A 60948-nucleotide genomic window follows, 5' to 3' on the forward strand; every position below is an offset into this window, starting at 1 on the left:
CAGATTAAAATATCCCTAATAAATTCAGCCTCTGCTTTAACTAATCTTTCCTTGGTAATGGGAATCAATATTTTTCCTACTATGAAAACAGAATGCAAGTTTAACATGTTCAGTACATTGCTCGTTCCCTGATCTTCCTTAGTGCCTTCCTCTTTTATCTAAATCCTTTATAAAGTGTGGTGCCCAGAACTGGAGAACATTATTTAAGATGTTGCTTGACCAATGCAAAATAAAGAAAGTCAGCTCTTAATTTGGAAACTTTCTTCTTTTGATTCAGCCTATAAGGGTCTTTTGTCTTCTTTGCAGTAATATCAGACAATCGTCTCATAGTGTTTCTTATCAATTATAATCCAAGGGATTTTTTTCCCCCATAAATAATATTGCCAATACTACATATTTGATTTCTGCTTTGTCTTTGCTTCTGTTACATTTCATTCTTTGTTTTCAACCCGTTTCTCTAACTTCTTCAGATTATTTTGAAATTTAGGTGTGTGCTTTTTGGAGAATATTAGCTTTTTTCTACAACCTACTGTTGTGTCACCCACAAATTTAACAAGCACCACCATGTCATCATCCAAGTCATCCATAAAAGTATTGAACAGTTGTGGGCCCAGTGTGAAGCTTGTGAAGTCCTACTCAGCTCCTTTCAGTTTAATGTGGTTTGCTAGTGAAGAATGTTAAGTTATCCTTTGATCATTATGTATATCACATAGTAACCAGCCTTCAGTAAATGGCTATTGTCCAACTTACTACAAGTAAGCAAAGATCTGTTTGTGGGAGGAATAAAGCAGACTTTCTCTGCTGTTATCAGGGGAATGCATGTTACTAGAGGTAGTGAAGGTTTTGAACTATGCCTAAGCTGTTTCTGCAGTTCATCACTCAGCAGTCATATCTTAAAAGGATAGATTGACATGTTTTCTAAATTTCTTGTAATATTTTAATAACTTAATTTTATACTTCTCAACGTAATCAAGAAAGAAAAGCATGTGAATATTTCAGTCAGCTTGAACTGTGTTTGTTTGTTGCCCACAATTGTACGCCTGGAACGAAACTTATTTTGGTAAATCAATATGGTTTTGATTGTGCCTTATGACAAAAGAAGAAAATTACATGGAATGTACATGTTAGGAGGCAAGCGTGTTGCTGTACTGTTCAGGAATGATGCATTGCATTTCTGGAGAGATGTTGTGCTTTGCTCCCAAACCAAAGAGATTGGAAAATATGTATGTATGTTGTACTGAATAGAGCAGTGTATTTCAGCCTTTGCAACTTTAAGATGTGGCTAGGAGTTGAAGAACACATATCTTCAAGTTGTCACAGTTGAGAAACATTGATGTAGAGGTTTGTGCCTGGAAAATTGTTTTTGTTTGTTTGTATTCTGAAATGTGAACTTATTTTTCTAAACAATATATACTGAATAAACTTTATATTTATAAATGGCTTGTGTTGCTATTTTCCACGGTAAAGCAGGACACCTTAAAGATGCTCTTTGCAGGATCAACTTATACAACAGTTTCTTCTGAGAAAAATGAGCAAGAGAAATTGTTCACCAAAAATGTTTTTATTTGTCCACTGTTCTGCAGAACAGTGTTCTGGATATCAAAAGTTATTAAATCATTTATTGCAGCATTTTTAACTGTTCTTATAGAAACACTTCTGTAGCAGTTATCTACTACAAAATTCTAATATATTCTTCCGAGTTCCAATCTATACATGTCTAAAAACAGGCAACTTCAAAAAAGAAATCAAAGATCTTGTAAGTTGGAAAACAATTCATTTTCTCTGAGAAATGTACAAAGTACTAATGTAGTACAGAACAATCTGACAGGAAAAGTTTCCAGTATTTTTTTTAATTAAGGAATCTCTAATTTTTAAGAAATCATGGAGCACTCTGGCTCATAGATTGAAAGCTGTTATTTTCATTTAAGTTGAGTGACAAATAAAATATCATACAAATCTCCCATAACAACTATTTCTTTCTCTGTGTGTCAAATATGAAGCAGTTTGGGTTTTTTTACAGAATGGATGGATTGTGCAGAACTTCATGGGTGATTTAGTCGAGCCTCCCATTTGCTGGGATCGACTAAATCAGGGATCTAACCTTTTCGACGCCGCGGCCCGGTTCCGACATCAGCTGGGCGCGCCCGGTACGGCGTCAACTGGGCGCCGCCATCTTTTATGACGAAACAGCGCTTCCGGTGGCGTCACGGGCGCTGTTTCGTCATAAAAGATGGCGGCGCTCAGCGCTTCTGGTGAGCTTTTTCGGGTAGAAATGGCTTTCACCGGAAAAGCTCACGGCGCTGGCGCCGCCATCTTTTATGACGAAACAGCGCTTCCGGTGAGCTTTCAAAAAAAGATGGCGGCGCCCAGCAACCAGCGCCCGGTAAGGCTTGTTCCGCGGCCCGGTACCGGTCCGCGGACCGGCGGTTGGGGACCCTGGACTAAATCATTCCTGACAAATGGCTATCCAACTTCTGCTTGAACACCTCCAGATAGAATGGGTCTATCATTGTTCTAGCCAATCTGTTTCACTGCTTTACAGCTTATGCCTCTTTATACTCAGGTTGGTCTTTTAAAATTTAATTTGGTCTCAGCTGTCCCATTTCATCTTAGGTGGGATAATATATATTTCATCTTAGGTGGGATAATATATATATTTCATCTTAGGTGGGATAATATATATTTCATCTTAGGTGGGAACATATATATATATATACATACATACATACATACATACATACATACATACATACATACATACATACATATATATATATATATATATATATATATATATATATATATATATATATATATGGATCTTTGTTATTCGGGTTTTCTCCGCGTAAGATTGGAAGTATCTAGGCAACATTTCGATGAAGTCTCATTCATCATCTTCAGGCTTCTGTCTTCAGCTCTGTGCTTCTCAGAGTGACTCTGAGAAGCACAGAGCTGAGACAGAAGCCTGAAGATGATGAATGAGACTTCATCGAAACGCTGCCTAGATATTCCAATCTACGCGAGAGAAACTCCAATAACAAAGATCCACATACAAATACCGCGAGAACCTCAGAAAACATATATATATATTCTGAGGTTCTCGCGGTATATGTATGTGGATCTTTGGTTATTCGGGTTTTCTCCCGCGTAAGATTGGAAGTATCTGAGGCAGCGTTTCGATGAAGTCTCATTCATCATCTTCAGGCTTGTGTCTTCAGCTCTGTGCTTCTCATCACTCTGAGAAGCACAGAGCTGAAGACACAAGCCTGAAGATGATGAATGAGACTTCATCAACGTTGCCTAGATACTTCCAATTTACTGGAGAAAACCCGAATAACAAAGATCTATATATATATATATATATATATATATATATATATATATATATATATATTCTTAAGTTTTCGCGGTACTTACATGTATGGCCTTCAGCTTTGTTCAGGTATTTTCCCACGTCATAGTAGTGGTGCTTTTAAAGTTGTAGCAGCGTTTCAGCAGAATCTCATCTGCCATCATCAGGCTTCTGTATTGTGTCCGTCTATGAGTCAGACTTTTACAGAAAGTCTTTTACAGACTTTTGTAAAGACTTTTACAGAAAGTTTTACAGACCTGTAAAAGTCTGACTCACAGACGGACACAGAAGCCTGATGATGGCAGATGAATTCTGCTGAAATGCTACAACTTAAAAGCACCACTACTATGACGCGATGGGAAAATCTCCGAACAAAGCTGAAGGCTACATAAGTACCAGAATCTCAGAAAACAATATATATATATATATATATATATATATATATATATATATTTGTTTTCTTAAGTTTCGTGGTACTTACATGTATGGTGTTCGGCTTGGTTCGGGTATTTTCCCACGTCATTGTAGTTCTTTTAAAGTTGTAGCAACGTTTCAGCAGAATCTCATCTGCCATCATCAGGCTTCTGTATTGTGTCCGTCTGTGGGTCAGACTTTTACAGTGGTTTCAGATTTAAATTTGGGGCAGCCTATTGCTGTGCCAGAATGGTTTTCTTCATCCTGATTGGTTGGGAGTCTTGGTCTGTGTTTATTGGTCTCGGAGTTTGCTGTGTTCTGCTTGATGGGTGTTTCTGATATCTTCTGTCTGTTTTTGGCTCTTTTTGTATCTTGATTGGCTGGCAGCATTGTGTTACTTTAATGGAGGTCTTTAGTGCAGCTTGGCTTCGGGTAAATGGACGGCTATCATTAGTTAGGAAGCTGGGTTTCATCTGGGTGCCTGGTTGGGGTGTGTTTGAGCTGGAGGTATCAGGGGATCTGTTTGTGCCCAGGTGTTTGCCTGGCTTGTGGTGTGGAGATTTTTTGTTTGTGAGTGCAGGCTTCCAAATGATTGACAGCCTGGTGGAATCATCTCTTCTGTTCATGCTTTCTGGTCTTTTTCAATCTCTATGGCTTCTCTGATGACTCTGTGGCTAGGGTTTTCCATAGTGGCCAGGGTTTTGGTGCCATTGAAGTTGATGCTATGACCTGTAGCTTCCATGTGTTGGACTAGTGAGGAAGTGTGTTCCAGCTTTTTGACTGCATTTTTGTGTTCATCCAGGCGGGTACTTATTCTTCTATTGGTCTGTCCAATGTATGTGGCCGGGCATGATGCACAGGGGACTTCGTATATGCCTTGGTTTTCCAGGTCAATTTTATCTTTGGGGTTGCTAAGGATGGCTGCTATTTTTCTGTCTGTTTTGAAGGCAGTCCTGATGTGATGTCTGTGTAGTACCTTACTAATTTTGTCTGTAGTACCTCTTATGTAGGGCAGGACAGCTGTTCCATAGGTCTGTTCATCTTCTGGGTCTCTATTATGTTTCAGTGTGTTTTTGTGGATCAAGCTGGTGATTTTGCTTTTGTGGAAGCCGTTGGCTGTCAGTACTTTAGTCAGGGTGCATAGTTCAGCCTTAATGTGTGTCTTGTCTGCCAGGCGTTTGGTTCTGGTAATTAGTGTTTTAGCCACGGAGTTTATCTGTGCTGGGTGGTGGTGGGATTGGGCGTTGAGGTAGCGGTTGGTGTGTGTTTTCTTCTGGTATATGGTGTGTCCTAGTGTGCCATCTGTTTTTGTAGATTAGTACATCTAGGAATGGTAGTTGTTTGTTTGTTTCTGTTTCCATGGTGAACTTGAAACAAACAAACAACTACCATTCCTAGATGTACTAATCTACAAAAAACAGATGGCACACTAGGACACCATATACCAGAAGAAAACACACACCAACCGCCACCTCAACGCCCAATCCCACCACCACCCAGCACAGATAAACTCCGTGGCTAAAACACTAATTACCAGAACCAAACGCCTGGCAGACAAGACACACATTAAGGCTGAACTATGCACCCTGACTAAAGTACTGACAGCCAACGGCTTCCACAAAAGCAAAATCACCAGCTTGATCCACAAAAACACACTGAAACATAATAGAGACCCAGAAGATGAACAGACCTATGGAACAGCTGTCCTGCCCTACATAAGAGGTACTACAGACAAAATTAGTAAGGTACTACACAGACATCACATCAGGACTGCCTTCAAAACAGACAGAAAAATAGCAGCCATCCTTAGCAACCCCAAAGATAAAATTGACCTGGAAAACCAAGGCATATACGAAGTCCCCTGTGCATCATGCCCGGCCACATACATTGACAGACCAATAGAAGAATAAGTACCCGCCTGGATGAACACAAAATGCAGTCAAAAAGCTGGAACACACTTCCTCACTAGTCCAACACATGGAAGCTACAGGTCATAGCATCAACTTCAATGGCACCAAAACCCTGGCCACTATGGAAAACCCTAGCCACAGAGTCATCAGAGAAGCCATAGAGATTGAAAAAGACCAGAAAGCATGAACAGAAGAGATGATTCCACCAGGCTGTCAATCATTTGGAAGCCTGCACTCACAAACAAAAAAATCTCCACACCACAAGCCAGGCAAACACCTGGGCACAAACAGATCCCCCTGATACCTCCAGCTCAAACACACCCCAACCAGGCACCCAGATGAAACCCAGCTTCCTAACTAATGATAGCCGTCCATTTACCCGAAGCCAAGCTGCACTAAAGACCTCCATTAAAGTAACACAATGCTGCCAGCCAATCAAGATACAAAAGAGCCAAAAACAGACAGAAGATATCAGAAACACCCATCAAGCAGAACACAGCAAACTCCGAGACCAATAAACACAGACCAAGACTCCCAACCAATCAGGATGAAGAAAAACCATTCTGGCACAGCAATAGGCTGCCCCAAATTTAAATCTGAAACCACTGTAAAAGTCTGACCCACAGACGGACACAATACAGAAGCCTGATGATGGCAGATGAGATTCTGCTGAAACGTTGCTACAACTTTAAAAGAACTACAATGACGTGGGAAAATACCCGAACCAAGCGAACACCATATATATATATATATATATATATATATATATATATATATATATATATATATATATATATATATGTATGTATGTATGTATGTATGTATGTATGTATGTATATATGTATGTATGTAAACATTATGGTTATAATTCCCCTTAGTGGTGGGATGCTACCGGTTTGGACCAGTTCACCAGAACTGGTAGTAAAAAAGAAAATCTTCCTCCCACAATCAGCTGAGAGGAAGAATAAAAGCCTGGACAATCAGCTGAGAGGAGAAAGAAGAGAAAAGCGCAGGATCAGTCCTCCCTCCCACCCCTGCGCTTTTCTCTTCTTTCTCCTCTCTCAGCTGATTGGCGCTGCAGGCCTCAGGCAATCACCGAAACTGGTAGTGGAACAGGCAGGAGCCCACTGCTGCCCTGAAGTCTTCATTTGCAAGCAAAATGTGTCCAGCTTTAACTATTTCTCAGTGGACAGTAACTTCCAGTCCTCTTATTCATGACAGCTCTGTGAATCTGTTCCAATTTCTCCATGTCCCTTTTAAATTGCAATACCCAAAACTGGGTAGAGTATTCCTAGTGTGGTCTAATCAGTGAAATACCTAACGGAATTAATACCTCCTTGCAATCTAGAAGCAACGCTTTTGTGAATGCAGTGCCTAGACTGGATTTTCCTTTTCAGTTGCTGCTGGATTGCATACAGTGGTATGCTGCTGGAGCCTGCTCATATCCACTTACAGGAGGAGCTAATTGTTAAATTTTCAGGAGTTGAGACCAGAGCTGCAATCCGTTTTTAGTAACTTGCAGTGCTGCAGCAGCAGTGAAGGAGCTATTCTTATACATTCATTATTTTACTCTACATTTATTTTACACCACTGATTGCAATGCCCATATCCATCTGATTGGTTAATAGTATTCCATGCTCTTTGTACCTAAAAACATAAAACTGCTTTGCTGGATTAAGTCCCTAGCCCAGTGGCCCCCAACCTTTTGGGTGCCAGTGACTGGTTCAAAGTAACTACTTTGTCTCACTTGCCAAGTTTGAACTGCAGAGGTGCTTTGCTTATACAAAAACGTCTTCCAAATCATTTGCAAAGTGGGCACGTCTTACAGAAAATAAATCCTTGACTAGGAGCTCTTCTATCATGTAAACCAAGAAGGAGAACAGCTTGAGAAGATTGTTCTAAAGCACAACTCTTTAAATCAGCCCTAATGCTTCAGTATGGGTATTCTTAGTTGGGTCCAAGATGGACAGGAAGCAAGTACCTTGCAGAGGTCAAAACACTGTAAAAATGTGCTCATATTTGTTACACCCATGTAAGTCAAGTATTCTTGCCCAGGCTTGTGAATAATCTCTTAACCTCTCACGAATGGTATCAACTCAGCTGTAGGCAGTGAAGAGAGGAAAAAAACTGTTGAAACTGTCAGTTCTTTAAAAAAAAAATCAATGTACCAAAATAAACAATGGAGATTTGTGAGGGCAGGTGGGTTTAGAACAATCTGTAGTCTTATTTGCAAGTGTGTTGTAGTTTTTTGTTCTATTCCTTCTAGCTAACAGGTATGGTACCCGATTCCTGTCTTCAATATGGTATATCATCTACCAAAACAAACACCTCTGAGAAACTAGAACAACATTTGATTTAGTGTTCAGGTCGTAGCAGGAAGAATTGAGCAAACCATTAATCAATAAAAAGCCTTTAAAAGCAACCACAGTAGCAAGCCAGCATTTGTGCCTCTTCTTTAGTGACTATAAATAATCTATAGTTTGCCAAAGGAGTAAACTCCATTTAACTGCAAGTTACAAGAAAATGAAAGCAAAAGGTTGGCTCTGTAATAGCACTTAGCTTACTGATGCTGATGGGGAGAAATCTATTGAAGTACATAAAGTGGATCGCAATGGAATAGGTTTTAAACCACAAAGTTTGACCTATATTGAGCTTTCTAAAAGCATTCAAGGCCTTCCTTTAAGAGAAAGAGATGCAAAAATTAGATCAGCCTATGAATTTAAGTATACTCCAGATTCTACCAAAGAAGATACTGTTCCATATGAGGAAGGTTCCAGGAAAGTGAGCCTATGATTATAAATTGAGGATCTTGATACTCAATCTCTTGACGGTTGGGAAACTCCAGGGAAAATTTCATTTTTCTAAAGAAGGGTTTACAGTAACAATAAAAATAATAATAGTACAGTAATAAAATAATGTTTTTTCCCTGAGGACATGAAGTAGTAGGACATATCCAAATTGACATGATACAGATCTTTGTTTTAAAGACTCATGTTAATATGGCTATGACCAAATCTTTGTTATCAGTAATTGATTAATTCGTTCTCCCTAACTCAAATCCAGTGGATTCACAAGAATTCTATGTCAGCCTTGACAGCTGGATGCTCTCGACATGTGCTGGACTGCAAAATCCAGAATTCCTAGACATTTATGAATATTGGAAACTGCAGATGAAAGGCAACCAGTTGGGGAAAGTTATTTCATTATTTTTTTGGGCAAAAGGGATAATGGTGCTATGAGGTTGCATGGGGAATCAACTAAGGCTAATTGGTGGTATGGAATGCCCTTTTTCTAGTACAGTAGTCACAAAGAATAGATACTTTACTCTGGAAACAAATGGAACCAAACAAACAAATTCCATCTAGGAGTCTTCTAATACTGGTAAGTTCAGGGAACTAAGAGAAAACTGTTTTATATATATACTGCTTGGGCAATCCTCAATCTGATCTTCCTCCAGCAAGAGTGGCTATTAATTGCAAGAAATCTCGGTTATGACCATGGTTGCTGTGGAATTCTGGGAGTTGGTTTACATACTGAGAATGCCCAGTTGTTTTTTGAAAGTTGATTTATACTTTTTATATTTAACAATCTGAGTGGTATGAGTTCTGATTATTTGATTATAGATCAACACACATTGCTTTGAAAAGGCTAGATAGAAAAATATTCTAAATTTTGGGAGGGAAACTTTGACACTTAACCTCTGATTCTTCCAAGCAAAGGCAGATGTTGGTTGTACTGCCAGAAGAACTACATGATTCCAACAGATCTCAAGAAAGAGACCAGAGACCAGCAGTAATCTAACACCCATTGATCTCTACCAACTTAAGTCTTGAAGCAAATTCCTGCTGATGGTTTTCATGGCTTTTTTGTTGTTGTTCTTAAAAATTTATGTTAACTAGTTAGCTACTCTGGTCTTGGGAGACTCGATTTTCCAGGATCAGAAAATCTCTGAAGCTGTGTCATAAATACTCTGATAGCAAAAAGTACTCTAAGCTAAAATCTTGAAACATGACAAGTGCATGTCAACCTTTTAGCTTAGCAAGGCTCAAGAAACCTCTTGGTTTGATTGGCCAATCTTACTACAGTATAAATACTAGCCTTTTGGTACTCTGTACACAACAGAGCACTATATGTCCTCTATATATACAGCTGTGACCTCTAGCTCAATATTCATGTCCCACTTCCACAAATAGAGAATATATTGGAAACCTAAATTCAGAAATACCCATTCCATGTGTCTACATTAAATTCCTGACAGAGTTCAATCAAAGTATTTTTGATTAGTTGTAGGATACACATGTTTCAAATAAGTTTAAAAGATTCCCAATAGAAATTCCATGGAGCTTTGGCATTCAAATAATTTTGACATGTTCTAAAGAAAAATGGTGGACTTTTATAAGTAAAAAGTCATTGTCATCTCATTTGGAGTAACTCCAAATTGGTTCTATCTGATCTTACGAGTTGAACTCTGGTTTTGGTTTTTTTTCCAACATCACATGCTATAGACTGAGAATAGTCCTGTGGGCAATTGTAGCATTTAATGTATCCCTTACAGCATCAGACTGGCTTTGTAAGAAGGGGAGGAATGTACTTGCAAACAGGTGCCAATAATGCCATTCTGGCCTGCAAGAGGGGAAGAAGTAAAGGTCAGGAGGGATTACATCAAGAGAGTTCTAAACCAGGATTTGCTGAAGGCTGTAACTTGGCAAGCTGAAGGCCTGATAGGAAGCCAGAACAAAAATAAAGTCTGTCTCAATCAACGTGGTATTGACAATTTTATTGCTACGAGCCATTGGTATTATTCACTGCTTGAAAAAAGAACCCTTCCTCTATATTTGACAAACAAACATTTTATTTTTCTAAATTGTTTAGGCTGTAAAGAACATGCAGTTTTCCCCAGTTTGATCCCTCCCATACTCACAGCAACTTTCAGATTTTATGAAAGTATAATCATATTGGTTTCTACCTAATCTTTCTGTTGGCTGGAGCCTCAATATATCTTTAATGGGCATCAGGCACAGTGAGGCTGAACTACCGGTAGAATGTTGCCTGTGTGAGAGATTTCAAAAAGGGTCCTAGATGTTGAGAGAGTTCTGATACCTGACATTTTGAGAATATCAAAAAAGAAAATGGCTACCATGTGCTGGGACCAGCTCATTGGTAAAGTAGCTATCACAGTTCGGTGGGCGGCAAATTACGAAGTACAATTTACTGGAAAGCACATTAGCTACTATCTGCCACTCTTGTAGTTTTCTTCCCACAAAGATATTTAGACCATCATTCTTAGAAATAAAGATTATCTTGGAAACAGGTGTTTTGATTTTCAGGATGCTAGTTTCTGCCCTGAATTTGTTTAAAATTAAAAGAATATTATTTTAAAATAAAATATAGTGGGAAAGGCTGATAGGTGCTAAGAGAAGTATCTGTGGTTGTATTGGTGTGGGTGGAAGTCATTCTGAGGATTCCTGGAATATGATATTGAAAAGTTGCAAACACTGAATAAGTTTGCAAACAATGTGTAGACAGCATAAAAATTTGTCTTCTGTTACTGGAAGCTCATACATACTGGAGGATAGTTGACTTTTCCCAAGAATATTCCAAGAGTCTTATTTGATTTTTTGGCTTTTGTTTTTAAATGCACATTTATTTATTTAGCATATTTATTTTTTTAATGTATTCAGTAAATAGTTCCATGTTTGCTCATTACGAATGTAATTGTGATGTGCTTTTTAACATTTTCGCTATAAGCTAAATAAATAAGGCTAAATATAAATATTTAATCCAGATGACTCCAACTGGTGTTTTCAAATATCTTGGATTACGATTTCCATCATGAAAAGAAAACCTGTTTGAAATCTGCTGAGAAATTAGTTTATGCATTTGAAAAGGGAGGAAGAAGCATGTTTAAGGCAACAAGAGTTTTCCTATGCCATTAAATACAAGTACTCCATTACTAAACTGGGAAGAAGGACAGAAAGAGTACTAAGCAATTTCCAGGGGAAGCTTCTTTCTCGCTATCCACGGAAGTCATTCATGCATAAAAGTGACACTATATAGGCAATCAGATAACAGATAATCAGAGTTGGAAGGGTCCTTATAGGTCATCTAGTCCAACCCCCTGCCCAAGTGGGAGACCCTACACCATTTCTGACAAATGGCAATCCAAACTCTTCTTGAAGGTCTCAACTGACTCAATTCTCAACTTATGACTGGTTGCTGAGTTACTATTCAAAGTTAATGATGGGCCTCTAATGATAAACCTACCCAAGGATACTTACAATCCAGTTCTGAAGTTCTGATGCCATTTACTTATGGTTTTTGGCAAAGGATGGATACATTTTACTACAATGGTGGTTACTTTATGATCGCCGCAAAATGGATTGTAAAATCGGGTTGGTTATGTGGGTGACCCGCTTTACGACGATCAAGACTGACAACTATGATGGCTCCTTTATAATTATAAGTTGAGGGCTATTGTATCTCAGCTTGACCTGCTGTGATGATAAGAAAACTATCGGGAGAGGAGTTTTTACAGTAATATTTTAAAATGGTAATATTTTAAAACATATTTAAAACAGTAGCATTTTAAAACGTACGACAAAAGTTTTAAAACAGATATACAGCATGCGTATGAGTTCTAACTCACTATTCACTAAGAACTGTGTCTGTGGTATATCTGATCCAGTTATATTCTCTCACTATTAAAAAAAAAAAACAGTTACAGGACCACTTTGCTATATTGATCAATAGGCTAAAAGAGGAGGGGATTTTTTTAAAAAAAAAAATTCTACTATTTACTTGCTTGCTTGCTTGGCTTGTTTGCTGCCCACCTCACCTAGAGGTGACTCTGGGTGGCTCATAAACATTGAAGTTATAAATAATATAACTGTAATAATTTGAAATTAAAAATGGGAAGGAAGGGGAGCAGGATGCATACGGGGTGTGTGGGGGTGTGTGGGTATGTGGGTGTGAGGTGCTGTAATTCATCAGCCACCTCCAGTGTGATTCATCCCCATGGAGGGTGGGGGCAGGCCAACTGGCAGAGCCAAGTCATCAGGTCCTTATGGAAGGTCAGAAGGGTGGGTGGGAATCTCTCCTTAGAGGCCCAATGTTCTAAAGCAGAGGTCTCCAACCTTGGCAACTTTAAGACTTGTGGACTTCAACTCCCAGAATTCTCCAGCCAGCAGAGCTGGCTGGAGAATTCTGGGAGTTGAAGTCCACAAGTCTTAAAGTTGCCAAGGTTGGAGACCTCTGTTCTAAAGGACAGGAGCCATGGCAGAAAAGGTTCTTCTTCAGGACACCCCCGCAGCCAAAATTCCTTGACTGACAGCATTCACATATGCCTCTTCTGCCAGCCCAGGAGGGGTGAGTCAATCCCAATGGGTAAGATGGTTCCTCAGATAGTCTGGGCCCATGCCATGAAAGGATTAAAGCTGATAACCAACACCTTGAACTCAGGGTGGGATTCAAATTTTTTAACAACTGGTTCTGCGAGCATGGCTAGGTTAGCGTGGGTAGGTGGGCATGGGCATGTGACTGGGTGGGCGTGGCTTGTTTTTTTTGCAGCAGCACCCCCTCGTTTTGGGGGGTTGTTTTTTTGCCTACTGGGCCTCAGGGAAGCCTCCTGGGAGGGTGTTTTTGCTTCCAGAAGATTTCCCTGGGACCCAGGAAGGCAAAAAATGGAGCGCGGGGGGGGGCACACAGGATCACCCTCTGCCACTGCCTTTTTGCTTCCTGGGCCTTAGGAAGGACTCCTGGATGAGGGGGATCCCGGCACAGCTGATCATTGGAACAGCTGATCATAGGGAAGGGAAAAAAATAAATACCTTAAAGAGTGACTGGGCGGGGGAGAATGCAATCAGCAATGTTGGGCATGCGTGCGATGTCGCGCATGTGCGATAAGGACTGACTGGGAGAGGAGATGCAGCCAGAGAGGGGCTGGGCCAGCCAGGGGCACAATTTGCTGGTTCTCCAAACAGTGCAGAATCATAACAACCGGTTCTATAGAACTGGTTTGAACTGGTAGAATCCCACCCCTGCTTGAACTGTACTCAGAAGTAAGCCAGCAGTCAATGCAGCTTGTGGAACAGCAGTGTAACACGTGCCACTCTAGAGGCCCGAAGAACTGCTCTCACGGATACGGTACATTCTGCACCAGTTGTAGCTTCTGAATACTTTAAAAAGGTAACTCCATGTACAGCACACCGCCATAGTCCAAGCATGAGATGATCCGGGCTTGAGTGACTGAGTGCTGGAGCTCCAGAATCAGGAAAAGCACAACTGGTGCACAACATGAAGTTGTGGAAAGCCTCTCCTAGCCACAACCATCACTGCTCTTTGTGCAGGAGTCAGCATCTGAGAGAACCCTCCAAGTTGCTCACTCAGTCTGTAGTGCAGACCTACCCAGAATTGCAGATGTTTTGGATTTTGAAGCACAATGCAGCCAAAGTCATTCGCTCTTACCAGGGTTTAGCCGGTGCCTATTGTCCCTCTCATCTAGACCCCCACAGCCAATTCACCAGAGGACAATTTTCCATGGCCAACTTGCCACAGGCCAACTCACCATGAAACAAGAGCTACACTAATGTTGAAGAAATAGTAGAATAGAATCATTAAAGAAAGGATGCCAAAGGAGGGACAAATAATATGTGAAGTTAAAACAATTTTAACTATTTGAAATAATTAAATTGAATTGTTGAATTGTCATGCGGCGAGCTGTCCTGCGGTGAGTGGGCTATGGCGAGTTGACCACAGCAAGTTGGCTGAGGCGAGTTGGCTGCAGTGAGTTATCTCATTCTCCTGCGATAGGGTCACAATAGCATCATTTGGATCACCAGGGCTGGAGATATGAAGTTGAGTATCATCCGTATACCGAAGGTATCTCATCCCATGGGGGCACAAGATCTCACCCAGCAGTTTCATATAGCTATTAAAAAGAAATGGAGGGAGCACTGGGCCTAATTGGCATGACCTAAAGGGAGTGATGGATCTCTCACTCCCTATCAGCACCAATTGGGACAGACTTTGGAGAAAGAACCCAAACCAATGCAAGACTGTGCCACCCAGCCAAACTCCGTAGCCCACACAAAAACATACCATGGTTGATGGTGTCAAAGGCCACTGAGAGGTCAAGGAAAGCAAGGATGATTGCTCTACCCCCATCCCACTCTCACCAGAAATCATCCACAAGTCTCACAATGCTGTTTCTGGGCCTGAATCCTGAATGGAAGGGATCAAAAAAATCTGTTTCATCCAGAACCCTCTGAAGCTGACAAACAACCCTCCTGGAAATTGGACAAAAATGTCTAGACATTTGGGATTAAGCCATGGCTTTTTGAAGAGGGAGTGAATCAGGGCCTCTTAAAACGTCCCGGGAATGTTCCCTCCTGCAGTGAAGAATTTATCATTGCCTGAGTCCACCTGGCAGCCACCATCCTGACTGCTTTCACCAACCAAGAGGGACAGGGATAGAATTGACGTGGTTGCCCTGACAATATTGAGAACCCTGCCCACTTCATGAGGTCCAACAGGGTCAAACTGTTCCCAGATAACCAGGCAAGACCTTTCCCCATGCATCTCACGTGGACCTGCACCATGCAGAGAATTTACTTTCCTATCTGACTCCCTAAAAAGTGGAGGTCAGAATTTGCAGTAAGCATCTTATGATCATCCAAGAATATTCAAGAGCAGAATGTTCAAAACCATCTGGGATTCCCTTCAGTGTAAACAATCCTGAATTAGTGTCTGAAGCAATCTGGGATATTTCTCATCATGTCAAGCTATAAACACTGGTAGAAGCAATAGGATCGTACTTATAATGTAAAATTTTTGATGTATTTGTGCAGGGTGTTTTTTTTTTTTTCAAGCTCTGCTGTAAGTGTGTCGACTTTTCATTTCCCTGCTGCTCTTTCAGTGTCTGGGGGCAGAATAGGAGGCTGCAGGAGTTTGCTAGAGGAAAAATAAATATTGTCATTTCAAACAAAGGGGTCTGTTTGTTAAACACCATCAGCGGTTGCATGCTACCATTGCTCCCTTCCTCGAGACTGCATTAAGCTCCCAGGAGACAGCAGCCAAGCAAGTTGCCTACAAGTCCGTGTATCCAGACTGGAGTGGGATTGAACCCAAATTAGCTCTTTCACATTGGGGTACAAGAGGACAGAGAAGCTCTTCTGTACAAGGAGGTTATGAACTGAATGTGTCTTTTGCATCCATAAATAGTTCTCTGCTTAAGCGATAGTTTGTTTGTCTGCATCCTGGCACAAAGCCCATTTCTAGCCTTAGTTGAGGGTTGCCCCAACAATATTGGGTGTCTGGGTAGAAAATTCAACTTGCATGTCACCTTTCTCTCCACTAATTCCCTTGGAACATGTGTCCTTATTCTGTTTTACCAAATGGAGTTTGCACAGAAATAGGATATTTTTTCTCTCTGCTGTATGTGGTGGTAAAAGGTTGGTACCCACCAATATACACAGGAGCTGCATTCACTACCAAATGTATGGGATGCCCCCTCCTCATGTGAGCTTCAGCGTATTTTCAAAACTAGATAAAAGGCCTTTATTTTTTACCTATATCATTATTTACTGCTCTATTTGCTATCATTTTCATTAAAAATATACATTCAAGTTGCCTGAAAATCAGTCCAAGAGCTGAGTTCACAAATTGGTTTAACCCAGTTTGCTTTGATAATGGTTTCTTGAGTCTCAACTACAATTGGCTGGATGCAAACAACATACAAAGCCATAAACAAAGAAATTCCCAGATGTCAGCTGAAATTTTGAAAGAATGCTCAGATTGTTCAAAGTAAAGAGTTGTCTATGGGATATGGGTCAAAAAAGTCAAGGTGACAGTGCAATCAAAGCTTTGACTGTTCTTTTTTGGCTGTGATCATGACTTCGTTTTATCGTATCTGATAGATAACCTAAACTTGTCCATTCAGAAATTGGCTACCATGGTGACTGTAGCCAGGCATAACCAAACAATGTACCAACAAGCACATTTGTGATGCTGTTCCTTGTCCCCTCCCCCATTAACCCACATAATGAACTCCTAGTTTATTTTTTTTTTTCTTAGCAGGCCTTTACAACAAAAGCATTGGCTGCAGCTGAAACCACTTGTTAGTTTTATTTTCTAAATAGAGAGAGAGAGCTTAACTATTCTAACGTCATTCTTGACAATAATGCTAATTCTGGAGACTAATACTTGCATTGTTGCATGCCAGCTACCCTTTTGTTTTAGTTCTTTATTCCTCAAATGGGGCAAGGAGTCTAATGGGCACCAAGGGATCTGGATATATTGGGGATTCTACCAATATTCGGTGATTTCTTGGGTCCACTCAACATGCTACTGAGAGTTTGCAGATCTTAAGAGCAGTGGTTTCAAAGTTGTTTCCCAGGCAGCCTTGGAATTTGCCTGGCCTCTTTTCAGGAAGATTTCAATAAAAGTATCCATGGGTAAGATTCATTTGTTATTGCCATACACAACCAGGACACCCTCCTCTGGCATCTTCCAGATGTAACACCCACTCTAAATGTATCTGGAAGGCTCTGGTTTAAGAGAAACTGGATCCTAGCTGTGAAGCACCAGCGTGTGTCAATAGATGCCCAGGAGCAAGGATTGGAACAGTGTTGTCAGAGGTTAGTCTACAGGTTTCCTTCTTCAAGAACCCTGCCAGAATCACTTTTGCTGTACTATGAGTAGTCTCCATTTAAATATTCATTTCATTGTTTTGGATTGGATCTACTATATTTGTTTTATTTTGGAACTCAGAAAGTTAGCCAAGTTCTTAATGTGCTGCATTCCATCTGCTTCTTCAGACACTCTACTAATGCAAACTATTGATTATTTTGGAGCTTCACCAGTCTGTTTTGTAAAGGCATCAAGGAGCTTTCCCACTTGGATTGCAACCTGGATAAGGGAAGAAGAATCTGGAACTTTATGCCAAACCGCAATCCCAATCTAGATTGGAGCTCAAGAGTTACTTGTGGCAACAGGGAAAACTAATTTCTACAACAGCAACAAAGTTATTCCATGGCTAATTCCAAATCCATTGTGGAAATCCAAACTATCTATAGCTCATTAGAGATAATTAAACTATAGCACCATAACATGAATTAAAATTGCACGATTCTTAAAGTGCATTTTGCAAAATACTACAGCAGCAACAGCCTATATAACCTCTATATTTTGGGTCGGTGCAGTGATGAAGTCTCATATAGGCCACATATATTGTCAATATGAGCAATGGGTAAAGCTATGAAAACATCACAAATCCTGCAGAACTCAGTAAAGAGGCATCCAATGATTCTCACAAAGCAGAAAAGTTTGCAAACTTCACTCTCCTTCAGTTAAGACCAGATATAGGAGATAATAATTCTCCAGAGGAGTGGGGAAGAAGGAAGGACGACTAAGAGGGACTGAACTTGCCAAATACAATACATGCTGAACGAACAAAAAAAAAAAATACTTTGGCTGTCATACAACCCTAATAAGCTTCAGTCATGCTGCCCCACCCAAACAAATTTCCCACTCAAAAGAATGCTGAATAGGAATGCTTTGTGGATATAAGAACCAAAGAGGGAGGGGGACAGAAAGTACATTGGCAACTGGCCAGCCAAAGAAACTTGCAAAGGGTTGAAATGTGTTTGGAATCAAGAATTGGGCATTCCTGTCCTTTATCTCTCCATAAACAAATTTACCCCCAACAGGGGGAGCTGCAGTGAATACCTGAAACAGCTTTCTCCAATGTAATCTACTTTTATATATGTTGGACTTTATATCCCACAACGTCATGGTAGCCCCTGATGAAAATACAACACATGTGGAAGATGCCACAAGGCAAAGATTTGCACAGTACCTACATAAAGTCTACTCTTGCAATAGATCTGCACCCGTTGTCTCATTCCTACCCTTAACTTTCTAGTCAACCTTTCCTACTTAAAAAGAAGCTAAGAGGGATTGCATGCTAATTTGCATAGTTTAATTTTTTTTAATTGCCTTTCTATTTATTTTTTTAGGATCTGTAAGCCACCCAGAGTCACCCTATCAGGGAGTTGGGTGCCATATAATAATAAATAAATAACATTGGGTTAGCACCCAAGTTACTTAAGTGGGAGACACCAATAAATTCCAGGGCTTTAGTCAGATTGGAAAATAGGGAGGGGGAAATCCCAAAGAATAAAATAGCAAACCACCTTCATAATATTGCCAAGAAAACTATATGGATGTGTTCATGAAGTTACCAGAATCTGAGTTCCATTTGAATATTTTATCTTTACAACTCTTCTCTATTCCAAAACATATGGGATCGTATTCCTTCTTCTTTGGGTAGCAGTCCCTCACTTATCCCACTGCTTGGCCTCCCCTTTAAAATTTATTTTTCTCTCCAGGTCAATTACTGTACTGCCTTTAGTTTCTCTTCCATCTTATGATTTTTATTCATAACATTATTTTGTAGGATCGCTCCACTATCTGGAATTATACCCTACCAAGATTTTACCATATTTTGAAAAAAGCATTAAAAACTATAAAGACCACAGTGTTAAGAAGCAGGGGATTGTGGATTAAAAAACTAACAAAACAATGTTTTGGTTATTTCAATAGCAATTGATAGGGGCTTTATTTCTGGTTCAAGATTCTGGTGTTGAGATTTAAAGTCCTAGATGACATAGGTCCAGATTGATTTGAAAGACTGCCTTTCCCCATTTTCATCTGCCCTCCCCACTAGATTGAATAGAAGGGGCATTTTATGGGTCCCATTCAGGGGTGGGATTCAATTTTTTAACAACCGGTTCTGTGGGCGTGGCTTAGTTGGTGGGCATGGCTTGGTGGTCATGTGACTGGCTGGGCGTGGCCAACTCAACATCACTCACATTGAGGCACGCATCTCCTCGCCTGGTATCTCATGATTGTGGGGATGCTGCAACAGTCATAAGTGTGAAAAATGGTCATAAGTCACTTATTTCAGTGCCATTGTAACTTTGAATGATCACTCCACACAAGCAAAGTATCAGCAAAGGAGGAAAAAAAACTCCAAAGACGTTCCTGAGACAGGAAGTCTAGTCCTGCCGAGAATGTAATAAGGGTTAACTGAGAGGCAGTTTCTGTAAGCAACACCAGAATGTTTCCTTCCTGCCTTCCTTACAGGATTAGGCCAGTAATTTCTTCTAACAACCAGTTCTCCGAACTGCTTAGAATGTTAACAACCGGTTCTAGCGAATAAGTGTGAACCTGTAGACTCCCACCCTTGGTCCCATTGCCATTTGGCAGGCAAGACCTAGGTAGCTGGCTTTTTCTGTTATGGTCCTTACGTTGTAGCATCTTCTCCCCCTACCATGAAGTCTTAAGGCTGCCTCACCACTAGGCTTAAGACCTGGTTATGTCAGCAGGCGTGTGGAATGTTGAACCGTTGAGGTGGCTCCATTGCTGTTAACATTTTTTCTCCTATTAATTTTGTCTTAGCTGTTTTATAATGTTTAATGTTTCACTTTTTGTTATTGGGTATTTATTGTTTTAGTCTAATTGTATGCTGCCCAGTGTCACTTGCTTTTGAGATGGGGGTTATATAAATTAGGTAAATAAATAAATAAAATTGACTTATTCAAACTAATAAAAAACAACAAGTTGACAGCAACTTGAAGACGTAATTCAGTAGACCCCAAAGTGGGCAAATTTAGGCCTGGCTTTCTGAACCCAGTGCCCTCCAGATGTGTTTATTATAATTCCTATAATTCTGCAGCCAAATTCAAGAAAAGTAGCTTTTGCTGTATATCCTAGGACTCTGCTAAATTTATTGCAAGTTCAAGAAAGGAATAGAAGGATTTTGCTTCCTTGCAGACGGTTGAGCCCAAAGCACTGTTGGTGGCAATTGTGGCAGATGGGACACCCACCATGTTTGTGTAGAAAGGACTGATAACCTCCCCCCTTCCTTGATGCTTGCTTATTAAAGATGACCTTTCCCCTCTCTAAAATTTCAAAGCTGATGTTCTGAGCACTGAACAGACTGTGTGCCATATGTAACATGACCTCCGCTCTATTCTGCTGGAGTGCTGATGGCACCACTAAGGGGGGTGGGTGAAAGGTCTCTCTCTCTCTCTCTCTCTCTCTCTCTCCTCTCTCCTCTCTCTCCCCTCTCTCTCTCTTCTCTCTCTCTCAGCAGCTTTCTTAGACTTACCAGTCCTGCATTAGGGCATACCCCAGCATTCCCCATGACTTCCTCACACAGAAATGTCATTTAACAATGGAAAAGACTATCTTGAAATGCTTAAAAATAAAATACAGCATATGCTGGTAACTTTGCTTACATGGACGGAACATATGTTTCTTTGCAGAATGCAAAAACAGAGTAGAGAAACAGGGTCATGATGCAAATCTCAATTGCCATTCAATCACATAGCCCTAGGAGTAGTTTGTCCCGAAGAGAATACACAAATTGCAAAACGCAGGTGTATTGCTCTATTATTTTGCTGTCTTTTCCTCACTTCCCCCTCCCCTTTAAAGCAGGGATTTAGAAGTCTGAGTATATGCAAACTGACTCACTCTCGTTCAGTTTAAATACTTCAAAATGTTGGAAAGAACCAAGAAACGAGAGCAAAGAAACAATTCAACTTGGCCAGTTCATCTGGCACATTAAAATGTAGATTTTAAAATTGCTTTAATTTGTGGATTCCTTGATGGTCTCCAAGCTTGGCTGCTTGCATTCATTCTCCTTTATTGAGACCTTTCATTATCCAACTCGGTAACATCATCATCATATTTTTAATTTATTAAATTAAATTAGTCAATTGTTAGATTTGAATTATAACATCAGAATAGGCTTTATATTGCAGACTTCAAACATTATCTCAACAATTTCTAAAGCTGTCCTATCAGGAAAATCACTGTACCCTCTTTATTACATAAACGAAGACAGTTCTAGATCTGTCTATTTGGAAGAACCAGAGTCTTCTGAGGTTGAGACTGAAGGCATTTATTTGTTGTTTGTTTATTTATCACATTTCTGAACAGCCCATTTTCCCTCAAAGAGGGACTCTGGAAGACAGTAAAACATCATCCCCATTCGAGGCCACAGAATCATGTTTAATATAAATTTAATAAATAAAGCAAATAAATAAGAACGCTTGAGTTCATAGAATCATAGAGCTGGAAAGGTCTTCTAATCCAACCCCCAGCTCAAGGAAAGAGCCTTATACCATCCCAGTCAAAGGGCTGTCCAGTCTATTTTTGAAAATGTCTAGTGATGGAGCACCCACAATTCCAGGAGGCAAGCTATTCCACTGGTTAACTGTTCTCACTGTCAGATTTCCCCTTACTTCTAGATTGGATCTGTGTTTTATAAGATTCCGTCCATTATTTCTTGTCCCATCCTCTGGCCCAGTGGTGGGATTCAAATTTTTTTACTACCGGTTCTGTGGGCGTGGCTTGGTGGACATGGCAGAGGAAGGATACTGTAAAATCTCCAGTCAGAGGTGGTATTGGCCAGTTCTCCGATCTACTCAAAATTTCTGCTACTGGTTCTCCAGAACTGGTCAGAACCTGCTGAATACCACCTCTGCTCTGGCGCCTTAGATAAATAAGTCAATCCCCACTACTTTGTGACAGTTCAATTTACCTGTTATATAGAGCCCTGATTGCAACCTGGTAGTGCTCTCCCAATAATGGAGTGGCACTGTTTTAATTTAACAATCAGTGCAGGTAGGAGGAATTTGGGGAGGTTTGCTCCCAGAATATTGGGGCCAATAGTGGAGAATGGGCTATCTTGTGTATTTATTGGCAATATAGGATTTGAAGAGTCAGAAATCTGAGAGTTTAAGGCTTCCCTATGTAAAAATAATCTTTCCTTTCATATACTGTTATTGGAAAAAGGTATGTTTATTGTGCAATAGGAATTACAGGCAGTCCTTGACTTATGATATTGATAGTGCTGAGAATTTCTATTGCAAATCATGATGGCTATAAGTTGAGATGCCCACATGATGAGACTTGGTTTTACAACTTTTGCGGTGTTTATTAAGTGAATGGCATGGACTTTAAGTCAACGTGGTGGTCATTAAGTAAATACCGTGGTTGTTAAGTGAATCCATGTGTTCCTATGGTGCTTTTTACTAGAAACCAGCCAAAAAGGCTTAAAACTGGCAAAAAAAGTCATAAACCGAAGTCAATGTCCACAGAACACTTCAACCAGCCATAAAGGAGAGCCAGTTGCCATATATCCAAAATGCAGTCATGTGATTATGGATGAGTGTGCAGCCATCACAAATCCAAGCCATAAATAATTTTGGGGTGTGTCCATCATAACAGTCACCGAGCAACAAGTCATTAAGTGAGGACTACCTGTATAGCAGCTTTCCCTAATCTGAAATGTTTGATATTTTGGATCTTAACTGCTAGCTAGAATGTGTGGCAACAAATGCCACATAGAAAGGCTACCTTAGGTGAGACAGGTGTGTGAGGAAAGGTGATCTGTTTTCCTAACTCAAAGCTACACAGTAACCAATCTCAGGCTTAACTTCCCTGGGAAAGAGGAAGAGACAAGGAAACGGAGACAACAGAAAAGATCATTCTGATATCAAATATGGTAGCATATAATAGACTAGTGTTTCTCAATGTTGGCCATTTTAAGATACGTGGACTTCAACTCCCAGAATTCCTCAGTCATCATGCTGGCTGAGGAATTATGGGAGTTGGCCCACAAATCTTAAAGTTGCCAAGTTTGAAAACACTGTATAGATCAGAGGTCTCCAAACTTGGCAACTTTAAGACTTATAGACTTCAACTCCCAGAATTCTCCAGCCAACTATGCTGGCTGAGGAATTCTGGGAGTTTAAGTCCACAAGTCTTAAAGTTGCCAAGTTTGGGGGGACTCCTGGTATAGATGATGATGCTCATTCACCATCTCAAAACACTAAAAAGGTCAGGAGTTATGATTTCATTAGCAAGAACTAAGTAAGCCAGTATTTTTCAACCTCCACATCCTTAAGACTGTGAACTTCAATTCCCAGGATTCCCTACATGGCATGCTGGCTGAGGAATTCTGGGAGTTGAAATCTACAACATCTACAAGTTGTCGAGTGGAGATATACCGACCTAAGAACGTTTAGAGCAGCACTTCGCATGACTGGGCCTCCAGACCTGGATCAGCTGCCTCAATTGTCCCTCTCAGGCAATTCTCAAACTTTGAAGAACTCCGGTGGGTTGAGGCCAAAGGCTGTTACAGCATGGATGGCTTTCCCCATGAATCGTGCAGCTGAGTTCTCCACTTCGGTTCCCACCTTCTTGCAGGCTACGTCGTTTTCCGCCTTTGTCTTCCCCCACCCCCCCTCAAACTCTTAAGACATGGTCTTCGTATCTTTTCGGGGGCGAGGGAGGGAGGGGGGCTCCCTGAACGATCAATTCGCCAGGCACTCATTGCCTAATTTGTCTGCAGCACTTGCTAAAACCTAATTCGAAATGCATTATCTTGTTTTGAAAAGTAGAGGGGGAAGGGGGCGAGCTCGTAAGGAAGTCGCAATTATCCTGGGCTCGGATTACTGCAAATTCCATTACGCTGAGAAATCGGAGGGGAGAAAATGCCCCGTGAAAATGCGGGTTGCTTTGCTAATAACTATGCGCAGTTTAAAAACATAAAAATAAAAAAGACTGCTCTGTCTGCGGCTCCGGCCTCTAATCTTTCCTTGCCGGGAGCTCGAGACAGTTTCCCCTCTTCCCGTTTGCAATTCGATGGGGGAAGTGAGGTGGGTGGGGGAAAGACGGTAATGCTGGAAGCGGAAGATGCCTCTTGTTTTACCTTAAGAAATCGTTCGCTGCTGAAGCCCGAGCTAAATGGAGCCCGAGCCGTCGGTCCGATCCGGGGTTCTTCTCTATAGTTGAATAGATCTATGGCGTCTGCTCCAGGGGACCGCACAAGAAATGTAGAAGTAACTCGTTTTTGTTTTTTTTGCTTCTGTGTTCCCTCACCTTGTTCAGAGTTATTCCGAAAAGAATAAAAGAAACGCTGTAGTTAACGGAGAATAAGTTTTGTTGAACTTTGTTTTTTGGGGGGGGCGGGGGGAGGGTTGCTTCTTCTAGGTGCCCCTGGAAAGGTTGACCCTCGAGAAAAAAAATTTTTTTTTCTTGAACTCGACAGTGGTCACCAGAGCAGGACCTGGGGCAAAAGTCAAGGCTTTTTCACCCAGGAGAGGAGGCGGTGAAAGCAACATAACTGCCTCCTCTCGTTTTAAAGTAAGCGAAATCAAACGCATTCCTGTCCAAAGGGGCGGGGGGGGGCAAAAGGGTCGCCCTAACAGCTGTAGGCAGCTTGACAAAACATCCCTTGTTGGTTGGGGGGCAAAAAAAAAAAGAGGTCCCTTTGTGGAGGGGGCCTGTTCTGAGGGGGCAGAACAGGCCTTGAAACCTCCCAACTAGGGTCTGGCTGGCCTGGCCCACTTAGGGCGTGTGGCTCTTGACTAGGTTTATGGAAGTCCTTTTGTTTCTACAGCAGAGTCTTTGGAGAGAGCCTGGGTTTGGAAAGGAGTTCAGCTGCCCCCAGGGTGAATTAAAAGGTAAAATGAGGTGATTGAAGGTATCCTGGGGTTCTAGGAATGGTAATAGGGAATAGGTGTTTTGACTTCTAAAAACACTTTGGTATTTCTCAGAATGGTTTAGATCAGGGTTTCCCAACCATGACAGCTTGAAGATGTGTGGCCTGCAACTTTCAGAATTCCCTAGCATATTGGCTGGGAATTCTGGATGCTGAAGTTCACACTTCTTAAAGTCGCCAAGGTTGAGAAACACCAGTTTAGGCTTTTAGAGCAAAGACATGCAAATATTACATTATACCAGGGGTCTCAAACACAATTTACCTGGGGGCCGCTGGAGGCAGAGTCTGGGTGAGGCTGGGCCGCATAATATACTTTATATTATACTTTATATTTATATTATACACTAATATTATACTTTCATATCATGGTGGGAGCCACAGGATATCGTCCTGCGGGCCGCAATTGGCCCGCGGGCCACGAGAATGAGACCTCTGCATTATACTATGACCCAATCCAGCTTTACCAATTAAAAATATTTCCATTTATTTCAACAAATAAAACATGCAAACCACTTCAGTTTTGTTGGAAGAAAACAATAGAATACTCAATACAGCAGCTGTATACTATTATTTAAATAATTTCTAGTAATCTTGTTTGCATCCTGCATTAAACCATAGTTTGGTTATTTGTGGTTTGACTAACAATTGGCTGTTTTTTTGCAATTTGTTAAGCCACAAACTAGGTTTGCAGACTACAGTGTCTGGGTGGGCACAACAGGCTATGGCCAAAGTATTGTTTACATTTTTATAGACCTATATAGACTGGGAAATGAATGACCTGAAAGGATGCCTTCACTTCCCATTCCTTGCTCATTATATGAAATTAGTTTCATAGACCATGTTATCATACTTGAAAGTAACTAGGCTGAAGGACAGAAAAAAGAAAAAAAAATTGTTATACCCATTGACCTTTGGAGCCAATCTGAAATTTTGGAGGATGACTGGTATGTTATATTAAGATTTTATGTTGTTGTCCTTTGCATATATTTATTTAAACTCAGTTAATAAAACTTTTTTTGATTTGGTTAATAACTCAACTTAAAGAACATCCTAGGTTGAAAAAGACTATATTCTAGTCTTGCACAGTGAAAATATTCTTCTGTTCCAAAAGAGTATTAATTTACATCTATTATGGCACAGAATGTGTCAAATCAACCACCATTCTTCCATTTCAAGTTTCTAAAACACAAGAGGAAAACTAAGGCCCCAAAAGTTGCTCAACAACTCTCAATCTGTATGTTTACTTTCTTTCCCCTTCACTTGAGCTGAATCCTTTGGTGTGGAGGAAAAGGAAGCAAAAGGAAGAAAATACAATGAAACTTATCCCCAAGAAACTGTACTTAGAATGGTAACCTACCAAGCCTAATCAACTCATATCAGATCTTCTGTCGTAATGTTAAAATTGCAGCCCTGTGTAATAACATGCTTGTATAGAAGAGAAGCAGAGGCCAAAAAAAGACTTTTATGCCCAAGGCAACCAGTGAGTGAATGGATTAGGTTCAAACAGCCTGACAGAGTTTGAAATGAAGTTGCTTAGGCTTTGTGTACACAGGGTCAAAATATATGAATGTGGCTAAGACAAGCAGATAGCATAAAACAGCTCCACCAAATTAGAACCAAATTGTGTTAACAATAGATTAGTCTTTGAGAATACAAAAATCAGCCCTCCTTGCCCTAGAACCAAGCTTCCTGTTACTCCTGAACTCCATAATCAAGGGATTATACAACCTTAACCTATTAGTTGGAAAATCTGCTGTTTCCTGCTTAGAATTTCTCTCCAGCCTAAATTCATCTTGCATCATCTGGTCAAGATACAGAGATATTTATCTTTTCCTTAGTGTATTTTAGGAGCAAGCCTTCCACTGTTCACCATTCATTTAGACAGGTATGGGGAATTCATATCCTTCTCTAGAAATGCATTCCATAATTAGGGTATTACTATGTCTGCAGATACAATTATTTCAAATTATAATTAGGACTGTTACCTAGTGTAAATAAATATTAGTTACTTATATAAACCATTGTAAGTCTATTGGCAGCTGCAGAAAACATTCATGGGTATTTGGTGTCATTCAAAATACCTGTTCCCATGATTGCCTAAATGTCTAGACATATAGAAACAATTGTTAAGAAAAAAAAGGCTGATTTTTGTTTTTAGAAACTTTGTGTATGTTTTATAAAAATGCACCATCTTATAGGAAGCATCCCATTTAAGAAAAAGTGTGACTCTTACAAGATGCTGCATGCCATCTTCAGTTTTGTATGAAAGTCAATGTTTTTAGCACAAAAAAAAACCCTGAAGCTTAATTATTCAAGATATTTTTAAATAGTAAAGTTATTTCAATCAATTAAACTAACAGATTAAACTAGATTGCTATCTTGGTTATGCCTTATTCCTTAAAAACTACTTATTTTGGAATTCCTCAATATTTGTTATGCTACATCCTAGTTTTGGCTACAATCCTATGCATTCTGGGGGTGAACGTGTATTGAATTTAATGGATTTTGCTTCCAAACATATTTGCATAGCAGTATTGCATAGATGTTACATTGTGCATTTTGTTTGATACAAACAAAGAATGCAATCTAATACCCATTTACTTATGAATAAATCCCACTAAATTCAAGAGCATTTACTTCTGAGTTTATGTGTATAAGATTGCACCATCAGTACTGTAATTCCAAAACCAATTCTGAGCTAAACAGGATCCTGACTAGCTTAAATCAATACTGAATGTTTTTACTTAATTGATCACAGTCTTAAACAGTTTGAAAAGAGATATCCCTCTCTTAATGGCTGGAATCAGTGTGATTTTCGTGGGTTGATATATCCATTCATACAGATACATTCATATTCATTCATATGGGTTCATTCTATTTAGAAATGCTCTCATTTGAGGCTTTGGTAGTTTTAGTGTGTTCTGTTTCCTTGATCTGGGAGGCAAATAAGAGGAACAAAGAACTGGCTGAAATGTAAAGTGGGTGCTAAGGGCAGCATATTCTACAGAGGGCACTGTTTTACTGCCTACCAATATCAATTTAAAGTGTGTGTTTATTTATGTAAATAAAGCAATGCTTGAACCTTAAAATCAGTGTACAGTTTTGCTCGCTTGATCATTATTCCCAGGTACAATATAAACAGACTTTTGGTTCCTCTTGTTCAGTGCGGTACTAACCAGTAGCGTCAATATCAGCTAAATTCACATAAATATTCTAAAACAAAATTGCTTGGCAGAATGTGTCAGCCTTTGTGATTTGTAACTTGTGCTTATGGTTTAGAATTTTCTGTGAGTTCAGCCAAATGCCAAAACACAGTCATAGTTGTGGATTATATTAAAACCCAGCAGATCTTTTAGGACATATCCAAGAATAAAAACTGAGTCTCATATGTTTCAACTGAGTATACTTTTCAGTACTGGTGTATTCTCATTGTGAAATTTACTTCCTAATTTATTCTCTTCCTGTTTAATCCTGATACTGAAATTCTTTTTGTACTGGCAGGCATATTTCTTTTCTTCAGCTGTCTTCTTGAATGTTGATATCGGTATATATTTGATTTGGGGGGAGGAACCTCTAAAGAACAGGATACTTATCATTACAATGACCAAATGGTAAAATTTGGGCAGTGAAAAGGTAATGAACTGCTGGATAACTTGGGTGAAGGGTGGGACAGTAATCAAACTAAATACATGCTTAGTCCCAATGTTGATGGTTGTAAAAGAAAAAAAAAAGGTGTCAGGATACTGCTTGAGTGCTTTTCTGGCAGCAGATAGGAGAGCTATTCATGTAGAGGGGTGAAAAACTGCCTTGGAACAGGATCTGAACCACACATTGAACTAAACTATAATGTGCTCTGTTTGGTTTGGGTTTAGTTATCTTGTATGAACTCAAGCATTTGCTTTATGAATAGTGCTGTCCTGTATTAGAACACCCTATTTAGAGTTTATTCTGCAAACTACAATTAAGCAACATGAGGGTTTACCACGTGTGAACTCAGTGTCTTATGGCACAGTCTGAAAGGTTTGCGCCCATCGTGTCTGTGGAGTTGGTGCTGATGCCTCCACCCCCAAATTAAGAATGAAATCATGCAGTCTGGCAGAAACAAGGCACAGGGCCCTCTTTAACGTCATTTCATGCACATATACTTAAAATCAAGATATCTATCCATATACCCTGCAGCTAAAATATCTAAATCTGCAATTATCTGGAAATAAAGCATCTCAAAATTAAGGAGGCTTATTTCTATATTGACAAACGTGGACTTGTGTGATAAGACAGCCAATTTGAAAATTACTCTGCACATGCTCAGTCACCTGATAGATTCATCAGTCTGGGGTAGGTTTTTGCATATTAGTTAAGTCCCGTCTGGAATGTCATCCTCACCTTTTCCAAGTAATGTGTGTTAACCAGTTTGCAGAACCTAACAATCCAGATCTGCTTGCTTTACTATGGACAGGGGCTAGAGCTCAAAATGCTGAATGGAAAGGAGGGAACAGATAAAATGAAACCCCCATAGAAAAGGGGCAAGCTATAACTTTGCTGCAATTAAATAAAGGGTTTAGAATAACAACAAACAGTTTTGAGATATTTAAAGGCTTTCTCCACCTCCTCCCCACAAAGCCCAAGTCCCCACATCTTGAAGTAATCAGCAGCTGAGAAGAGCGCGTCCCCTTGGCATCTCAGGTTAAAGGAGGAGGTCCAGGAAAATGTGGTGGAGCCATTACACGAAACCTGAGAGGCATTCATCAGGGACTCCAATTGCCTTCGCATTAGGATTGATTGGAGAGCAGCAATACCGTAATGACCCGGAAAGAAGGGCAAACCAGCGCCTTTCCCTTCGCAGGACAGCAGTGCCCCCATCCCCAATTTTCTCGTTCTTTTTTTCTCCCCTTAAAGGAGCGTTTTATGTCCTCTGCACAACTCTTTTCTTGTGGAAATGTGTTTGGAGAGGAGAGAAAGACTGGTATAAAGCACTATTATTACCAGGAGTTGCAGGATTTTCTGAGGATATCTTTTAAAATTCCTATGGGGATAACATAGTAAGGCAAGTATAAATGAATGGAGCTGGGGAGTGAATCAAAGTGGAGGTGATGGTAAGATTAATTGCCCGCTGAAGACGCCCAACACGCCCTAATCCCAAACTACTTCACCCTAATCCCAAACTACTTCGCCTTAGTTAGGTGATTTCCTGTGATTTCCTGTTCGAGTGGGGTGGGCTTGTGGGGTCAGGGTGTGCTGTGAATGGAGAATGGGGTAAATTCAGTAAGCAACTCACGAGTAAGTGTGCCCTGAGAATACAACGTGGTGTGAACGTTGAGAGCAGCGCTCTAAATTATAGTTGCCGACATAAACCATGTTCATGTTTGGGAAGCCCCATTGAGTACAATCAATGTTGTAAGACTGCAGTCTCTTTTGTACAAAGGAAAATCTGCGTAAAATAAACGTGGCTGATGCCAGGCACCCAATTCGGGAACCCTCGGCTTGGAACGAATAAAACAAGGCTTTAGCATAGAGTCCAAGAACTTTCTGTCTGAGAACGAGACAGAAAGTGAAAGCAACTGTTTAAATGGCTCATGTGATCAATTGGCCCGGGAGTTCTTCCTCCTGCCCTCGGTTTTGGCTCTGCGGCCCTTTCCTATATACCTGGGTCAGGAGCAGCTTGGACTTTCTAAATAAGGGACCATAAATCTGCCGAATCAAGACTTTTGAAATCCTGGGCTTAGCACCCCGAACCAATTTCTTCGGCAAGAAGCGTCCGCTGAATCTGAAGGGAGCCTAGAGGAATAAAACCTAAGAGCACCGGCGTGGCTGGGTCTCCTGGAGAGTAAATCCCACTTGAAATCTACCTCCAAGGGAAGAGTTTCTTTCCCGGCAGAGGTGCAGCAAAGAAGGTAGACATCTTCACCTCCGCGGTTCGGGCCCCTTGCCTGAAAAGCGAACGGCGACACATCCCCTACCCCACCCCGGGAAAAACTCCCCCTTCCCACGCCCGGATTGCCTGGAGCTTCCGCCGCCGCTTCGTTCCCACCGGGAGTCACTATCTCCTTTCCTAGGGTGCCAGCCGAGACTCCCCGGCTACTTCACTCGCCCTGGCTCTCCGAAGAAATAAAATGACAGGTCCAAGGTTTTTAATATCTCCTGTTTAAGAATTAAACCTAAACATGCATTTTAGAGGATTTTGAAGCTTCGTTTCCCTCCCTCCACACCCCTTTTTCTTAATGTCTGGGGCGAAGGGGGAGAACGAAGGGGCGTCGGCGGCCGGCAGGGGCGGTGAGGGGGTGGAAGCGGAGAGGAACCTGGATAAACAGAGCAGCTGCAGCCTCGCTCCGCGCTTTGCGCCAAAACAAGCCGGCCCCTCCTGGTCTGGCTTTAACTGCCGCTCACCGGGTAATGAACTCCATCTTTCCAAGGCGAACTTAACTGTTTATTTAGTGTCACCCCACATTACCGTCACTGGCACTTTCCTCTGAACAGAAGGAGCTGGAGGCTTTCTCCTCCAAAAAGGAAATTCTTTCTCGCTTAGGCAGACTTCAGCATCCAGAAAGGGCCGGGCGGAGGAGGGAGGGAGGGAGGCCGACGCTGGGTCCTCTGTTTACGAAGCAGTTCCAAACGGCGCAAGGAAACAAAAAGGCGGGCAAAGGGTACAACGTGTACAACCGCCCCGGTTGCAACTCGGGCTCCCCTTTTCGGAGCCCTCGGTCAGCCGCCCTGCGGCCTGAGGGGCTCCGAAGGGCTGCCTCGTTTCCACTCGCGCGCAGGGCCCACGCGCCTTTTTTAGGCCGCAGCCCGATCGGCGTTGCTTCCCCGGAAGTGGATGCGCCTCGTTTTGGCATGAACGCGCCTGGCCTGCTGCAGGACACGCTTTGAACTGGACGGGAACCGGAGAGCGTGTCCTTTGCTGGGGACGTTGCAAGGAGAGAGAGAGAGAGAGAGAGCCGCGTTGTGGTGGCAAAAAAAGGCAGGAATCAAGGCCGCTACATATAGTTTATATGGAACTGGCTCTGATGCTTCTGATAAAGTGAGCCCGCAGCTCGGGAAAGCTTTCGAGGTTGTGAAAGTTATGCCTTTTCATAACATTTATTCGTGGTAAAGGCGTGACCAGATTCCTGATTCTTTGCTAGGGAGGGAGCCTCAGATGGGGCCTGGATAAAGAAGCCTGGCTCACTCTGAGTTAACCTTGCTTTCGAAAAATTCAAAACACCCCGAAGATTGGCCTTTGGGCTGCAGTCCCCTCTGTTCAGGCAGAAAAGAAGCTGCCTCCATTTCAGAGGAATGGGATCCTCCTTATTGACTTACATTGCCTCCTTGCATCACCCAAATTGCATAAAGCCTGCCCTTATGACTGATAGGAGAATATTGTGTGGCAGAAACACATTCCAACTACAACTTCACCTTTCTGCTGTGTTCCCACAATGACTTATACCAGGCAAAAGTGAAAGAGTTCTTATTATTAAAGGGGTGTATTTCTGCTTCTTCAGACACCATCAAAGCTTAGCCATCCACTACCCTAAAAGGAACCAGGAATAATTAGAAATCAGAGTTGATAAGGTAGACACCAACTCTCATGCTACTGTTCTTTTCTGTCAATTGAGTGGAGAGCACCAAAGGAGCACAATGCAGGAGTTTATATTCTGCTATAGTAATGAGAGCAAGTGGGAATCTTACTGATTTCAGCCAGACAGAGAAAGAGATGGAAGATTCCCCCAGTGGGGGATTACTGCATGGGCGAGCATTGCTTATTATTGGAAGGAAAACAATCACCCACTAAGCTTCCTAACAGTAGAGCGTAGAATTAGGAAGATGTAGATGGTTGAGACAGCGGAATTAGCCACCTATTAAGTTGCCCAATTTATATCTCCTGCCAAAATTTGTGGAGAGGAGCACAAACAAGAAGATCCACTCATGAAAGATCCAAATCAGCAACTTTTATTGTGTTCTAGTTTTACCCATGTTGCAAGAATCTCCCCAGACTGCCTACCCTTGGGAACAACCAGATAAGGTTCCATGGAATGTGGAGGTGGGAGAGGTTAGGCTTATACCTCTTGCTATTGCACAAGGACTCAAGGCTAGATCCCTGCTTGACCGCACCCCCTTGCTTGGCTGAGAGTTTCCCAACAGATGGTGATCCTGAACAAGGCCTCCTGATCCAAGAATGGATGCAATTGATCCACAACCACTACCTGTTCTTCGAGCAAGAGAATTCAGGAGGGTCTCTTAATTGCACACCAACTCTGACTACAGAAGTGCACTCCCAGCAGAGTTAAAGATGGAAAATCCTCAGTAACCAACAGATACCCAATCTTGTCCAAGTTGGGTCAAAACCTATTCTGAGTGCATGAACTCAGGTCTGGGATAGAAAAGGTTTTAATGTGATCTGGGCACACATATAAATCACATGATTGCCTGTAATTGGAGAGAAGTAATTTTATTTCAAAAGAGTTTTCCTGAATTGTACAGTGTGCTACATTCCTCATATGAAAACCAGAAAAAGATACCATGATGGCAGTTAACATCTTTCCAAGGCCTTTTTCATGTTCCTGAGTTGAAAAACTCTCCACTGTCCTGGATTTGAACATACAGTATAGTATACCAGCATGAAATGTGCTATCCCTATTGTTCATCTCTGTCCCTCTGCTCTAAATTGGTAGTTTGGCCCACTGAAAAGTAGGATCAGTGACCCTGAAGCCTTAAGCTAATTCTTACTGGGTTCACCCTAAATCACAAAACCTACAATTCTCACTTATTGACTGGTTGAAACCTGGAGGTTTGTAAGCCTTAGTTTAAGATTTAAAGTGTTGTATGACCCCAACCAATTTTGTATTATTTAACCACTGTTACAGAAACAGTTGGCTTTAGGCCTTTCCCAATTATCCACTCTTGAGTCCAGAGAAAGCAATACTGGCTCAAAATGTGCTGTCTCCATTGCCATTTTATATTCTGCCTCTATTGCTTCTGTTTCCAGTCCCTGCTTTCCCTTGACCTCCTTCCAAGGTAACAGATGACAAAGCTGAACAGTTCTTGCCCACCTTCAGGTGTCCTTGCGTGGTGGAAAAATACTACTTTAATATAAGCAACAATTAAGAAGACTTAAGGATATCTCCCTCATGACCTGGGATAAGGCGTATGTTTCAGCTTGATTACATGGAAATGTGGAAATAACCAAATTATTTTTTAATGATACACACATAAAAATAGTTTTGATCACACTTTTTCCATTTTGCCTTTTTTTTAAAGTCAAACCTGTAAATACCCTTGCAACATCCATTTTCTTGAGCCAATGGGATGATTTTGCTGCCAATTGTATCTGGAAAATAAAATAGAGTGCACCCTGTTTTTGAAACTTAATTACCACTATTTATGCTCAATTGGATTGGAGTTGTGCTCTTCTTAAGGGTTATTAGGAGTAGTGATCCAATGTGATATTGTTGTGGTAGCTAAAAGAGACTGGGAAAGTGGGAAGACTCCACCACCAGGCATCCACAGGGGAGGAGGAAAAGGGAGGCAGGTGACAAACATGAATTAGGAGGCTGTGATGCAAACTCTGCCCGGCAGGTGATGACACAATTAACATTTCAGGTAGTCCTCAACTTATGACTACAACTGAGTCTAAAATTTCTATTGCTAAATGAAACATTTGTTAAGTGAATTTTGTCCCATTTTATGACCTTTCTTGCAACACTTGTTAAGTGAATCACTGCAGTTATTAAGTTAGTAACACAGCTGTTAAGTGATTCTGGCTTTCCTGATGATGTTGCTTGTCAGAAGGTCGCAAAAGGTGATCACATGACCTCAGGATATTGCAACTGTCATATATACCATAGGAGTCATTTGCCAAGCCTCTGAATGTTGATCATGTGATCACCGGAATGCTGCAAAGTGTGAAAAAATGGTCCTAAGTCACTTTTTTCAGTCACCAAATGAACTGTTGTAAATTGAGGGCCACCTCTACATCATTTTGGTGTCATAGAGATAAGAAACAGATGCTTGTATCTTCAGAGTTCAAACTATACACCTGCCATGACCTTGCTACATTTTTCTCAGCCAATTTTAACTCTCTCATCTGCAGTAGAGGAATCTTGGTCTACCTAGGAGGGACATTGTGTGATAGGCATGGTGTGTGCGAAGTGCCTTGAATATGCAAAATCTTACAGGAGAAACTCCACAATGGTTGTGATTGTCACCATGGTCTCAGATCAGAATAGTTGCAGCCTACCCTACTCACAATCCTGTGGACACGTCTTGCAGCCCAGCTTCAAGAGATGTCTTGCACTTATTTTCTTGGGTCCTGGTTTGTTCCTATTCAGATTCCATGGAACAGCCCTTGATGTGCCTTTTTGTGCTTTCTACTCTCTCAGATATTGATGTCCATGTAATCCAAGGATTTGGGCTGAACTTTTGTTGGAAAGGGAGGATTATGCAGAATGAGTGAAGCTGCAAGATGGGCAACCTGAGACAATTTTAATTCAGCTTCCTGAAGGAGATGTGCATTTGTGCTATTCTTCAGAGCCCACCATCCCTAGTCAATCACTGAGGATCTTTTATCTGTCTTAACTCAGAGTGTAAGTCTCCTTGTTTTCCATGGGACTTATAAGAATTATGGCTCAAATGGCAGCCCCGCTTAGATGAAGGAGACACTACAGCCCACATATAATGATGAGATCACAAACATGCATACTCACCTGCTCTCTCACTTAATGTTCTCCCTGATGTGTGAATGGGAGAGAGACAGGGAGAGAGACAGGGAGAAGGTAGGGTGAAGACAGTGCACCCAGAAATCTTTCACACATTCAAAGACTGCTACTCCCTTCTGGAAGGGCTTTTGGACGTCTGTGCTGAATAAATGTCCATAAACAACTTTACAACTTTATTTCCTCCTCCTCCTCCTCTTTTCAGTAATACCCGCTTTGTTTTTACAGGTGTCTGGACAGCCACGACTGCCCAACCAGTCCATTCAAAGCCTCCTTCGGTTGTTGTTGTTTTTTTCCAGTCGCTTTGGGCGGAAATGCTTTTAAAGGATGGCACTAAATAAGATGGGAAATGCCCCACAGTCTCTCGCTTTTTCTCTCTGGCTTTTTAATTTGGGAGGAGGAGGAGGAGGAGGAGGAGGAGGAGGAGGAGGAGGAGGAGGAGGAGGAGAGAACAAAATACAAGCCCTTTATTGTTTAGAAATCAACCAAGCAACTGGCCCTCGCTCCCTCTCGTTCCCCGCGTTTAGCAGCCAGGGCGGGTGAGATCCGGTATCACGTTTCAGATTCCCACTAAAGATAACGAAATGTGATCTATTTTTCAGAACAGCAAGTGGATGGGAAAAGAAGCACAACACAAAACTCATTTGCTAATGGCCCGGTTTTGTATTTCCTCTTCTTCTCCAGGGTCGGAAATCGTTGGAGTTTTGAGTTACTTGCTGCAGTTCGCTGGCCGCATTTTGCAAATCCCTTCATTTTTAATTAATAAACGAGGAGAAGGGAGGGCAGTCCCGTCTGGAGCTTTTCTTCCCTTCTCCCCCAAGCCCCACTTCGAGTTCTGCGTTTTTAACTGTAAAGAAACAGGGCGGGAAAGCGGGTCTGGCTCAAAGATTACAGACACGCTCACACATCCACAAACCACCACACACACACACACACACACTACACAAGGTACAGATTTCAGCTTCCTATATATTAGGTTTAGATGTTTATACCGCCTGGTATTTAGAAACTCTAGGCGATGTCCACAATTTTTCCTTTCTTCTATTTCCCCCCATAACACCAACACTGTGGGGAAGGTTGGGCTGAGACTGGCCCAAAGACACCTATGGAGCCTCCCCAGGAAGGTGGGGTGGACTTGAGCCGGGGTGTCTCCTCTCCCTCCACTCCCCCTTTATTCTATGGGCAAGTCAATTTGAGAAGTTCCAAGAAGCCTGCCAATTCTGCTCACCGAATTCTGCCACTTCTGTGTTTGAAATGCGCACTAATCACCCACTTGTCCAGATGTAAACTCAGGCGAAGTCCAAGAGGTCGGAGGGTATCGGGTGTTGGATGGAAGTGGCGCTGGGTTTAAGTGGGCCTGCCTCTAGGTCCGCTTGTCTGGGACTGCAGCCTCCGGCAAAGCACACTGCTTGGGGAGAATTTTTGAGCAGGCAGCCCAGGGTTGCTTCAAGTTGCAGCCTTAGGCTGATTTACAAGGGAAAGGCGTATTCATTTCTCCTCTTCTCAATCCATTGGTCTCCAGATATTCTCAGACTACATTTCCCAGCATTCCCGGTTAGCCGTCTGCTGTAGTACCCTTGCAGAAATATAAAACGGCTTCGATCCAAAAACTTCCCTTGACCAAAGAGAAGCCAAAGAGAGTTGTAGCTAAAATTACTTTAAAATTAACCAAGACGTGTGCTCGGTTGTAATGATAAAGTGCAGCGGATTTCCCTCCTCCACATATCATTAACAAGTAATGCCCTTCAATAAAAGGGTTCTGCTTTAATAGGATATTGTCTAAGCCAGAGGTCTTCCAAACTTGGCAACTTTAAGACTTGTGGACTTCCACTCCCAGAATCCTCCAGCCAGCATAGCCAGCAAGTTTGGGGACCCCATGTCTAAGCTTTCCAGCTTAGCCAGCACCTACTCCATGAAAACTGCAATTGGTACTTAAAAAGGGAGAAGATCCTCTGGAATTCAGGGCAGCTCCTGAATAAACGCAGAGGATTTAAGGGCATTTTAATTGGTCTTAATTTCACAGGCAGTGGTGGTCGGTCGGTTTGATTTGTTGAGTAAAAGATAATAAGGGAGTTATTTTATTGGGCTTGAGGCAGTTTCGCCCATTTGGTATCGTAGCCATTCCGGCTGAACTCTGGATAGGCTAATGCCACATTGTACTTAAGCTTCATACCAGATCATACCTCTCCTTATTGCGGGTCATCCTGGTTGGGGATTGTGGGAGTTGTAGTCCAGAGTATTTGGCACACGGTGGGCTATTCCTGCACAAAACTCAGGGCCGGACATACAGGTTTTCAAACTCGGGTCTTGCTGACTAAACCACAATTTATTAACTTCACACCTCAGTGCACAAGCATAAGAGATAGATTGCTTTTGCAGATCCATCTGGAGTGCCTGCCACATTTGAAAACGAGCTAGGAAAAATAAAATAAAATGCATTTGATATAATTTAATTAATTTTCAATTTATTAAATGCAATGAATATGATTAATTCCGATACATTTATCAGTTCCTCCTTTTTACAATTTACAGCAAAGTGCCCTGGGAAGCCTTGGGACTCCAGTTGTGCAATCCAGCTGTAAACCGTGGTTTACAAGCAACAATGGCTGATTTCAGGCTAAGCACAAACAACCAAATTAAGTCTTAGTGAAATGCCGAATCCCATCTATTTAGAGAAATATGGCCAGAATTGGTTTGAAAATGCTCAGTCCGAGCAGGATTATGACTGAAAACAGATCGAGATTAAAATAGAACTTCTGGATAAACGAAATTAACTGCCAGTTGCAAGAAGAGTAAGAAGCCTGATCGCTCTCTTGCTCATCTGATGAATCATAAAATAACGTCAGCTAAGATTTGTGATTGTTTATTTTTTTTTTTATTATTTTAGGAAGGAAGGATACTGTAAAACCTCTCCCAAGCTTGTGCTATCCATCTGTTTGACTCAAATACCCATCATCCTCAGCAAGATAATGGTCTGTATAGATTGTGTGTGTGCGCGCGCGCACACACATACTCCCCCACCACCCACCGATTTGCGATCCAATCTCCTTGGAAACTTATAAATATAGCCCCGTCGCCCATGGATTGGAAGAAGACAAAATAATGGTTTTAATCAAAGCGAGCGAGGAGAATTTGCAGGTAGAGACCCCTGGTGGTGTACCAAACGGAGCCAAATCTTTGCCTCTATTCCCCCTTCCTTTCTTTTTCACAAGGAACCATCCGGGCGCCTTTCTCGAAAGAAGTCAAGAAACCCAAAGCCCCAAACGGAACCCTTCGCTGCGAACCGAGTAGTTGCGTGACGGTCGCTCAGAGAAACGGCCGTTGGTTGGTTATTCGTAAAAAGATGCCTGCCCTGAATCGCGACTGGAATCAACCAAGACCTTCCTCCGTTTCTGAGAAGGGCGCTGGGGCGACGGGGCCAGCCTGCAACCCGAATTCTCGGGGCGGCTGATGCGGAGTTCCTATTCGGGGCTGCGCGATTTTGAGTCCCAGTTTAAGGCAGCCCTTAGGCGAGCGCGTCTTTGAGGAAGAGTCCCGGCGCAGCGCGCCAAGGAGCCTTTTTGGAAGCGGACGGGAGACCAAGAGCGGTCAGGCGGCAGACCATTTGCACCCATTTCGTCTCGGTCTGGCTTTCTGCCGGCCCGCCAGTCCTGCAGGTATAATGGGGCTCAGACCTTTCGGCCCCCGAGTCCTTGTTGGAAAGCCATAAGCAGCATCCCTTTCAGCAAAGGCGGCGGCGGCGGCGGCGACAGGAGCGGTGCCCCGTTTCAGGGGGAACCTGGGCGCGCTGGGCGTCGGAGCCTTTTCTCCCGCTGCTGGGAAAGGAAAAGGTGCTGCGCGATTTTTCGAAGATTTAGGGCGCGGGGGGGGGCTCCTCGTGCAAGTGTTGGGGAGGGGGAGGACTTTAAAGACTCCCGTTCCGGTCCCCTCGCAGCTGCCTTGTCAATAAGCATCCCGTCCAGGCGGAGACATTCTTTCTGGCACAAGGCTGAGACAGCGTCCCTCCAACATCATAAGGACCAAAATAAAACGGGTTGGGGAAAATTACCAGACGTCCGGTCAGGGGCCGGCCGAGAGAGGAATCCTTCCAGTCCCGATTGGTTAGGCCAGCCTATCGACAGGCGAGCTGGACCCGACGCCCCCCCGTCCTTCCAACCAGCCAAGCTTTGTTAGCTGAGAAACTGGCGTCCCCCACTCTGTGTGGAAGGGCGGGTTCAGGCACGTGGCCTGAAGAGCCTGGCGGCAGAGGGAGCCCCAATATTTGCTTCTGAAAAATGATTAGTATTAGTATTGTTAATCTTCAATTCGATTCGCAGTCTGGGACTGGTAAAAAACTTAACAGTTCAAGTCCTAACCTAAGACCTAAGAGCTGTTAAGGTAGCATCGGAGTATATAGGCAGTTCCGACTAGAGTGGCTTTTTGCAAACTCCCGACAATCAGGTCTAATCAGTTCAAAATTTCCATGTATCTAGGCAGCCCTTTGGGCATCGCTCCAAGGGTATTACTATTGGTGAAACCATTGATTATCCTTCCTTCCTTCCTTCCTTCCTTCCTTCCTTCCTTCCTTCCTTCCTTCCTTCCTTCCTTCCTTCTCTCCCTTCCCTTCCCTTCCCCCTTCTCCTCTCTTCCTCTTCCATTATTATTATATTATTTATTTATTTATTAATTATTATTATTATTATTATTATTATTATTATTATTATTATTATTATTATTATTATATTTACTTTATTCATTAAACATGAAACATGAAACTCAGTCAACTGAACATTAAAAAATGCATCACAAATACCATTGACTAGTATTGTTGTTATTGTTATTATTAATTCTCATATTATTATTATTCTTATTTTCATGACATTAGGTTCCCAACCAGTCCTTTTTGGGTACCGTGTGCCCAGTAACACCAAGCACCATGACCTACTTTTTAAAAGAGTGACAGGGAAAGGAAAATCTGTTATTATTCCTCCGGCTCTCAAAGTGCTTAGATTACATGAATTTCTCCCTTCCTGTTATCCTCACAATAACTCACCCTTATGCTGAAAGAGAAAAGTCTGCCCCAAAGTCACCTTCTGTGACCTTCTGTAGCTGCTTGGGGTCTCATCATTACACCAAACTGGCTCCCACAAGGCTGCTGTGAAGAAAAACACCATCCTCTTTATGGTGCCTGGTTGCCAAAGCAAGTGATTCACAGACAAGTAGTGGGAATGTGGTCTCCAATTTCAGTGCAAAAGTTAATTGGAATAGTACACAGTACCACCACGTCTGTATTACAGCAAAGGCTTCCCTTATGCGATCCCTTCCAAATATGCTGGGCTATGAGTCCCTGTAGGTAGTTTAGGGAAGACTAATTTAGAACTATAAAAATTAGATGGGGACACAAAAGCCCAATAAACATTTTGTTCTGACTTTATGGTGTGTGTGTGTGTGTGTGGTTGATGGGGAGAGAGGTTATTAAGGCAAGTGGCCCAAACAGGGTTTAAACTTTATTTTTACAACATCATTAATTAATTAACCAGTCATATTTATATGTGACAAGGGAGGCTTACAACCTTTAACTGAGAAGGAAGCCCCACTTCACCCAGGACAGTTTTCTTCCACATAAATATACATATGACTGAATTAACTAGCTACATTCTTACGCTTAGCCAAGTTTGGGTAATCTCCAAATACTACATGAATTGAGAAATCTCAAGGCTGTAGGTTAGACTGGGAGGGAAGGCAGGAAGGAAGGAAAAAGGAAAGATCCCGGGGGAAAAAGAGACAACGGTTAACCCATTTTAATACTGTTGCCAAGCAAATCACATGGATTCCTGGATGAAGTTCCCAGGAGCTGGACTTCAAGGGAATGTTTTAACTATTCGGGGAGTCAACTTTCCTTGAAGTAATGGGGTTGGCTCCAAAGTAAACCTATGAATTTGTATCGTTCTTTTTCCTGCCCATTTCTTATTGCTCTGCAGGGGGAGAATCCAGAGTCTTTTAGGAAAGAAGATAATATGCATGGAGTCTCTCCAAACATTTCTGAGCAAAGTAGGGCCTGAGCAGTCACCACTTCTGCTCCACTCCCAGCTCTTCTATGCCAGTTGGTGTGTTCCCATCCCACACCGAACCACAAATTAGCTGAACACCTTTAACTCAATGTTAAAAATGCGGCCGAGTGTGCTTGGTTTATGGTTTTGTAGGCAGCAATGAGAAAAGGATAGCAAAATTAATCCTGAGCAAATGTGATATATTGGTTCAATCCTCCCCTATATTTTCTACAGGAGAAGCCAAAAGATACTGGATGGCCTTTCATGGTAACATGGGAGATACACATCAGCCAGATCCATAAATTAAGAACAAATCTAAGCCTCTAATCCAGTTTTCCAAACAAGTAAGCTGTAGCTCTGGGACTGAAGCCAAAGATTGCAACCCCAAACATTTCTGCCACTGTGAAGGAAGATGGTTGGATAAAGCACATTTACTCACATTCATAGAACAGGAGAGAACTGAAGGATGTCATTTACAAAATATTAAAATGCTCAAACATTGTAGCTGGAAATAAATGCCCCTGAGAAATTTCTAGCAAAAGAGACATGAGTCTGGGATGGAAGTCTGAAATATGTTAGTGGTTCTATTTTCTGGGTATGCTTGCTTGGGCCCCACTACAAAGGATCAACCATCCCATCTCCTTAAGGGGGCCAATTTCAAAACTAAGCACCACATTTGCTTGACTTTGCTGCCTCAGATTCCCTCTGGCCATCGGCTTTACATTCTGCAGTGAATTTAAACAATTCTTTCTAAGAACTAGAAAGGCATTGGGGTTTGCAGTATTTGCTGGCACTTTTTCACTTATCTCACCCCTATTGTTCTTATCGCTGGTTCTCCTGACAGATTAACTTTATTTGGATGGGCTTTAATTGTTTAGTTTACTCTCCCAGGCAAGTTAACTTCCTCCAGCCTATAATTGCTTTGTAAACCAGTCATCTAAAAGAAGAGCTGGGAGAACCTACAGTACTAGATGGAAATGCAAGGAAAAAGAATTATAATTCATAATTGTTGAATCCCTTTAGTGCCACTTAGGGTAGAAGCTGAAGCCTGATTAAAGTTCAACTCTACCTCAAAAGAAAAGTGTATTGAGTTCAATATGAGTTGGTTCCAGGGAATATAGAGTTTATAGAGAATATAAGAGGCTTCTTATATTGCCTTTACATGTTATGAGTTAGTTACCCAGATAGGTAGTGTCACTAGCAGATTTTGGATGAATCCAAGAACACACAAGCCCAGCAATTGGATTACAGGTGATCAGGTAGTCCTGGGTCTACTGGCTTGACTGTAAAGTAAAAAAAAAAAGTTTAAAAAAAAATTGGACCAGAGGAAAATTATTTCCCTATATGGAGGTTAAAAAACAACTACAGATGTGTGAAAGAGTTGAGCTGCACTCAAAACAGTGTTCCTTTTTTCTGCCACCTTTTCACCAGGAGTGACTCCTAATTTCATCCTTTTCATCTGCCTATAGAGAGTGAGGGAATGGAAATATGCAACAACCATCACCTCCTACCTAGGCAAAGGGGACTGAAACAAGTCCAAAACAATGAAATTAGTGTTTGGAAGCAGCTTCTGATTCACTGGAATATAAGGAGGAGGGGACAGACAGAACACAACCAGATTCTGTTATTACAGCCAATCTCAATAAAAATAGTTTTGGTTTCCTGGTCTGATTTACCTAGTGGAGCTGACATCACAAACCATGTCTGGCTAATTATCCCTTCTTAAACATATCACAACTATGTCATCTAGCCATAGTTAATAAACCCAAGGCTGAGTTCACACAACAGTCAAAACCAAAGATGTGTGATAGTGAAGCCAGTTAGTGACTGACCCCAAGCTTCATGAACTTAAGAATTTGGCCTGGGTCTAGCTAGATTCTTGTTAAATTCCTCCTGCTTGCTCTGCCCATTAACATTGCTGTGTTATTCGGCCCAAAATGTTATTCACAGGAGGCCAATCTTCCAAATTCTATGGATTCACTTTCCCAGATAAACCTGGAAAAACTACAATTTTATTGGGGAAAAAAGCACCTAATGATGAGGCTTCTTCCCAGGCCTAAGGAACCAATTGGGTCTGGCTATGAGAAGGCAGGCAGCACCATGATCTGGGCAACCAGTTCTGTTCCCTACCAGCTGGGAATTATGGAAAGAAAAGTCAACCAAATCCAAATGGTCTCTGCTGGTGAACACCTCAAGGACATTAATTCCGGAGTGCCTCTGTGGTTCTGCTTCTGTTATTGCCACAGCAACCAGCACCTTGACTCGTTCAAGGCCCACCAGTTTGCATGCAAAGGACTCTGGGAGCCATGCTCCACACCCCTTGGCTTGGTGCTAGCCACAGAGCCTATATTTAAAGGTTGGAATCAAAGGTTTCAATCCATCAATCCTTTGGTTCTGAATGATTATTAATTTTATGATTAGGAAAATCACCACCTCCAATCCTCTGAGGACAAAGTTATGAGGCTCTTTTAATTATTTAGTGCATACCATAAGCTATTCATCTGGGGCATCTTTTATTCATTCACAACATTAAGGTAATTAAATATGAGCTCACCGGGAACGAGCGGATTTTGAAAAGGAGAAGGAGGCCAGTTGGTTGGCTGGAGGGTTAGATGGATGGGTAGCCAGCAAAGTGATGGGCCGAGGAAAGGAGGGGGGAAGACGGGGCGGGGGGTTGGTGAGCTGGCTTGGCTGACGGTGGGTGTTGGCTTCTTCTTCTTCTTCTTTTAAAGCCTGCAATAATTGATTTGCACAGAATTTCGTTCCCCTTGGCTGACACTTGAGAAGCGGCTCCTCTTGCAAGCTCCTGACGCGTCTCCTTTCTGAGGGCAGATGAGAGAGACGAGGGGGTGGGTGGGTGGGTGGGTGAGGGGACCTCGAGCTGCTCGTTTTCCTTCTCCCCGGCAGTCCGTCGCTCGGCTCCAAGCAGAGCGTCCGAGCCTCCGAGCTCCGAGCGAGCCCAGCCCCGCCGCAAAAGCTCCCTTCAGCGCCAGGCTGAGGCCAGACTGCCTCGGGGCGGCCGCTTCCCCGCCCGCCCGCCCGTTCGCTCGCTGCCTCCCGCTGCCGCCGCTTGGATTGTGGGCGCGCGCTCCGATAGGCGCTGGAAGCGTCCAATCAGAAGAGCCCGGACACCGAGGCGGCTTTAAGCCTGGCTGCGGGAGGACCCCAAGCAAAACTTTCCCCGGCAGCAGGAACTCGCCGAGAGCATCCATTTCCTCGCCGCCGCCGCCGCCGCCTCCCTCTGCCGCGCGGGGCTAACGCTCCCTTCTCCTGGGTCCCGGCCGGCTGACTGCCCCCCCCCTCCCCCCCGGCCGTTCTTTCGGGGCGCTCGGACGCGGCTCCCGCCGGCCCTGGATAAGCAGCCGGAGACGGCGCGCCGCCACTTTCCTCCGGCTCTTCTTCGGGAAACTCACCCCCGCCCGCCCTCCCGCCCGCTCCCGCGCTTCCTTCGGCCAGCTAAGCCCGCGGCAGTTGGGCTGAGGGGTGTTGGCGGCGGCAGCGGCGGCGGCGCAGGAGCAGCATCGGACCCGGAGCCATGTCGATGCTGCCGTCCTTCGGCTTCACGCAGGAGCAAGTGGCGTGCGTCTGCGAGGTCTTGCAGCAGGGCGGCAACCTGGAGCGGCTGGGCAGGTTCCTCTGGTCGCTGCCCGCGTGCGACCACTTGCACAAGAACGAGAGCGTCCTGAAAGCCAAGGCGGTGGTGGCCTTCCACCGGGGCAACTTCCGCGAGCTCTACAAGATCCTGGAGAGCCACCAGTTCTCGCCGCACAACCACCCCAAACTCCAGCAGCTCTGGCTCAAGGCGCACTACGTGGAGGCCGAGAAGCTGCGGGGCCGACCGCTGGGTGCCGTCGGCAAGTACCGCGTGCGGCGGAAATTCCCTTTGCCCAGGACTATCTGGGACGGCGAGGAGACCAGCTACTGCTTCAAGGAGAAGTCCCGGGGCGTCCTGCGGGAGTGGTACGCTCACAATCCTTACCCGTCGCCCCGGGAGAAGAGGGAGTTGGCCGAAGCCACGGGCCTCACCACCACCCAGGTTAGCAACTGGTTTAAAAACCGGAGGCAGCGCGACCGAGCGGCAGAGGCGAAAGAGAGGTGGGTTCTGCTTGTGCTTCGGGCTCTTCTGGGGGACAGAGATCTCGGCGGGCCCAAGAGCAGCTGCTCTCTCGGGGGAAGGGGCTTTGGGGCAGGTTCCGGCGAACTCCCGGGGGGAGGGGGCTTCCTTCAACGCGAAGAACCTTACGCTCCTCGGCCGAGGTAGATATGGGGCAAGGACGACCCCGTCGCCAGAAAGTGGAATAGTAACGATAATAATATGAGGTGCTAATGCGCTGGTAACTGGCGTGGGTGTCTCCCCGCCGTACGGGCTGTAGCATGTTTGGCTCGCGTGGGGCTTTGGGTTGTATGAACCCAACCCTTGCGCTCATCCGGGAGGGGGAGGGGGCGCTATATCAAAGTAAGCAACTGGGCAAATCGAGTAGGCCTTGCTTCGGTTGACCCTGGTCAGCGCCTTGGACCACGCCAGTTGGAAGGACCGAGCCTTCGCTAAAGCTCTGTTGTTCTTCTCGTCGGCCGGTTTGCTAAGCAACGATTTCACCGCGCCTCCTTGCACCATTAACTTCCAAGGGATTAGCCCACGATCCTACTTACCCAGGCGCAAGTGTCCCGTGAAGCCAACAGCGCTTTAGTTTAATAGCTGTGCCTGTAAAGGAGGCAGATCAATTGCGTAGTTAACCCCCGTGCCTAAAAAAGCCAGCGGGCCCTGAGCTTTAATCGGATGGAACCGCTAGAGCTCCATCTGGTGCCCTCCAGATGTGTGGAACTGTAGCTTCCAAACCCCTCAGCCGGCCGGGAATGATGGGAATCATAATCCAATTAAGTAGGGGGGACACACAGGCTGGATACGTTCTGCCCAGCCTTTGTTTCTAAATACGGAGGAGCAGCGCTAGAGAGGTCTCAGTTCATAGCATTTGTATTGTCTCCCCACCGCCGCCACCATCCCTGCCTTGCCTGGAGACCCTTAAAGAGACTGGTGTCTTTTGAAATGCGCTGGAATTGATGGGTTCAGGAATGGGCGCTCAGACTTCCACGCAGAGAGAAGAGAGGAATGACACCCACCTTCATTTTGTTTACGCCGTCTCATAATAGAATATAAACCTTTTTCTTAAGGTTCATTAGTGCTTCCCCTCTCCCCCAGGTGCTGCTCCAACATATAGCGCAAAAAGAAAGAGCGTTAGGCTTGTTCTGGGAGGATCCAGCCAAGCAAAGCAGCCTCCCCAAAGGCCACCACTTCATGTCTTTGTGCCCCCCCCCCCCACAGTCTTCACACACCCCAACCCCCAGCATTAGTCCACCCCTGATTCCTTCCCATTCTCTTTCCCAATTTTTCGGCTCTTGCCACCTGCACACACACCCCCCCCCCCATGCTGCCCATTGCTTCCCAACTCCACCTATTCTGCTGGGAATATACTGAATGCCTGCCTCCTAATCTTGAATAGAAATCTTCCCTTGGCAGCCAGAAATAATGGCCTCAAGTAGGATTTCTCTCTTTATAGCCCCGAGTGTTTCTACTAGAATCAACGTCTCCAGCCTGGCTTGTTGTGCTCTAGTAGGACATTATTTGAAAGCCAAATGTAAAAAAAAACCAGAAAGTGAGTGTGCAAGCCAGCGATGGTGGTAGTAGTGGTGGCCATCATCAAGCAGAAAGAAAAGACGGGGGTCTCTCAACTGCTTGTCCAGTTTAGATGTTGTGATTTTAAAACTCGGCAAAGGAGGAGAATAGGATGTCCTCCTCCCACTCAGCACTGCAGCCTCCCCAGGAAGGGTGCCTTAGAAGACAGGCCATAAGATTTGAAGGGGCTGCTTTGTCTTTCTGGCTTTTTAAGGCAGCTAAAGGTTAGATTGGGGAGGTCATCTCCAGAAAAGGCCCAGAGGCTTTTCTGGGGATACTTCCAGCCTGGACTCCTAAGCCTGCTTTTGCGTCACTCCTGGAACTCGGAGGAACTCGGCTGACCTCCCTCTGGGCCAGAGCCTCCTCAGCCTTCTGTCACCTGGAAGGCAAGAGAGAGGATGTGGTCACCTGGTGCTAAGAAGAAGAAGAAAAAAGCCACTCGAAGAAGAAAAAAGGCCATTTGGGAAGAGCAGTGGGAAACCGGCTCCCTTCTCCTTCTCCATCAGACTCAGCCAGAGCCACACTCCACCCCCACCCAACCCCCAGTTAAATAGAAGTGCTTAACTTTAAGATGGTTTACATGTGTTTAGGATTAGGGTGTCAGTCGCACTGATGGGTCCCAGACCTTCCCCACCCAAGATTTGTTCCAAAGATCTCTTGGTGAAATCCAGGGACCTCTATTTCCAGATCTTACCCCCCTGGGGCTGGGCCCACAGTTTTCTTCAATATGATACCAACCGACCCCAGGAGGGAGGAACAAGTGTGTGTGAAGAGAGGAGGGTGAGTAGTGGGTAGGTAGAGAGGCAAAAAAACAAACAAACCAAAAACACCACAACAACCTTTATCAACTTGATGTCCTCCAGATGTGTTGGAGGAGCTACCGCTTCCTTACCTGGGAATTCTGAAGATTTTAGTCCCTTCACGTCTGGGCAAGGCCAGGTTGAAGAAGGCCAGGGTGCCCGATTTGCTGCTGGAACAATGGCAAGGGTGGGAGAAGGGAGCCCCCAAGATGTTCAACTTGTTCCGTTGGAGGTTTCAAGTTGCTGAAATTGCCAAGTGCAGCCTGGAAAGGAAAACCGAGAACCAGGGGATCTGGCGTTATACCGCCAGGATGAGCCACAAAGTTATTGTGGCAGCGGTAAATGGTGGCGGACTGCAGCCTAGGAAGGCAGGAAGGGACCTTAGGCTGCCTCGCCAGCCGTGGCTCTTTCGATCTTTCTTTTTTTTAAAATCTTCGAATCTCTGCGGACTGGATCATTTGGTGGAGGGGGGAACAGCCTCACGCCCTTCTTCTCGTGGATGGCCTCTGGAAAGCAGCCCCTTTCTCTACAACGGTGAGCGCGGATTCCACGAAGGCGATTTCCCGAGGGGACGACGCGGTTGGCTTCACAGGAGACGACGCTACGCGCCTTATATTTCGGAACCGTTGCAGAACCCTCTTCCTTTCGACTGGACATACTGTTCGCCCGAAGAAGGAGTTCAGACCGTCGATATAGTTCGGATACAGCTGGAAAGTCCTGGGCACAAACAAGTAGAGGCGAGGTTCTTGAGCAGAAAAATACAAAAGGGTTAGAAGCAGAGAATGTCGCGTGTTGGGCCCAAAATCCTTCAATGTGCGCACCGTGGTGGACAATTTCCGCGAACTCACAATAAACGCAGGCGTGCTCGGGCTACAGCCAGAGGCATTTTTATACGTAAATTCTAGCATTTTCAAGGGTAGTGGACTCAGCCGGAGTAGACTTTAATTTCGGAGTAAATACAGGGAGCCTGGTACTCCAACTTTTCCTGTCTGGAAACATCTCGTTGCAGAGCTGAGCTACTTTTCACCAAGAGCAAGTACATTTTATTCATTGATAAAGAACTCATCCCACACATTGCTACGCTCCTGTGAACGGGAGAGGTAGGAAATGGAATCGTAGAAACGAGAGATTCCATCATCTGACGGCGTCTTCAGACGCGCTGTCAATCTCGTTTTATTTTAAACCTGGATAAACTGCCAGTTCAGTGTTAACTTTTCGGAATCCGCCCCCCCTCCTCCTGGAAACCAGATAAATGCGTTATTTGAAATAACGGTCTTAAAATTAGTTTACTTTAAAAAAAAAAATCCCACGATTAAAAATTGTTGCATTTCTCCCGGGCTGTCAGCTCTATAGAGACTATAGGTTTGCTTGTTCTGGACAATTTAACACCTTAAAAGGCGAAGCAGCTTCGTTGCTAATGCCCAGCCTCATTCGGTCTGCGACAGCTCAGCGCAGCCCTCTAAACGGGCAACCAAATGATGAAGTCCTGAAGGGAAGGGGGAGTAAATTTCTCTGCAGAAGACCCGAGAAAGGGTTTGTTTGTTTGCTCTTTTCTCCCCCCTCCGAGAAGCCTCTGGGTTCCCGCTGGAGCCATGGACACGATCCAGCCGCCCCACCCAAGCGCCTTTGAGAGTAAGACCGCTGGGCTCCGCACCACTTTTGCAAGATTCGGATCCCTCTGGGGATATTGCAATCGATGCGGCGCAGAAATGGCAGCGCAGCCTGGGGATGAACGGGAGGCAGAGGCGGAGCGGGACTTTAGGCCGCCGTCTCTCCATCCAAGAGGCGGATTGCCTTGCCTTGAAAAGCCAAGCCTAGCCCTCCACTTCTCTGCCCTTCTTTCTTAAAATAACTCACACCTGCAAGGGTGACACTGGCCGGCGGGGAAGATACGCCTTGCAGAATGGCGAAAATTCAATCCCATTGGCGACGTCTCTGAGATTCGTTCCCTGCCTTTTAAATCTCTCTTTGGGAAGTCGGTTTAATCGGACGCGCAACGTCCCCAGGTACACGGTTTGGCAGCCCATCTTCAAGGGCGCAAGCTGGGCAAGGAAGGCCCACCAAAGCCACTGGTTTCCAAAGGAGCAACCGGCCTGCCTTCCACCCCATTGCCCCAGAAGCTCCCGCGATCACTGGCCCTCCCGCAGCTGGGCGACTCCGCTTTTCCCAATACGCTCCCGCGGCAGATCTGCATCTTCGCCTGGGTTCAAAAGTCGTTAAAGCGGAGATGAAAAAACAGCGGGTCTCTGGGTTTGGGAGTGACCCGAAGAATGCAATGTTAGTGCCTTCCAGCTACACGCTCTTGCAGCCTAGATGGTATAAACCCAGAATGTCTTCTGCGACCTGGATAATACAGGGCGATTTCCTTCCCCATCCCACCCCCGCTATTAACTTCCCCAAAGTTGTAAGAGTTTTCAGGATCCATAACGCCACCCCTGCCGTTTGGAGGGCGCCAACTTCAGCTCCCCAAGTCCTTCCTTCTCCCGCCAAGATACGCATGAAAATGAGGAGGGTTGTTGTGGCACCCGAAGGCATAATTAGATCTCTGATCTAAGCTCCTTCGGATGCCTGAATCGGGTTAGTTCGGGCAGGAAGACTTTCCTCTTGGTCGGCTTGCAAAAGAAAGAAAGAAAGAAAGAAAGAAAGAAAGAAAGAAAGAAAGAGAGAGTTTTTCATTCCTGATTTAGGCTTCGGTATGGAAAAAAGTTGCCTTCTGAGATTTCTTTTCCTTGGAAGTAACTTCTTAACCTGGGAGAGGGAATTTTTTCCCCCAAGAAAACTTTAACATATAATGGCAGACGTGACTCTAAACTTTCTTCCCTAGCATTCTATTTCTTAAAAAAACAGTTAATGGATTTAAAAAAAAAAAAAAAAAGAATTAAAGGATATTTTTGTAAGTTATTTAACATTATATAACAACGCATTACAGGGGTTACACCATCATAAAAGTCTTCTTAATCGAGGAATTTGCTAGTTATGTCTCACAGTGATTTCAACTCCGTAAACAATTATCTGGAAATAAGATATTAGCAGGACTCATTTTTAGGCACAATGCCCTACAATGGGCTGAGGCTGGAGCATAGGTGGATTTTCAGTTTTGCTTTTTGAAAGATGATTATTTCCTAGACGTATGGTTTCATACATTTCTGTATTTCAAAAACATTTTCTTTGCGTCCCCTTTTACTTCGGTTGCCCTGTTTTTAATCCAACTACAAATAATTTTGAAGCAATTCCTGTTCCCTCAGTAGGGCTCCCCTCCAAGACAGCTGCTTTTAGGATCTCAGCAAGTGGCTGAAGGCTTTCACAAGTTTGACTTGTTCAGGACAAGTTTTTGTGTTTTCATCCTGCAGATTGAAGCCATTTCCTCTTCCCAACCCCCAGATAATGAAACAATGGATGTAATCATGCTAATTAAACACTAATTAGTGCTAATGGCAATACGGCAATTAGATTAATTAAATGATAAGTTAAATCATTAAAATTCTCCAATTCCAGGAAGACTCATTTCCCAATAGAAGAATTAGACAGGTATACAGTAGGCTCGTATTAATTTTCTAAACACATTCATGCAGTGTTCTTGTGTGACAGCAACTCTCCCCGAACACAATATAACTTTATTTGGTGTGAATCACAGAAGGAACAGCTCAATTCCTGACAGTTGTTATAACAATTAATCAGTGGAACAAGTTGCCCCCAGAACTTGTGGGTGTTCCCACACTGAAAGTTTTTAAGAAGAGATTGTACAATCATTTGTCTGAAGTGGTGTAGGGTTTCCTGCCTAAGCAGGGGGTTGGACTAGAAGACCTCCAAGGTCCCTTCCACCTCTGTTATTCTTTTATACGTACTGCAAGAATTCTATGTATCTTTCTTTGCAAGTAAGCAGAGTAGGGAGACAAGTGTCTTGGGGGGAAATAAAAATGTATTGTGATGTCATCCTATCTAAAGTTGGTGGGGTTTTTATGTATAAAATATAATTTTAGAGAAAGAGACTTTTTAAAAGCGTAGAAAGTTCCATCCAAAGGGTTTATTTCCTAGGGCTGAAATTTTGCAGGCATCCGAGAATTACATTTACATTAGAGTGGATTTTTTGAAAATTGTTCTATGGACAAGATGCCAATATGCCTTTAGACCAGTCTTCCCTAATCTGTGACCCTCCAGATGTGTTGGGGGTCTTGCCAGGAATTCCGGGATGCGTAGCACCCAACTTGCCTGTAGAGTTCGAGATTGGGGAAGGCTTTTCTAGGATTACTATTCCGCCTCCCCACTCCATTTTGTAACCAGTTTGACTAATTTCTCCTTTCTCCTCTCCCTTCCCAGAGAAAACACTGAAAACAACAATACATCTACCAACAAACAGAACCAGCTGTCTCCTCTGGATGCGGCCAAGCCACTCATCTCCAGTTCCGAAGAGGAGTTTTCACCTCCCCAAAGTCCGGATCAGAACTCCATTCTCCTGCTCCAGGGCAACCTGAGCCATGCCAGGAACTCCAGCTATTCCTTGACCGGCTTAACTGCCTCACAGCCAGCCCACGGCCTCCAGCCTCACCAACATCAGCTGCAGGAATCCCTCCTAGGCCCTCTCACCTCCAGCTTGGTGGACCTGGGCTCATGAGTTTGTCCCCCCACGCAAGGTGGGGCTTGTAAATAAGGGAACTGTGTCATACATTTTTTTTTCCTCCCCCTCCCCACAACCCTCATTTTGTTTTATTTTTATTTTTTTCAGAATGTTCCTGGTGATTTTTAAAATGACTTTTAAAAATCGCTTCTGTATCATCCCGTTTCCATTTCTCTTGATGCAACACCTCTCTGGCGAAACCATCTTATGGGTAGCCAAACACAGAGAGAACACCCACCCTTCAATGCGTTTGTGGGGCAACCCTGGGTGACATCCCTCCATGGCATCCTTTCCCACTTACTTAATCTTTCCTGAGTTGGAATGACAGGTTGTTGCATTTTACTTAAAAGGACAAGGAGCATCACCAAGCCAGGTTAAGCACTTAGATTCCATCCCTTTCAAAGAGAGATTTAAGCACTGTGGATTTTAACTTGGACTGTGTCCTATCTCTTGTTTTTGTTGCCGTAGAAGAGGACAAGAAGGCAAATATTTTATAGCAGAATCCTAAGCATCCTTACTCAAAAATAAGGCCCATTAAAGTAAGTGAAGCTGACAAAGCAAATCCAGGCATGCTTATTCAGAGGTTTGCTAAATGGGGCTTGTAATGCAGCTCATGCAGGAAGGGACCCTTACTTTTCACTAAGGACTTAGTGATATATTTTAATAGGTGGTGGTGGGTTGAATTTTGGCTTGAATTTTGGGGGAATAAATAGAAGGTATAAAGTACCAAAAATTAATTCTAAAAAAAGAGATTTGGAGAGGGAAAATTAAGTTTACATTTTTTCTTTTTTGGCCAGGTTTAGATTTCTGAAAATATTTTGAAGTAGCTTTAAAAAAAACAGGAAAAATGATGCAGTATTAGCTGAAGAATGTTAAGTGCCTATGTCTTAATGCAGAGGTGTGAGCCCTTTATGTTAGATTAAAATTTTATGAGAGTAATTTCATGTCAGTGATTTTTCTGTTTACAGTGAATTTTGGAAATGAATCTGTGTGATTTTTTTTTATAATAGCAACAACAAAAGTTGTTCCACTTACCTGGACATCTTTCAAAATCCAGACTCTTTTTCTAGGTTTTATTTCTGTCTGTCTCTCTTTGTCCTTTTCCCATATAGTTTGGCTTGAGAAATCAACTGGCAATTTGATTACCGCTAGTAGCATGTGCTTTCATTTCCAGGTTTCTTGTACCCACAGAAATCTAAATTAAACTTGATAAGACTGATAAAGACTCTTAATGTTATTTATAACTGGATAATAGTCAATGTGTATTCTCTGCTCTCACCTACCCTCTCCTGCTACTCTTTCTATGCCTAAAAGTCATTCAAGTTGGGGGCTAAATTTATTTACTCCAGAGGGATTTCCCCATGTTTCAGTGAAGGCCTTGTACAGGAGTACTGGGAGATAAGACCTCCTAAGTAGCCAGTCTCTTCTTCAAGCAAAAAAGTCCAGGATATTTTGGAGCTCTTTTTTTTCTCTTTCTTCCTCACTTAAGACAAATTAATCTTTATTCAGAGAGAATAAACATTAATTCCCCCTCTTTTGTGGGGTGGGCAGGGAGAGCTTACAAAACAAGTTTTTGAATTTCCTGTTCATTAGGCAGTACACCTTAAAAGGTGCTGCAGAGGAAATGAGGTTGGTGTTTGGTCCATGTCTGTGGCAGGTTACGCTCTTAGCTGCAGCTGGAATTCATGGTGATTTCTTCTGTTTGTTTATCCTGTTTTGAAATGGTCTTGTTTGATGAAGAGGATTCTGAAATATGAGCACCGTTTTGTAAACCTATGTTGGCCTAATAATGGCATTGACTTAATATGGAATTCATATTACATATAGTAACTGAATATTATACGCATTGACATTTTTGCTGGTCTTTATGGGGAGAAATAGAATATTTTATTTGGCCAAGCGTGATTAGGCACACAAGGAAGCAGAAGCTCTCTGTGTGCATGCAAAAGCAATTGGTCATTTAGCAGGAGGGCCATTCAGATACTGCCTAACAAGCCCCCCTCACCCATTATGCACATTTAAGTCAACAAACTAAGGCACTGAACAGACTCATTCTCACACTAAGCTATGTGTTTGCTTAGGATCATATGCTGTACTTCAGATGTAACTACAATTTGGGTATTGTGGGAATTCACTTAGTACTAATTTATTTTCCAAATCTTGGTTTAGTACAGGGGTCTTCAAACCTGACAGCTTTAAGACTTGTGGACTTCAACTCCCAGAATTCCTCCTCCAGTCATGTTAGCTCAGGAATTCTGGGAGGTGAAGTCCACAAGTTTGAAACTTGCCAAGTTTGAAGACCCTTGGTTTAGCATGTTGATACATTCTTCCTAGTAAGCACACACTAGAGCAGGTCTCCAACTTTGGCTACTTTAAGACTTGTGGACTTCAACTCCCAGAATTCCTCTGGCTAAGGGAATTCTGGGAGTTGAAATCCACAAGTCTTAATGTGGCCAAGGTTGGGGATCCCTGCACTAGAGGAACAAGTCTTTTTTTTTAATTGAATGAAAATAAAGGTAAAGGATGGGCTGTAGCCTTATAACTCCCCTATCCTGAGATTCTCCTTGGCTGAGTAAGGTAAGTGAGAGTCCTGGGTAGAATTCCTCACCTGGGTGGAGGGTGGGTCTTTTCTTTTGCCCAGTTCCTCAGAAAGACCTGGTTTCCTCTTCCCCACCACATAGCCCTGGCAGGACTGCCCTCAACAGAGCAGGGAGCCTTCCTGGCCAAAACTCAGTGTTTGTTTTTGGCTGCTTCATATGTGCAACTCAGCCATTATGGTACCTAGAGCACAGCAAGATGGCTTGAACAACAAACTGGTTTAAAAATGGTGCCTGGAACATATGGAGCATCCGAAGGGGAAACTTTGCCCCTTCACTTGGAGACACATTTCTCATTTGAGCCCTTCCCATTTCTCTCCACAGCAAGTTAGATTTGCAGGGATCTCCAACCTTGGCAACTTTAAGCCTGGCGGACTTCCAACGCTCAGAATTCCCCAACCATCTGGGGAATTCTGGGTGTTGAAGTCTGCCAAGCTTAAAAGTTGCCAAGGTTGGAGACCCCTGAGTTAGAGGAACTGAGACTCCAACAATGTTCAACATGCAAGCTAAACTCTACAGCCAGAGGAGGAGCTCCACATCTGGCAGAGCCTGATAGGCTCTTCTTCCAAAAAGGGGTTACTGGAGAGGTTGAGGCAGAAGGTGGTAGCAGCAGCCTGGCCTAGGGAGAGTCATATGGGGCCATCTCTTGTGGTGCAGCACTCAACTGAACCAAAGGCCCTTCAGTAGAGCCATGTGCAATTTGTATTTGTGTGTGCATGCAGGAGGGAGTGGGTAATTTTGCAGCACAAATCAAGACACGTTTTACTCTGGAGCAAATACTCTGATGGCCAATGACTTTTAACTCCTAAGTTATCTTGACAAGTGTCTTGACAAGGTGCAATGATGGAGTTCTCTTTTCAAGCCCTGGAAAGCCCCAGGGGGAGGAGTCATTTGAATTGACCTCTTCTTTTCTCCTTTCCTTGCATCAGTGCAGTTTTTCTCCTCCCTCCCCTTCTCTCTTGGCCTGGGGAATCTCTGGTCTTGTAAAGGAGCAGAAAGATTCCCAAACTTAATTAAACTCTATTGATCTTTTTCCTATAGGATTTTGGGGGAGGGCTTCCCTGCCTCTACAGTTGCGATCCTGCTTATCCTATTGCCTCTCTGCATAGGCAGGACTCAAGCAAGGCCTGAATCGTGTCCAAATGCAGGACCTTGAGAATCATGGGGAGGGGCTCTGGACTCCGGTTTAGAAATAAATTCTCTTCCAGGGTGGAGTTTCCTTTCTTCCTGGTGCCTTAAGAATAGGATAGGACAGGACAGGACAGGACAGGACAGAACAGAACAGAACAGAACAGAATAGAATTCTTTATTGGCCAAGTGTGATTGGACACACAAGGTATTTGTCTTGGTGCAAATGCTCTCAGTATACATAAAAAAAGATACATTCATCAAGAATCATAAAGTACAACTCTTAATAATAATCATAAGGTACAAAAAACAATCAAATCATACTAGGAAACAGTCAATGAAAACGTTAGGATACAAGCAACAAGGTTACAGTCATAAGTGGGAGGAGATGAGTGAAAAGAAGGATGGGAGGATTAATAGTAATAGTAATGCAGACTTAGTCAATAGTTTAACAGTGTTGAGGGAAATATTTGTTTAGCAGAGTGATGGCACTGGGGAAAAAACTCCTTGTGTCTGGTTGGTTGTTCTGATGTGCAGTGCTCTATATAGCGTTCTTTTGAGTTGAAATAGGGTTGCAGCCTCGCTACCTGCTTCCCCAGGTGCAACACACCTTTGCCACTCACTCCCGTCCTTTTCACACCAGGACTCCCGACGGTCAAGGAAGCCCGCTGGGACGGCAACCTTTTGGCTTCCCTCGCAGGATCCCTTGGGCTCAGATCCTCGCCCACGCGCCCCTTCGCTTTTTCTTTCCTTGCCCGGAGCTGTCCCGGGGAGCCCCGAGTTTATTCTAAACCTGGGTGAAAAGAAGAGACCCGATTCCCTAGCCAAGGTTGCCTTTCCAGCCCGGCTTCAGATCTGCCCCACCTCCGTTTCTGTGCTCGGGCCTAATGACCCGCGTCTCCCCTGTTAGCGTTTTGCATCATTAAGTCCTTGTTTATCTAGTTTAGTGGCTGCTCGGCTTTTACTCTCCCGGGGCTCGACGGCGGAAGGACGACCCCGCTGCGGGAAAGAAATGGGCCTCGGGTTAAATCCGCCGCCGCCGCCGCCTTTAGGGCTTTCTCTGGCCTGGAATAAGCACTGGGGCGATCAACAGGCCGCCGGATTATAGCCTACCCATTATGAACCCAAGCGAAGCAGAACAGACAAAAAGTCTGTGTAAACTCAGCGGGGTTGTACTTCGAAGCAAGCAACAGAAATGAAAACCAACCCTTTTAACCCCCTTTTTTTAAAAATATTGAAACCTTGTCTCTCACATCTCCCTTCTAGAGCAGGGGCCTCCAACCTTGGCAACTTTAATTAAGCCTGAAGGACTTCAACTCCCAGAATTCCCCAGCCAGCTTTGCTGGCTGGGGAATTCTGGGAGTTGAAGTCCTCCAGGTTTAAAGTAGCCAAGGTTGGAGGCCCCTGCCCTAGAGAGACCGCGTCCCGGCTTTGACTTTCCACAAGTGACTCGTCAATCCCTTTTCACACCTTGTCTCCACGCGAAGAGCTGGATGGATCCTTCGCAGGCAGCAGCACCACTTGGTTCTCCCACAGGCATGGAAGTAAGCTGGCAAGAGGGGCCGGAAGAAGGATTAGATCGCCTTCGCCGAGAGTCGGAGTGAAGGGTTTTTTTTTTGTTTGGGGGGGGGGGGGAGGGGGGCAGTAATTGCAGCCGGGTTGAATTTCTACAAAAGGCAGCGGGTCGAATATTCTCGCCTCTCAGGAGGCGGAAGAAATGGTGAGGAACAGAAGGGGAAAAAAAATAAGGAGGACTTCTCAGAATCTTCTCAGAACTTCTTTGGGAGGGTTCTACAGCAGAAAAAAGCCCATTCCTTAATGTGGATGTTGTTATCGCTTCACTTTTCCCATTTTTAAATGTATATTAATTTAATATTAATATTTGAAAATATTAAATGCTTAATAGTTGGCCTTTGGAATGTGTGGAAAATATTAAATGCTTAACTTTGGTTGGATTGAGCCCATCAAAGCAATTTCATAGTGATCAAAATATTTCCACAGTTATAAACATTAATGACGAATGACAAAAAATATCAATCCAAGAAACCTCAGACCAATCAGCTTGAGAGCAGCACTTTGGGGAAATACTACAAAATATCATAGGATGGGTTTGCAAGCATTTGAAAAATATTAGAGAAACAAGCATGGATTTGTAAAGCTGGTCATGCCAAAAAAATATTATTTTTTTCCTTCCTTCCTTCCTTCCTTCCTTCCTTCCTTCCTTCCTTCCTTCCTTCCTTCCTGATAAAATGACTAGATTAGTAGATCAAGTAATGCTAATGGGATAGTGCACTTTATAAGTAAGATACTATCACAAGACCTTTGATAAAGTCAAACAATACGAAATAATTGGTCACAACACCAAATATTTAAATTCACAACAGACTGAATAACTGTAACTGCCACATGATTCTTGTCTTCTATGATTACATGGAGCCAGTAGAGTACTTCAGGGTTCTCTCCTGGGCCCAGTGCTCCTGAACATTTTCATAAAAGATGAAGGAGTTGAAGGAATGCTAATCAAAGATGACACAAAGCTAGGGTGGATTATTGAGTCATCAAAAGACAAACTCAAGATTCAAAAGGACCTTGACAGATTTGAACATTGGGCCCTATCCTACAAAATGCAGTTTAGCATTGAGAAATGTGAGGGTTTGCATTTAGATAAGAAAAATACAACAGATGCACAAAACACAGAGGTGTATAAGGTAAGTGGCATCTGTCTTGCCAGTAGGACTTGTGCAAAGGATCTGGTGTCCTGATAGACCAAGCATGAGCCAGCAGTGTACTGCAGCTGCCCAAAGAGTTGATGCAATCATGGGCTTCATCAATAGAAGTATAATCCTGGATTCGTGGGACGTGAGTTCTACTTTATGCTGCGTTAGTCAAACCACACCTGGAATAAACCTAACTCCCTTTTAGCAGTGATGATGCTTGTTGGCTTATGATATATTTCCAAGAAAACAACCAAGCCCAGCCACCACTAAAGACCCCACAGTTCAACCCTGAACCACAATTTTTCTCTTCTATTGATAGATCTGGAATAATTGTGGTTGCCACAATGATAGCAGCCTTCAAATATATGAAGGGCTATCACAGGGAGGGGGATGTGGACTTATCCTCGATAACTCCTGAGGATAGGATGAGACCTAACAGATGAAAGCTTTACAGGGAGAGACCTTTCCCTGAGAGTTATTAAGCAGTGGAACAGCCTAAATCCAGAACTGCAGGTGCTCCATGTTCAAGCAAAAGTTGAACAGCATTTGTCTAGGATGGTATGAGGATTTACCATAGGAGATTGGATCACCATGGATCCTTTCAACTATGATTCTACAAAGTCATGTCAATCGCACAGAATGTGTTTGCATCCTTGTTCGCACAAGAAAACAACCAGAGTTGGCAAAGGTATGCACAAACTGTTAGCAGCCAAAAGAGACAGTAAATGACATCTCTACCCTAAGAAATGAGGGAGCATAAGAAAGAGACCTAAAATAACCCTGAGCTGATTCTTTATGGTATAAAAGGAGACCCAGGAAGATTCTGGTGAGGTTTTGAAAATTCTGTTATTATACTCTACAACAGGGGTATCCAACTCCTGGTCCGTGGGCCAGATTTGTCACGTGCTCCCCCGCTCTCCAGTTTAGCAAAGGGGGGAAAGTCCTGATACATCACATGACACTGCCATGATGACGTGAGTTTGACACCCCTGTTCTACAGCAATTGATTCATGGTGTGATAGTCTTTGAATTCCTAATCAAGCCTACCTTGAGGAGATGATCCTGATTTACACTGGAAATTGCTTCGGGTGCAAATGTATCTATCTACTGTCAAGTATAGATGGCATCCAAGACCATTTCAGTCCCATTCAAAGTGAAATCAAAGTTTAGTCTGAGTGATGGCAATGGAGTTAACTGGCTGTGTTCATAGAATACACTTAATCCAGGTCATATAAAGACCTAGCGTTTGGATTAACACCACAATCAAAGGTTGGTTAATATCAATATTGGTTAATGGGTTTCATGTGTGTGTGAGAGAGTTGGTGTCTTATATGTTAACTCAGAAACCAAATTCTATATGTAATTTGAATGAAAGTGGCATACTTAATGGAGAAGAGGTTTTTTTAAACTCAAGGATGGCGGTGCCTCCTGACTAGACTTAGGATGTAATGCAC

General features: G+C 43.2%; 1 protein-coding gene and 1 long non-coding RNA gene across 3 annotated transcripts; one reads left to right on the forward strand and one right to left on the reverse strand.

Annotated features, from left to right (window-relative positions):
• Positions 1-38382: 38382 nt before the first annotated feature.
• Positions 38383-44681, reverse strand: LOC148133493 (uncharacterized). Of its 2 annotated transcripts, none has more exons than XR_015746881.1 (3): positions 44521-44681; positions 43147-43249; positions 38383-40204 (listed from the first exon to the last, which is right to left on the reverse strand). It is a non-coding gene; the product is annotated as an uncharacterized LOC148133493 (long non-coding RNA). The 2 variants fall into 2 exon arrangements; XR_015746882.1 differs by having other exon boundaries at positions 40862-43249.
• Positions 44682-44871: 190 nt separating this feature from the next.
• On the forward strand, positions 44872-54275 carry SIX1 (SIX homeobox 1). The gene is made up of 2 exons (XM_026670172.2): positions 44872-46061; positions 52755-54275. The coding sequence occupies exons 1-2, from the start codon at positions 45502-45504 to the stop codon at positions 53047-53049; spliced, it is 855 nt and encodes a 284-aa protein (XP_026525957.1). The 5' UTR covers positions 44872-45501; the 3' UTR covers positions 53050-54275.
• The last annotated feature ends 6673 nt before the right edge of the window (positions 54276-60948 follow it).

This window comes from Notechis scutatus, chromosome 1 (assembly GCF_049901735.1).
Source record: "Notechis scutatus isolate UNSWTSFEM ecotype Mainland chromosome 1, rNotScu1.2, whole genome shotgun sequence".
In the NCBI taxonomy this organism is placed as follows: domain Eukaryota; kingdom Metazoa; phylum Chordata; class Lepidosauria; order Squamata; family Elapidae; genus Notechis; species Notechis scutatus.

What these genes read in the sequence shown, in the direction of transcription:
- SIX1 (XM_026670172.2), top strand. Translation starts at nt 45,502, where the DNA reads ATGTCGATGCTGCCGTCCTTCGGCTTCACGCAGGAGCAAGTGGCGTGC. An exon ending in GCGGCAGAGGCGAAAGAGAG is followed by an intron (nt 46,062 to 52,754) that starts GTGGGTTCTGCT and finishes CTCCCTTCCCAG; the next exon opens with AGAAAACACTGAAAACAACA.